The sequence below is a fragment of the Hylobates moloch genome, unplaced genomic scaffold, assembly GCF_009828535.3.
Source record: "Hylobates moloch isolate HMO894 unplaced genomic scaffold, HMol_V3 SCAFFOLD_10, whole genome shotgun sequence".
NCBI classification, from domain to species: Eukaryota; Metazoa; Chordata; class Mammalia; order Primates; family Hylobatidae; genus Hylobates; species Hylobates moloch.
The window spans coordinates 81,663,296-81,735,384 of NW_026652285.1; the positions used below are offsets into that span (position 1 = coordinate 81,663,296).

The 72,089-nt window shown below is 41.2% G+C and overlaps 1 pseudogene; it reads right to left on the bottom strand.

Moving 5' to 3' along the window:
- Positions 1–7,052: 7,052 nt before the first annotated feature.
- On the bottom strand, positions 7,053–42,606 carry LOC116475453 (Y-box-binding protein 1-like; annotated as a pseudogene).
- Between the last annotated feature and the right edge of the window lie 29,483 nt (positions 42,607–72,089).

The window sequence follows — 72,089 nt, forward strand, 5'->3', positions numbered from 1 at the left end:
CTTAAGCTGTATACTTAAAATTGGTGAATTTTGTTATTTGTTCATTATACTTCATTGGGCTTTAAAAAGTTATGACTCTTGAAAAGGAAGAAATAAAACTTATTTACAGATTATATGTTTTAATATGAAGAAAACGTGAAGTTTATAAAGTATTTGATAAGTAAATTTAGCAAAGGAACTGAATGCAAGGCCAATATGCAAAATTCATTTGTATGTGTATTATACATACTAGCAATAAACAACTAGAAAATAAAATACTTTAAATACCATTTACAATAACAACAAAAGCCACAAAATATTTAGGAATAAATCTAATGAAAGATTTCAAAGACCAGTATACTGACAACCATAAAACATTGCTGAGAGAAAGTAAAGAAGACTAAAATAAATTGAGGGATAAATCATGTTCATGGATTAGAAGACACAATATTGATAAGATATTAATTTACTTTAAATTGATCTGCAGTTTTAATGCAAACTCAATAAAAATTTCAGCAAGTTTTTTTTTTAAAGTGGAATTGACAAGTTTATTTTAAAATATATGTGAAGCTGGGTGCAGTGGCTCATTCCTATAATCCCAACATTTTGTGAGACTGAGGTGGGAGGATTGCTTGAGCCCAGGAGTTTGAGATCAGCCTGGGCGACAAAGTAGGACCTCATTTCTACAAAAAAAGTCAAAAAAATTAGCTGACCATAGTGGCACACACCTGTGGTCCCAGCTACATGGGAGGCTGAGGCAGAAGGATCCCTTGAGCCCAGTAGGTTGAGGCTGCAGTGGGCTGCGTTCATACCACTGCACTTCAGCGTAGGTGACAGAGGGAACCCTTGTCTAAATAAATAAATAAATAAATAAAATTTATGTGAGAGCAAAGGACCTAGAAGAGCCAAGGCAATAGAAGAAGACGAACAGAGGACTTCTAATATCTGATAACAACTTATAAAGCTATAGCAATTAAGATAGTTTGGTACATGGATAAATAAGTAGACAAAGGAAATAGAATAGAGAGTCCAGCAACAATCCCAGCCATAAATGGTCATTGGATTTATGACAAATTTTCTACAGCAAGACAGTGGAGAAAGTATCAACTTTTCAGTAAGTGGTGCTGCGTCAACTGGATATCCATAAAAAAAGAAAGAAGAAAGCTAGATCTTTCATACCATACACAAAAAGTCGTAATGAATCATAGACATAAAAGGGATAAAATAATGAAGATTCTAAAGGGCAACATAACAGGATATCCTCATGATCTTGAGATAAACAAAGATTTAAAAATAGTATACAAAAAGGTATAAGTCATGAGAGAAAAACTTGATAAGTTGGACTTCATTAAAATGAATAACTTCTGGCTGAGTGTGGTGGCTCACACCTATAATCCTAGCACTTTGGGAGGCCAAGGTGGGCGGATAACTTAAGGCCAGGAGTTCAAGACCAGCCTGGCCAACATGGCAAAACCCTGTCTCTACTAAAAATACAAAAATGAGCCGGGCATTGTGGTGCACGCCTGTAATCCCGGCTACTTGGGAGGCTGAGGAATGAGAATTGCTTGAGCCAGGGGCGGGGAGGTTGCAGTGAGCAGAGATTGTGCCACTGCACTGCAGCTTGGATAATGGAGCGAGACACTGTCTAAATAAATAAATAAATAAATAAAAATTTAAAAATAAAATAAAATGAATAAGTTCTTATAGTTAAATAGAAGGAATAAGTTCTAGCATTTGATAGTAAGCAGGGAAGTTATAGTTAACAGTAGTTTGTTGTATATTTTTCAGAATAGCTAGAAGAATTGTAATGTTCCCAACTGGAAGAAAAGATAAATGTTTGAGGTGATGGATATTCTGATTACACTGGTTTGATCATAACACATTGTGTGCAGGTATGAAAGTATCATATGTACCCTTAAAACATGTACAACTATTACATATCAATAAAAATAGGTAAGTAAAATGAATAACTTCCATTCATCAAAAGGCACAATTAACAGAGTGAAAAGGCAAGCCACAGACTGAGAAGGGATAGTAGCAATGCACATATATCCGACAGAGGACTCATAATCAGAATATATAAAGAACTCTTACAAATCATTAGGAATACCATCTAATTGAAAAAAATAGGCAAAAAAACTGTAAAGATTACTTCACAGAGGAGGACATCCAAATAGTTAATAAGCAAATGAAAAAGTGTTCAACATCATTATGCATTAGGCTAATGCAATTTAAAAGCACATGATATCTCCCCAATCACTTGCCATTAAAAGCATTATAATATCTAGTGTTGGCAATGATATAGAACAAACTGGAATCCTCATACCTTAATGGTGGATACAGCCATTTTGGTCAATTATTGGACAGTATTTACTCAAGTTTAGCAAAAGTAATCTTATGTCCAAACAATGTCACGTGGCAAATACCCAAGAGAAATGAGTTCTAATGTTCAGCAAAAGACATGTATTTGAACGTTCTTAGCTGCATCATTTATAAGACCCAAACTGGAAACAATGCAAATGTCCATTAGCAGTAGAGAGAAAAGATAAACTGTGTTATGTTCTTCAATGGAATACTACAGATCAATTAAAAATGTCAAACTACTGCTATGCACAATGAAGAGGACCCATCTCATAGATGAGCAAAAGAAGCTAGACACGAAAGTGTACACGATCTCTGATTTCACTTATATGAGGTTCAAAAACAGGCAAAACAGATCAATGGTGAGGAAAGGCAAAATAGTGTTTATCTTTGGCAGTTTTTAATTGGGAAAGAAGCCTTTGGGAGGGCTGGATATATTCTTTATCAGGATGGTCATGTCAAGGGTATATAGAGTGTAAACAAACGTTCACTGAGCTGTGCTGTTAAGTTAGTGCACTTTATATATATGTTATGTCTAAAAAAATTCAAATCTATGTGTGTGTATAACAGCCTTTCCTTTTCCTTCTCCTCCTCCTCCTTCTTCTTCCTTGTGTGTGTGTATATGTGTGCCTCTAGAGTCTGAAAGTGTTAGTTGTACATATCTAATCATCTTAATTCTACTTCCTTGTGTGTTAATTTTCTTTCTTGATAATTGGTGCTCTTCTCTGATGTTGGCTTTCCTTAAATATTTGGCTACTCTTGGCTGCCTACTCTTCTTTGACTTTAGAAATCTCTCTTAAGCTTATCATTATGGTAGATATAGTCCAAGTAAGTGCCTCCCATCATCGTGGGGGAAGGACAGGCTGTATGTTGGTAGTTGTTCTCTGGTATGAGGATTCCTTGTCTTCCACCCCTTGAATTTTCTAGGAACCTGGGACTTCAGTATCTATACTCAGCACTTTCACGTGGGAGAGATGCTGCTCTCTGTCTCTCATGACACATGAAAGAGGGAGAAGGGCTGCAGGTCCAGCAGCTTCTCAAAGTGGTTCTGAAATTTTGGTCTCCGAATCAGCTGCATCAGCACCATCAGGGAACTTATTAGAAATGCAAATTCTCAGGCTCCACCACAGACCAGCTGGATCAGAAACTCTGGGCTGGGGCACGGCAATCTGTGCTTTAACCATCCCTTCAGGTGATACTAATGCCTACTCAAGTCTGAGAACCACTGTCGGAGAGAGTGCCCCAGTTAATTTCCTAGAAAATCACTCCTCCTCCTCCTTGATCCTTTTTCACAGCAGGAATTCTTGTATTTCTAGCAAAGGCTCCTTTATTCCTCTTTCTCCTTCAGTCCATTCCTATCTGTTCTCTATCATTCAGAAACTCCTCATCATTTCTGGTGGGTTGGTAGCAATTGCTCTTGCTTTCTAGGCTTCTAATGAATTAAAACATTTTTTTAATTGGTAAAATACACGTAATATAAAGTTTACCACCTTAAGCATTTAAGTATACAGTTTAATAGTGTCAAGTACATTCACATTGTTGTGCAACCATCACCAATAACCATCCACAGAACTTTTCATCTTGCAAAACTGAAACTGTGTACCTATTAAACAACAACACATCATCTAATAGATTTTCTAAAAGCATATGAAATGGAATGTGTTTGGGGTGGGGATTTACAGTTACTAGATGCACATGCTCTGCATACCATCTTTTCTTATTTATTTATTTATTTATTTATTTATTTATTTATTTATTTATTTATTTATTTATTATTTATTTATTTATTTATTTATTTATTTATTTATTTATTTATTTATTGTAGAGACGGGCATCTCACTATGTTGCTCAGGCTGGTCTTGAACTCCTGGCCTCAAACATTCCTCCTGCCTCAGCCTCCCAAAGCACTGGGATTACAGGTGCGAGCCACCATGTCTAGCACATCCTTCCTTATTTTATTGTGGCAAAATGTTAATAACATAACATTACTAGTATAACTATTTGTAAGTTATAGTCCAATGGCATTGAGTTCATTCATTTTTTGGTGCCACCATCACCACTAACCACTACCCATCTCCAGAACTTTATCATCCCAAACTAAAATTCTGTACCCATTAAACAACATTTCCTCATTCCCCCACTTCCATCAACCCTTGGCAACCACCATTCTATCTTCTGTCTCCATGAACTTGACTACTCACATAAGTGGAATCATATTTGTCCTTTTGCGATTGCCTTATTTCACTTAGCATGTTTTCAAGGTTCATCCATGTTGAAGCACGTGTCAGAATTTCCTTCCTTTTTAAGGCTGAATACTATTCCATTTACGAATATACCATATTTTGTTTATTTATTCATCTGTTGATAGGCACTTGGGTTGCTTCTATTTTTGGGTATTGTGAATGGTGCTGCTATGAACATGTTGTATCAATATATCTTTCCTCTTTCAATTCTTTTGGGAATATAGCCAAAAGTGGAATTGTTGGATCATTTGGCAATTCTGTTTTTAATTCCTTGAGGGAGTGCTATACTATGTTCCATTGCAGCTGCATCATTTTACATTCCCACCAGCAGTGCACAGGGGTTCTCATTTCTCCACATCCTTTTCCTAACATGTGTCATTTTCTGGGTTTAAAACAAATAATATCCATTTTAATGGGTGTGAAGTGATATCTCATTGTGGTTGTGATTTGCATTTTCCCAGTAATTAGTAATGTTTAGCAACTTTTCATGTCCTTATTGGCTATTGATATATCTTCTTTAGAGAAGTGTCTTTTCTAGCACTTTGCCTATTTTTGAATTGGGTTGTTTTGTTGTTTTTGTTGAGTTTTATGGGTTCTCTATAAATTCTGGATATTAATGCCTTATCAGATATGTGATTTGCAGATATTTTATCCCATTTTCTGAGTTGCCTTTTTACTCTGTTGAGAGTGTCTTTTAATGCACCAAAGTTTTTCATTTTGACAAAGCCCAATTTGTCTATTTTGGCTTTTGTTGCCTTTTATGTCTTATCCAAGAAACCATTGTCAAATCCAATGTCATGAAGCTTTTCTCCAAAGTTTTCTTCTGTAGATGTCATCTCGATCTAACCCCTAACAGCAGTTTTCAATTGTCCGCTAGTTATACCTCAGTAATATCTAGCTTTTTCCACCCCCATTCTGCCCCTACCATAGCATGAATGTTGAAAACCTGGCAATTTTGCTGTCAGCTCAGAGTATAGATAGTGTGCTCTCTGATGAAGGGCTAAGACAAGCTGGACTAAGGTCAGAAATCTGGATGGCCTTGATCTTATTAACCCTGATCATGCCAAAAGGGTCCTGGGAATTGCAGAATAGGCAAAACTGTTGGAATCAGTTGGTTCTTGCTCAGAATCTTGGTTTACACCCACTTGCTGCCACTATTAGCTGGGGGGTCTTCGGCAAGTTCTATAACCTCTTTGGGCTTCAGTTTTGGTTTTATTTTTAATCTTTAAAATGAGGATAATAACACCTACCTTCAGGTGTAGTTTTGAGAATGAGAGATAATGTATGGCTAGGCTCCTAGAAGCTGGGAGCTCTACTTACATTAATTACATCATGTGAGATATGGTTGTTACCCAGTACATCCCCTCTGCTTGGCCTCTAGCCTGTGAGCATCTCCCCAGGCTAGGCTGGTACATCTTCATCTCTGGATCCCGACACTTGATCCTCAGTCTGGCACATGGTAGGACCTCACTAGACATTTGCCAAGTGATTGATTTGGAGGTTAAAAAAAAAATCCCTTGCATTCTTCCTGAAAGCCACATCACTGTAATGGGACACGGGTTTGGAGTTGTGAGTATGAGAACTCAACTGAAATGTATTCTACCTCTTTGAATGTATTTCGTTCCACGTTATGGATACCAAAGAATGCCTGAGTTTTCCTCTTTCCTCTTCATTTCTGCTGTTAATTTTTACTTTCCAAATGAATGAGTCTTATGTGTAAGAATTTTAGAAGAGATTTTGGTGGGAGTGAAACTGGGTGCCCAAATGTTCCGATCTTAGCACTGAAAGTCCAGAAAACCCCTCAGTCCTGGGCTTTCTGTCAGTACAGCTGGCCACTCTCAAAAGACAAATGGAAGCTGGCTGGCAGATACACTAACTACAAGATGGAGATTTTTTTGAATCCCCTTTAAAGTTTGATTTGATAGATTCTTTATGGTTCTGGTCAGTTCCATTGAATTTGCTACTTCAGGAAGTATGGAACAGATTAGATTTTCATTCTGGTTTCATTCAGTTTTTTATTCTCTGTACAAAGTAATCCCATTGGCTCTTTTTATTATTATTATTATTTAAGACCTTTGTTAACAGGTGCTTGCAGTTTGTTGACTTTTTGAAAAAATCAAGTTGTAAACTTTTATTACAAATTAAAAATGAAGTTCTTAAACATCTCAACTTGACCAGATAGGAAACAATTTAAAAACCTTTAAAGGCGTATTGTGAAAAAAAAACAGGCTTTAAAAAAAAAAAACAACCACCACATTTTTTATTACCAAAAAGAGACGTCTTTAGGTGAAAATAATAAAAACCCCATGCTGCTTAGATAATACAGATAGTTCTATTTATCTGGTCAATGGGCAAAAAGCAAGCACTTAAGGTCTTCAGCTCCAACTTTTGTTCATTTCTTATTGCTGGAATTTCATATTACTTCTTGTTGGATGACTAAAGCGGGTGATGATAGAGATAAGTCGGCATTTACTCAACCCCGCCCTGCTCAGCCTCGGGAGCGGACTAATTCTCAGCTGGTGGATCGGCTGCTTTTGTCTCTTTGCCACCTTGTGGTTTAGGGTTTTCTTTTCTGGGTCACTGCAACCTCCGCCTCCCGGGTTCAGGCGATTCTCCTGCCTCAGCCTTCTGAGTAGCTGGGACTACATACAGGCGTGCGCCACCATACCTGGCTAATTTTTGTATTTTTAGTAGAGACGAGGTTTCGCCACATTGGCCAGGCTGGTCTCGAATTCCTGACCCCAGGTGATCCGCCCGCCTCGGCCTCTCAAAGTGCTGCGATTACAGGCGTGAGCCACCGCGCCTGGCCGGTTTAGGGTTTTCTGTGGGTCTGCGTCGGTAATTGAAGTTGCGGCGGTACCGACGTTGAGGTGGCTGCTGACCTTGGGTCTCACCTCCTTGATTTTCTTTATCCTCTTCATTGCCGTCCTCTCTAGGCTGTCTTTGGCGAGGAGGGCCGCTGCGGAATCGTGGTCTATATCCCTGATACGTACTCTGCCGCACTGATCTACCTTGTTTTCCTGCACCCTGGTTGTCAGCACCCTCCATCACTTCTCCCTGCACAGGAGGGTTAGAATACTGTGGTCCACGCCCATAGGGTCTCCGCATGTAGGAAGGTGGGAACCTTCCCTGCGGTAGGGCCGGCGTGGTTGAGCCTGGCCTTCGGGAGCACGCTCCCATCCCTCGTTCTTTCCCCCACTCTCACTATTCTGGTAATTTTGCTGGTAATTGGGTGGAGGACACCTACGACCATAGCATCTATAAGGGTTACGGTCTGCTGCATATTTACTGCCTTGAACTGGAACACCACCAGGACCTATAACATGTGCTGCCTCTGCACCCTTTTCTCCTTCAACCACATCAAACTCCACAGTCTCTCCATCTTCTACACTGCGAAGGTACCTCCTGGGGTTATTCTTCTTTTTGGCAGTCTGGGGTACAAATATATCTTCCTTGATGTCATTCCTGTTGATGAAACCATATCCGTTCCCTACGTTGAACCGTTTTACTATTCCCCAAACCTTCGTTGCGATGACCTTCTTATCCCTGCCGGCAGGTGCCGCTAATGTGAAGCCGCCCGGGCCACCGCTTCCTGTGCCGCTGCCCGAGGGGCCGGGTGTGGTGTCACAGGCGCTGAGGACGGGGAGCGCCGAGCGGCGGGCGGCTGCTGGGTCTCGGCCTCGCTGCTCAAGGTTGTGGTGATGGTGACTGGGGCGGGCTGCGGCAGCTGCGGCTTCTCCCGGGGTGTGCTGGTAACTAGGCCAGCGGTGGTGGTGGGGCCGCTCAGGGCTCTCTGGGGTCCGCTCTCCACTCCCGCTACCGATTGAACTCTTAGCTCTCAAAAAGTTAGTGTGGCCGGGCGTGGTGGCTCACGCCTGTAATCCCAGCACTTTGGGAGGCCGAGGCGGGTGGATCGCCAGAGGTCAGGAGTTCGAGACCAGCCTGACTAACATGGTGAAACTCCGTCTCTACTAAAAATACAAAAAAATAAAAAAAATAAAAAATTAGCTGGGCGTGGTAGCTTGCGCCTGTAATCCCAGCTGCTGGGGAGGCTGAGGCAGGAGAATCACTTGAACCTGGGAGGCCGAGGTTGCAATGAGCCAAGATGGCTCCATTGCACTCCACCCCGGACAACCAGAGCGAGACTCCATATCAAAAAAAAAAAAAAAAAGTTAGTGTGCAGTAGTTTTGGACATGCTAAAGTGACTAAAATTGAGACTAAGAAAAATAATTGTATTAATCGTGGGTCATAGCTCTTTTTCTAAACCTATTTTGGATTGCATGTTGCTCTAATAAAAAGCAGCCTTACTTCCTTGGTGAAGTATTTGTTCAAAGACAGGTCTTTATGAGTAATCTTTGGAGGAAGATGAAGTGGGTTAATTTTACTTTAAAAGCTCTGTGGGATGCCAGAGCTGGTAGGATGTGCGAAAAGATGGGCTTATGGTATTTAAAAAATCAATTTGAAAAGAATTGTGGCTCGTATTTCTCATCTCAGTTAATATTCCTGAGTTTGAATTTTGTGAAAGATCATTACAACGACTTAACTGAAACATGATCAGGCAGGTATTTCATATTCTGGTACATTGTTTATGATCATTCACTGGCCGGCAGACTCCACATATCGTTTCCATGGGTCCAGGAACCTCCCTGCTGTTGTCAGTCTCCACTCAAAAATTTCAGTGTAAAATATAGACCTGATCCAGTCATGTTCCTGCTTAAAAATCTTTACTAGCTCTCCCACTTCTCCCAGGATAAATAAAGTCCAAAGACATACCAGGCTTGCAAAAGCTGATCTTCAGTTGATCTGTTAAGCTTATTTTCTGGCCTTTACACATCCTGTTTTTTTTTTTTTGTTTGTTTTTTTTGTTTTTTTTTGAGACAGAGCTTCTCTCTGTCACCCAGGCTGGAGTGCAATCGCGTGATCTCAGCTCATTGCAGCCTCCCCCTCCGGGTTCAAGTGATTCTGGTGCCTTAGCCTTCTGAGTAGCTGGGACTATAGGCGCGTGCCACCACGCCCAGCTAAGTTTTGGATTTTTGGTAGAGATGGGGTTTCACCATGTTGGCCAGGCTGGTTTTGAACTCCTGGCCTCAAGTGATCTGCTTGCCTCGGCCTCTCAGAGTGCTGAGATTACAGGTGTGAGCCACCACACCTGGACATACATCCTCTTTAGAGCCCTCTGCTTCCTCTTTTTCTTTCTTTCTCTTTTTAAAATTAAGATGAAATTCAATAACATAGCATTAACCACTTAAGCAGAACAACTTGTGACATTTAGTACATTTACAATGTTGTGCAACCATCACTACCGTCTAGTTGCAGAGCATTTTCACCACCCTAGAAGGAAACCCTTTACCATGAAGCAGTCACTCCCCATTCTCTACTCCCTTAGCCCCTGGCAACCACCAATCTGCTTTCTGTCTCTATGGATTTGCCTATTCTGGATATTTCATATAAATGGAATAATAATAATATTTGACCTTTTGTCTGGCTTCTTTCACTTAACATAATATTTTCAAGGTTCATCCACATGGTCACATTTATCACAACTTCATTCCTTTTTATGGCTAAGTAATATTCTGTTGTATTGATATATCATACAACTTGTTATCCATTCATCCATTCATGGACGTTGGGTTATTTCTACCTTTTAGCCATTGTGAATGGTGTATGCATATCCATGTACACCAATCTTCAATCTTTTTGGGTATATACCTACAAATGGAGTTGCTGGGTCACACAGTAATTCTGTTTCACATTTTGAAGAACCATCAAACCATTTCCCCTCCTTTCTCTTGTGTTACAATAATACAGTACATTCAAGACAATTTTTGTCAAAGCACAGTGATACGATGCCTTTAATTATAACAGGCTGTATATGTATCCAAGGGCAAGGACTGTGTCATCTGTTAATCTCCAGTACCTGGCACAGGGCTGCACAAAGGTGCTCAATAAATGTTTGTGGGATTGGATGGGTTACACACAGCTTTATCCTTAGGGAAGATATGGTGTATGTAAGGCTTTGAATATGAGAAGAGATAAGTGGGGGTAGGGGTAGGTAAGGCAGAAAAGACCCTGCCAACTCCTTTGAACAAAGGGAAAGGAAGAAGGTATGGTAGAACTGTTCCCTTTAGACCTGGCTTCTCTTGCTGGCTTGCCTTTGATGAACTTATTGTAAGTCTCTGAGAAGTTAAATTCCCCTCTGTCAATGAGAAGATTGAATATTTTAGTGATATTCAATTTTTTTGTTTGCTTTAAATTGTGGAAATATTCCCTGCCCCTCCCTTCCCCCATCCCCCAATATGAAGTCGCAAATGAAAGCCCAGTGTGGTTGGAGTGTGCATTTGAGGGAAGGGAAGGGGGCAGGGCAGGGCATGGACCTGGCTTCCTCTCTATAGCCCCAAGGACCTTTGCAGGACTCCAAGACTCCAAGGTCCTGGCATTTTCTGAGCCTCCATCAATAGCCTACAAAGCCTCTGTTCTAAAAAGATTAAGAAAGCATTAACAAACACAAGTACACATTATTGTGCAAAAAAAGTATTTTTCCAAGTAATAGAGGGGTCCTTAAGGATTTACATAGCAACTTAAACAAGAAAAGAACCAAAGTCTTTCTAAAAAATTATAGTGAGTAGTACCCTTGGCTAAAAAGAGAGTTTCCAACCCTCTCCTCAACTCCTTACACTTAAAAAGAAAAGATGTAGGGCATATTACTTGAATAGAATTGTCAAACATTTTTATTTTCCTAGCTGAACGGATTCCTGCACCATGAGAGCATTTCCTCTGAAAATGTCCTGCTCTAAACCAAAGCTGAACATGTGAGTGGGCAGGTCGAGTCTTGTCCATACATTCTGGGTTTCCTTTTCTTTCTCTCTGTCTGCCTGGCTCTCTCTCTCCTGGTGAAATGACTTGAAATTATGACATCTACATTCTACTCTCACGTTGTCTTTTTTTTCTAGTTCTTTGCTTCTGAATTAATCTGAAAGATTGGGGCTTAGCTGAGTCCTCCAGATCACTTCCTGACACGCCAATTGTGTTCGCAAGCCTTACTGGTCCCTCAACAATCATCATTGCTGACACTTGACTTCCTTTGGTCCTGTTCAATTCTTTATTTCCACTGAAGCTCATTTGTAGGCAGCACTTCTGAAAATATACTGCCCAAACTTCAAAATCTTCTATTTGTTCAGGTTGAGAGAAGTTATTCAGGCAATGAGATCGAGAGATGGTTTACACAGATGTCTGAATGAGCCAAAACCATGTTGTTCTTATCATTAACATTCCCACTTGCTGTCATAGAAGTGTAGTTTAAGCCATGATAACCACAAACATTATTCATATTCTACCATTAACCCTCTCATTCACTTTTTGTGAGACTTCCTGAAATTCCAGAATTTCTCCTAAAAGGGAGTTCCTATGCAATGGCTGCCTCTTTTTGTATTAGAGCCCTGTTATAGCATAGAAAAGAGTTTCAGTTTTAATATTCCTTCGATTTTCCTTCCTTAGTGTTGGCTTTCACTTCAAAACGGGCATAAATGTAAGCACTGCAATATTTTCATCATTTCTTTAAATGCAGTTTTTGAAAGGAACTTACGGTTTTCCAGAGGATGCCCGCAGGATAATCCCTCTTGCTCCACCATGATGCTGTTGGACTACTGGAGAATTGAATGCTGTAATCCTTTACATAGCACTTAAAAAATGATTTGGAAAAGCTAAAGTCTGTCTTAGAAACCTCAGAACTTGTCTCAGAAATCTTGCCTCAATCGGCTTCCAAAGTGTAATGTAACATGATTATTTTGGGGAAACCTGTGGAACAGGTCTTGGAGCTCCATGTAATGTGTCAGAGTTTTAATTGATTCTTTGCTGTGTCTGTTCACCCCATAATAGCAGCGCTAAGCACAGGACGTGTTTTACAGGAATAGTCACCCAGAGCTTAGCTTGTTGTCACATAGCAGGCAGACAATTTCACAATGAAAATAAATCTGTTTCATGCCCCGAGAATTTCTTCCTGATGAAGTGTTCTCTGCTGATGTTGAGAGTGCGATCATTGATATCTGCCAGTTAGCACTAATGTGGTTCCAGGGAAAACTTAGTTGCTATTCCTTGCCAGTTCTAGAAAAACAGTTTGATTCACAAGAGGGGTACCATGGAACTCTGATCCTTGAGTTCATTTACTTTTCTCTTGCTTCTTGGACCACAAGATAGGAGTGATTCTCATGCCCTTATTATAATCTCATGTAAAGTAGCTTCATATATGTTATCTCACTTGATCCTCATGATAACATTGTAAGGAGGGCAGGACAGGTATCATTATCCCCACTTTACAAGCCAGAAAACTGAAGTTCAAAGAAATTTGTAACCTACTCAAGGAACCACAGATAATAAGTGGCCAAGAAAGGACTAAAAAGCAGATGCTCTTTTTAGTAATTACCATTTTCCTGGGAGAGCAGCCAAGACTGCTTCACCAAGAGCTTGCTGCAGCAGAACCTCCCTACCCCCCACATTCATTCATTCATTCATTCATTCATTCATTCATTCAACAAACACTTGTAGTGCGTATGAATTTTGGGGCTCAAAATTCAGATCTGTAAAACAAAATTAGTTTTCTTTTTTCTTTCTTTCTTTCTTTCTTTCTTTCTGTCTGTCTTTCTCTCTCTTTCTTTCTAGACGGAGTCTCACTCTGTCACCTAGGCTGGAGTGCAGCAGCACTATCTCCGCTCACTGCATTCTCTGCCTCCCGGGTTCAAGCAATTCTCCTGCCTCAGCATCCTGAGTAGCTGGACTACAGGTGCACGCCACCACGCCTGGCTAATTTTTGTATTTTTAGTAGAGATGGGGTTTCACCATATTGGCCAGGCTGGTCTCGAACTCCTAACCTTGTGATCCACCTGCCTTGGCCTCCCAAAGTGCTGGGATTACAGGCGTGAGCCACTGCACCTGGCTATCTTCTTCTATAACTTTAATTAAACCTTTTCTTGGGCACTCACTCCTCCTGATGGCAGAAACTTAGTCAACTCCAGGTTTTCTCATGCAGCTTAGGGATCTGCCCCTCTTCCCTTTCCCCCCAGGTTTGTATGGGGTTCAAGCCATTGGGTATATGTGTGTTTGTGTGAGAGAGAGAGTAAGAGTGGGACAGAGACAGAGACAGACACAGAGAACATCTGTTAATGACTCGTAATATCCCAAATTCATTTGCATAACGTGTTTTAGATTCCTGCTAGGTGGGGGTACACAGAGATGAGCAGCAGCATCCCTTCCTTAAAATGTTTAGTCTAGTGAGAGAGGAAGAGAAAGGACAGAGGTTGGCCTCACAGTGGGATGCAGGCTAAGAGGGATCCTATGATCAAAACCAATGCAGTAGGACTTGGCTGATTGAAAGATGTGTAAGGCTGGGTGCGGTGGCTCATGCTTGTAATCCCAGCACTTTGGGAGGCCGAGGCGGGCGGATCACGAGGTCAGGAGATCGAGACCACGGTGAAACCCTGTCTCTATTAAAAATACAAAAAAATTAGCCGGGCGTGGTGGCGGGCGCCTGTAGTCCCAGCTACTCGGAGAGGCTGAGGCAGGAGAATGGCGTGAACCCGGGAGGCGGAGCTTGCAGTGAGCCAAGATTGTGCCACTGCACTCCAGCCTGGGCGACAGAGCAAGACTCCGTCTCAAAAAAAAAAAGAAAGATGTGTAAAGTGACACTTGTACCTTCCTCAAAGACCTAAGCAAAGACTACGATTCTACAGTTTCCCTGTTACCCAAGCTATTTGGTGTTCACAACATTGGGTAACTGATCTGAGCTCAGATTCAACTGGAAAGCCAAAAGAAACTTAATAATAAAACAATTATAATTTTGTATCTATGATCTCATTGGACCTTTTCTACCTCTGTGAGAGCTAAAAGGGTTATTCCTCTGTGGTCTATATCCAGTCACCTGTCTCACATGCAGCTTCTCTTTTCCAATCCAAACTCATAGCCCAAATCTTTCAAGCTAGCTTGGTTTTAAAAAATAAACATTCCTGTTTCAGTTTCCTCTAACTTCTTTTTTTTTTTTTGTGAGATGGAATCTCGCTCTGTCACCCAGCCTGGAGTGCAGTGGCACTATCTCGGCTTACTGCAATCTCCGCCTCTCAGGTTCAAGTCATTCTCCTGCCTCAGCCTCCCGAGTAGCTGAGATTACAGGTGACCGCCATCATGCCCAGCTAATTTTTGTATTTTTTAGTAGAGATAGGATTTCACCATCTTGGCCGGTTTGGTCTCAAACTCCTGACCTCAGGTGATCTGCCTGCCTCAGCCTCCCAAAGTGCTGGGATTACAGGCATAAGCCACTGCTCCCAGCTCTTCTTTTTCTTCTTCTTCTCCTTCTCATTCTCCTTATCCTTCCTCTTCCCCTTCCCCTACCCCTTCCCCTTCTCCTTCCTCCTCCTCCTCCTCCTTCTCCTCCTTCTTCCTTCTTTCTTCTTTTCCCTGCAACCTAGTAGCTCTATGTCTTTCCCATATAAGTTGAAATATTAAAAAAATTACTTTGATTTACATAACAGACCTGGGGGAAAAATCTAGTGAAGATAGAACCATCCTTTACATGCTGGGATGAGGGATGGGGTGATGGGGTAGAAGAAGGAGAGCCCAAGGAAAACAAGACAGAACTTTCCTTGGTGGATGGAGAAGGAGAAGAGGTATGACTACAGTGTTTGCACGTGTATTGTTTTAGTCTCTCTCCAGTTACTTTACAGATGGGAAAACTGAGGCCCAGAGAATAAAATAAGCTGCCCAAAGTCACACAGCTGGTAAGTGACAGGACTGTGATTTAAATCTGGATCTCTGACACAAAGTACTATGTTCTTTCTACTCACAAGTGGAGTAAATTCCTGGTTTCTACATAATTCAAACAGGAGGAAAATTCACATAACTGATTTCTCCCCAACCCAAAGCAGTAAAGGAGAAGTCGCTTAATGAGAAAAACACATAAAGCCTAACATGAGAACCATGATTTTGGTTCTTGATTTGGAGAAGGTGATGGCCACCTGCTGCCAGAAATGAGGCATGAAGCAAGAGAGGCAGTGAAGTGAAGGGAGCTGAGGGCACTGGGTTTCTTTTTTGTTTTGTTTGTGATTTTTTCTTTTTATTTTTTTTTGAGACTGGGTCTCGCTCTGTTGCCCAGGCTGGAGTGCAGTGGTGCGATCTCAGCTCACTGCAACCTCTGCCTCCCAGTTTCAAGCGATTCTTGTGCCTTGGCCTCCCAAGTAGCTGGGATTACAGGTATACGCTACCACACCTGTTTAATTTTTGTATTTTTAGTAGACCATGTTGGCCAGGCTGGTCTTGAGCTCCTGACCTCAGGTGATCTGCTCACTTTGGCCTCCCAAAGTGCTGGTATTACAGGTGTGAACTACTGTACCTGGCTTGTTTTTTTTCTTTTAGATTCAGGGGGTACATGTGTAGGTTTGTTACCTGGGTATATTGTGTGATGCTGAGGTTTGGACTTCTAATGATCCAGGTAGTGAACATAGTACCCAATAGGTAGGTTTTCAACCCTTCTCCCCCTCCCCTTCCCTTTTATGGAATCCCCATGTTTATTGTTTCCATCTTTGTGCTTGCATGTACCCAAAGGGTATTGGGTTTTAACGTTACTGGAATCATATGGGTTCCAATAGTCTAGAGAGTTAAGTGTTCCAAGCCATGGGGAAACTTGAGAGATCTGGGTTACTGATGAGGAAAAACATGTCTATACCTGTCAAACAGTGAGGATAGAAAGCCCCCAGGGCTATTTTCTGATTACAAAATAATACATAGACCTTATTAACTATTGAAATACAAAAGTGTATAGCAGAAAGTAAACAGCTCCTCTAATACCCCAACCCACATAGCAATGAAAGTCATAAGAAATCTTCCATATATTTTTCCTGTACAAATACAGATGCTTCTGGATTTACAATGGGGGTATGTCCCAATAACCCATAGTAAGTTGAAAATGCAGTAAGTTGAAAATGTGTCTAATATACCTAACCCACTGAGCATCATAGCTTAGTCTAGCCTAACTTAAACATGCTCAGGACACTTACCTAGCCTATAGTTGGGCAAAATCATCTATGATATGGTTTGGATCTGCTTCCCTGCCCAAATTTCATGTCGCATTGTAATCCTGAATGTTGGAATTGGGGCCTGATAGGAAGTGATTGGATCACGGAATGAAGTTCTCATGAATGATTTAGCACCATCCCCCCTTGGCGTTGTATATTGAGAGAGTTCTTGTGAGATCTGGTTGTTTAAAAGTGGGTGGCACCTACCCCCCTCTCTCTTCCTGCTGCTCTGGCCACGTGACATGCAGGCTCCACCTTTGCCTTCCACCATGATTATATGTTTCCCGATGCTTCCCCTGAAACAGCAGATGCCAGCATCATGCTTCCCGTACAGCCTGTGGAACCATGAGCCAATTAAAACTCTTTTCTTTATATATTACCCAATCTTAGTTATTTCTTCATAGCAATGCAAGAATGGCCAAATACAGTCTGGTAACACAGTTCATGGTTGAGAATCTGTTGTTTACCCTGGTGATTGCATGGCTGACTGGGAGCTGTGGCTTGCTACTGCTGCCTAGCCTTGTGAGAAAATATTATACTGCATATTGCTAGCCTGAAAAAAAATCAAAATTGAAAATTTAAAGGATGGTTTCTTCTAAATGCGTATTGCTTTCACACTATTGTGAAGTTGAAAATCTTAAGTCAATCATTGGAGGTCAGTAAGCAACTGTACTAATATGGTGGTAGAATAGTAGAATATTATTCACAATTTGTCTGATTTCAACTCTTTTAAATTTGTTAAAGTTTATTCCATGGCCTAGAATATCAACTATCTTGTTGAATGTTCCATGTGAACTGAAAAACAATGTATATTCTTCTGTTGTTGGGTGGCATGTTCTTGGCATGTTCTAAAAATGTCAATCAGATTAAGTTGGTTGAGGCCGGGCTTGGTGGCTCACTCTTGTAATCCCAGCATTTTGGGAGGCTGAGGTGGGTGGATCACTTGAGGCCAGGAGTTTGAGACCAGCCCCGCCAACATGGTGAAACCCCGTCTCTACAAAAAATACAAAAATTAGCTGAGCATGGTGGTGGGTACCTGTAATCCCAGCTACTCAGGAGGCTGAGGCAGGAGAATTGCTCGAACCTGGGAGACAGAGGTTGCAGTGGGCCGAGATCTCACCACTGCACTCCAGCCTGGGTGACAGAGTGAGACTCTGTCTCAAAAAAAAAAAAAAAAATTAAGTTGTTTGAGAGTGTTCAGGCTTACTACATCCTTACCAATTTTCTGTGCTTGTCCTATCAATTTCTAAGAGGGAAATGTTGAACCTTCCAAGTAGGATTGTAGATTTATCTATTTCTCCTTTCCATTCTATTGTTCTTTTTTGCTTCATGTATTTTCAGGATCTGTTTTAAGTGAGTGTGCTTTTAGGATTGTGATGTCTTCCTCTTCCTGGTTAAAGTGACCAATTGACACTTTTATTATTAGGTAATGTCCCTCTTTTATACCTGGTAATATTCGTTGTTCTGATGTCTACTCTATCTGATGTTAGCATAGACATATTAGCTGTTTTTTTTTTGAGACAGGGTCTTGTTCTCTTGCTCAGGCTGGAGTGCAGTGGTGTGATCACAGCTCACTATAGCTTTGGCCTCCTGGGCTCAAGTGATTTGCGTAACAGACCTGGGGAAAAATCTAGTGAAGACAGAACCATCCTTTGCATGCTGGGGATGAGGGGTAGGGTGATGGGGAGGAAGAGGTGTACGCCACTATGCCTGGCTCATTGTAAAATCTTCTGTAGAGACAGGGTCTCACTACGTTGCCCAGGCTAGTCTCAAATTCCGGGCCTCAAGAGATTCTCCCATCTCAGCCTCCCAAAGTGCTAGGATTACAGGTGTGAGCCACTGTGCCCAGCCAGCTTTGATTTGATTACTGTTCTGGTACATATTTTCCTATTCTTTTACTTTTAACCAATCTATGTCTCTATGTTTAATTTTTTTTTTTTTCTTTTCTGGGTGCTGTGGTGTGTGCCTGTAGTCCCACCTACTTGGAAGGCGCAGGTAGGAGGATCCTTTGAGCCCTGGAGCTCAAGGCTAGCCTGAGCAACATAGCAAGATTTGGTCTGTAAAAAATAAATAATTTAAGTCAGTTTCTTGTAGACAGTACATAGTTGGTTCTTTTTTAAAAATCCAGTCGGATGACCTTTTTTTTTTTATTAGAGGGAGTCTTGCTCTTGTCGCCCAGGCTGGAGTGCAGTGGTACAATCTCGGCTCACTGCAAGCTCCCGAGTTCAAGTGATTCTCCTGCTTCAGCCTCCCTGGTAGCTGGGATTACAGGCTTATGCCACCATGCCTGGCTAATTTTTGTATTTTTAGTAGAGACAGGGTTTCACCATGTTGGCCAGGCTGGTCTTGAACTCCTGACCTCAGGTGATCTGCCTGCCTTAGCCTCCCAAAGTGCTGGGATTACAGGTGTGAGCCACCATGCCCCATGATCTCTATTTTTTAATTGCTGTGTTTAGACCATTTACATTTGGTATAATTTTTGATATATTTGGATTTAGGTCTGCTATTTTATTACTTATTTTCTGTTGGCTCTTTTAGTTTTTTGCTCTGGGGTTCCCCCTTTCCTGCCTTTTTTTTTTTTTTGGATTATTTAAGTATACTTAGTATTTTATTCAATTTATCAATTGGCTTTCTGGCTATATATATTTTTTTGTATCTTATTTGTTTATTTACTTACTTATTTTTTAGCATTTGCTCTAGGGAGTATAGTGTACATACCTAAACTTTTACAGTATATTTAGAATTAGTATTTTACTACTTTAGGTAAAATGTAGAAACCTTACAATCATATAGTTCTCTTTACCCTTCTCCTTTTATTTTATAGGTATCATATTTATCACATCTACATATGTCAAAAACCCCACCACACAATCCTATAATTTTTGCTTTCAATAGTCATGCATACTTTAAGAGATTAAGAGGAAAAAATAGTATTTTACATATCTATATTTTTACCTTGTTTGTTGCTTTTCTTTAATTCCTGAAGTTCCAAGTTTCCCTCTAGTATTATTTCCCTTTAGCCTGAAGAATTTCCTATAGCAAATATTTTAGAGCCTATATACTAATGACAACTTCTTTTAGATTTCTCTCATCTGAGAATGCCTTCATTTCACTTAAATTCCTTTGAGATATTTTCACTGGAGGCCAGGCGCATTGGCTCATACCTGTAATCCCAGCACTTTGGGAGGCCAAGGTAGGAGGATCTCTTGAGCCCAGGAATTCAAGACCAGCCTGGGCAACATAGTGAGACCCCAATTCCATGAAAAAGTAAAAAATATTAGCTAGGTGTGGTAGTGCACACATGTAGTTCAAGCTACTTGGGAAGCTGAGGCAGGAGGTTGAGCCCAGGAGTTTGAGGCTACTGTGAGCTATGATTGCCGCTGCACTCCAGTCTGGGTGACTCCAGCCTGGGTGACTTGAGCCTGGGTGACTAGTGAGACTCTGTCTCAAAAAAAAAAAAAAAAAAAAAAGAGATTTTTCACTGGATATGCAATTTTTGGTTGAAAGTTATTTTCTTTTAGCACTTTAAAGATGTTAAGATAGCCACTGTGGTTTATAATGAGAAATGAATAGTCATTTGAATCACTGTTCTTCTAGAAGTAATTTATTTTTTTCTCTAGACTCTTAAAGTTTTACAATATATATATTTTTGTTGGTACAGTAAGTTTTCACAATGTTTTCTTGGAAGTAGGTACTTATAGTGACTTTAAGCAAAATGACATATGACAACATTAATTTTACCATAGGCTAATTGAAATAAATGAGTTAAGTTCCTATGGTATATTTCTGGTCACAAAAACATCATCCAACTTCCAAATAAAGGTCAAAACATTTCTAACATTAAACACTGAAGTAAGTGTGAGCTATACAGACATTTAAGAAAGATTAAGTAAAGGGGCTGGGCACGGTGACTCATGCATGTAACCCCAGCACTTTGGGAGGCCAAAGTGAGAGGATTGCTTGAGTCCAGAAGTTCAATACCAGCCTGGGCAATATAGTGAGACATCTCTATAAAAAACTAAAAAAAAAAAAAAAAAATTGCTGAGTGTGTTGGCACATGCCTATAGTCCCAGGTACTCAGGAGGCTGAGGTGAGAGGATTGCTTGAACCCAGGAGGTCGAAGCTGCAGTGAGCTGTGATTGTGCCACTGCACTTCAGCCTGGGTGACAGAACAAGACCCTGTCTCAAAACAAACAAGCAAACACACGCAAGTAAGATACTTATTTACCCAATTATTCCAGCTCAGGGTTGCACGTGGCTGCAACTTAACCTGGCAGCTCAGGGTGCAATGTGGGAGCTGACCCCAGATGGGGTGCCATTCCACTGTAGGGTACACTCATACACACCTACACTCACTCATACTGAGACTATTTAGATATGCCAGTTAATCTAATATGGACAGCTTTGGGATGTGGGAGGAAACTGGAGTACTGGACCAAAAAACCCTGCAGATATGGTGAAAATATATAGATTCCACACAGACAGTGGTCCCACCTGGAAATTCATTTTTTCCTTTTCAACTTTATGACAAAATGACATTAAATGAAACATTATTTGAGGATGAGCTGTATTTATAAGTTTTATTATGATGTGTCTGGGCATGGTTTTCTTTGAATTTCTCTTGTTTGGAATTTACTGAGTTTCTTAAATCCATACATTTAAGTTTTTCAAGAAATTTGGGAAATTCTGGACATTATTTCCTTAAATTTTTTTTTTCCAATCTCTTTTCTTCTTTTATGAGTCCAATGACATGAACATTAAATCTTCTGATATTAGTTTTTTTGTTTTTTTTGAGGCAGGGTCTTGCTGTGTTGCCCAGGCTGGTGTGCTGTGATATCATCATGGCTCACTGCAGCCTTGAACTCCTGGGCTCAGGTGATCCTCCCACCTCAGTCTCCTGGGTAGCTGGGACTGCAGGTGCATGCCACTAAGCCCAGCTAATTTTTTGTAATTTTTTTTTAGAGATTGGGATCTGCCATGTTGCCCAAGCTGGTCTTGAACTCATGGGCTCAAGAGATCCACCTGTCTTGGCTTCCTAAAGTGCTGGGATTACAAGGCATGAGGCACTATGTCTGGCCACCTTTCGATATTGTTTCACAAGTCTCTATGGCTCTGTCCATTATTTTTCAATCTTTATTTCCTCTATTATTCAGATTAGATAATTTCTATGCATCCGTCTTCACGTTCACTGACTTATTTCTGTCATCTCCATTCTGCTATTGAATCCATCTAGTGAATCATCTATTTCAGATTACATATTTTTAAATTTCAGCATTTCCATTTGGTTCTTTTTATAGGATTTATTTCTCTGCTGATAATTTTTACCTTGCTATTAATTTCAAGAGTGTTCACCTTTATCTCATGGACTATGGTTATGATAGTTGCTTTAACATCTTTGTTTGATAATACAACATCTAGGTCATCTAAGGGTTGGCATCTTTTGTCTTTCCATTGAGAATTAGACATGTTTTTCTTCTTTTTTTCTATACTGAGTAATTTTGGATGTATTCTGGGACATTTAAAAATATTATTTTATAAGACTCTGAGTCTCATTAAAATCTATAGAAAATGTTGATTTTTATGTTCCAGCAGATCCCATTAGATTCAAGTTGCAAGTTCTTCATCCCCTTCAGTGGGTGGTTGTTCCAATGTAAATTTATTTTTCAAACCTTTGCTGTGGTGTTTTGGGTCTGTATAATTAATCACTGAAGCCTCATATCAACCCCCAATTGTTTGTGCCACTTAGGGGTTAATATTAAACTTGGGAGATTAAATAATAATTCAGTTCCCAAAGCCTTTTCTGTGTTGCTCTGGGTCTTTCCTGTGTATGCACAGCTCAAGATTAAGCCTGGGACTTGTGCAGTCTCATACACAGAATTAGGGAATTCCTTTCCCCTTTGACCCAGCTCACAGAGGACCTTTTTTGTTCTGATGCTCTGGCCAGGAAAATAGGGTTTTACTTAGAGTTTTAAATCTGTTATACCATTGCTGCTGTAACACGGCTCCATGACTGGACCCACAGTTTCAAGGCAAAGAAGCAAAAGGAGGAAGAGAGAAAAACAACACAGATTCTTCTCACATGTTTTGACTACAGGGGCCTCTTTCCCCGATTACCCTGCACTGCCACCACAACAGTTCTATGACTGGGCATAAGAGAAAAGAGAAAAGGGAGGAAAACTTGGGAAATACATTTTTGTTTGGTTTGCTGCTCCAGATTTGACCCCCATTCCCTATCTGTATGATTTTGTTTAGTTTTCAGGTAACTGCTTTTTATATTTTGTTCATAGTTTTTAGTTGTAACTAGAGATTAGGGAGAGATAGGGTGTAGTGGGCTTGCTTCGTTTTGTCTGGTACCTGAAGTCCTTCTAATACTTTTCATGTTTCATCTTTTTACCTTTAAAACTTTGATCCTTCTGGAATTTATTTTGCTGCAGGTAGTAATGTAGTGTTACTATTATTAATGTAGTTGTTATTATTGTTATAGGAAATATTTGGCAGAATAGTAAATTAGGAACCTTAGTGGAAGGGCAGTTAGAGCAGTCTGGGTTCAAGTGGCTCTACCACTTGTAAGTTTATGACCTTGACCATAACCTCTCCTAATCTGTTTTTTCATTAGGATAGTGGGGATAATGATAATATCTGCCTCATGGAATTGCTGTATTAAGTGAGTATTAAGAGAGACAATGCTAGTAAAATATTTTTTACTGAATCTGGCACCCAGTAGGGGCTTAATAAGTGGCAGTTGTTGTGGTCATGACATGGTGATAATTATTGTTATGATGTGTAATAAGACCAAGTCACCACACTGTGAGTCAGACCACCACACTGAAGCCTTGGGAAGATGTTTCTTAGCCACAGTACATACTTGAAACAAGCCAGAAGCTGCTCTGTATCTCAAAATGTATGTGAAGTCTGAATCAATGAGATAAGTTTGAGTTTGTAGCATTAGGAAATATCACTGGGAAATGGAGGATGCTGTAGATAACACCATTCACACCTCACTCAGTTGATGTTAGTAGATAAGGAAAATGAAGACTCCTACATTTTCTAAGATAGTGTTTTGCAAAGTGGGATCAGAATCAACTGGTATACTTGTTAAGATGCAGATTCTTGGGCCCTACTCCTGACCTAAGAAATCGTAACTGTGGGTAGAGCCTGGAGATCTGCATTTAATAGGCTTCCCAGGTAATTCTTTCATGCATCAAAATGTGAGAAATACTTTTCTAGAAAGAAAAGGGAAAAAGGTGGGTGTAGGGTAGGAAGAGGAAAAAGAAAGGAAAGAAGGAGACAAAGCAGGAGGAGAAAAAGAGGAGAGGAGGGCTACTACTGAACTGGAGTAGATTAGCAACCTACCTTTCTAAATCTTCATGGGACCACTGTTAACTACCATAATAAAATATAAACTGGATCCCAGTTCTCCTGATTCACAGATCACTCACAGATCCATTTAGTTAACCAAAAGTTTTTGAGTCTGGCTGTGTATCAGAACACTGAAGAGAGACAGAGGAAAAGGACACATCATCTACTGTTGGAGAAGGACTCACACTCACACTCCATAGCCAACCAGAATGGAATATGGTGGTGCTGTAATAGAGATATGCACTGGACACAAATGGAAGACTGAACTAGTGGCACCAAACTCAGATTGGAGGAGATCAAGAAATGGCTTCTAGGAGGAGAGATGCCTGGGCTGAGACTTGTGGAGAGTAATCATTCATTAGGAAGAAGGGAAAATATTAGCAGCAAAAGAGGGGAGTGGGAGGTACTAACAGGGAGAAACAGTAGGATATGTCTAGGGAGATGTTGGCTCATTGTGAGGGGGGAGGCTATATAGTGAGAATAGTGGTCGGTAGCCAACATTCCCATATTAGGAGCCACATCACAAATACCCTGTGGACTGTGTCAAGAAACTTGATCAACAAGGAACCATGGAAGAGTGGAAGCAAAGGGTGACTTGGTAAACTTTTCATTGGGATTAAAAATTATTTTTTCAAAATGGAAAAATAGCTTTATTGATTTTTTTTCTGAAAATAAGGGTAACACACTCCAGTTGCGGAAATAAAAGGATAATACAGAAAGATATAAAGAAGAAAGTAAAAGTCACCTGGAATTCCGACAGCCAGAGAAAATCTGCAAGCCTAAATAAATTTGTTTATCCTTCCAGACATTCATCTAGGTATGTGTACATCCAACCACATGCACATACACATAACACATTAAATTTTTTTTTGAGACAGTCTCACTCTGCTGCCCAGGCTGGGGAGCAGTGGCATAATCTCAGCTCACTGCAAACTCTTCCTTCTGGGTTCAAGTGATTCTCTGCCTCAGCATCTCAAGTAGCTGGGACTACAGGTACATGCCACCACACCTGGCTAATTTTTGTATTTTTTGTAGAGACGGGGTTTCACTCTGTTGGCCAGGCTGGTCTTGAACGCCTAGCCTCAAGTGATGCACCTGCCTCAGCCTCTCAAAGGGCTGGGATTACAGGCATGAGCCACTGTGCCTGGCCATATAACACATTTTTAAATGAAGTCATTTCACATGTGTTGTGAAATGCTGCCTTTCAATCCTTTTTCACTTGACAATATTTAGTGGACATCTTTCTCTGTCAATAAATGTAGATTTAAACCTTAATCATAATTTCTGATATCTCTTTTGCTCACTTTTGACTTGCTTCTAATTCCTTCTCCAGGTGTGGCCTTTCCATTTGACCTCCCTCCAAGTGTTAGCTTCCTGCTTTGTTCCTTTGTGTCTTCTTGCCCACCACCTCTTCGGTGCCCAAGTCCCTTGCTTTGTCTCTACAGTCATAGCAATTTGGTTCTGAGTAATGCACTTCCTGTCCTATCGCTCATCTGCTTAATGCTTCCTTTTCTTCCTATGTGTTCAGGATGAAGTCCCAGCTTTCCTAGGCTGGCCCTGGTAGCTCTCTTGTCAACCCCTCCAGCCTCCTCTCCCATCACCTGCAACCACCTCTCCCTGACCGTTGTCCCTGATTTATGGCACAGCAATATTGAACTGCTTCTTTTTCCTACTTCTTGCTTCCCTGCTATTCCTCATGCTATTCCTGCTGCCTGCCATTCCTTCATTCCCCAGAGTATCTGGTTGACCTGGCTAACTCTGATTCATCCTCTAAGACTCTACCAGAGGTATCTCTGACATAATGTAGCCTGGATGAGCTGCACCTCCTGTGTCCTCCAAAGATACTCTGTTTCTCTTTGTTGTTAGCAGGCTGTATTAGAATTATCTCATGTGTGTCTATCTTCCTTATTGGCTTGTAAGCTCCTTGACTCATTCAACTTTGTCTTCCTAGAGTCTCAAATGCAATTGGTACGTGTTTGTTGAATGAACAAACTTGAGTCTTTGCAGAAGGGGTTCTTTGGTACCAGCAGTCAAACTCTTCTCGTACTACCGACCCTAGTGGTTCAGATCTCTGCCCTGTGGTTTCTACTTAGACTTCTGCTGATTGCCTCTGTCTCCTGCCTACATGGGCACCTGGATCTTGTACTTAGTTTGGACCTTGGCTTGTGATGCTCAGTTCCTGCCTCTTCCTTCGTTCTTGTACTAATCTAGTAATTTAGGTTCATATGTCTAACCCCTCCCTGTAAACCGATGATCCCCTGTCATCTGGATCTGCCTGAATTCCAAAGCCCAGGCATCTCCATCTAGTCTACCTTGTCACCTCAAAAAAAAAAAAAAAAAAAACTCTGTCACCTCCAAATTCCCTGGTTCTATAGACATTAAATATTATTGTAAGTTTTATATGATTATGACCTTGACAAAAACGTCCTTCAAAACAACAAATCTGTGCATTTGTGTGGTTATGTGATATTTACAAGATGCTTTCACACAATTTATTTCATCAATTCTCATAACAACTTTGATAATAACTTTGTGAGTTATTATCCCCATTTTAGAGATGAGGAAACTGAGGCTCACTGCAGTTAAATGACTTGCTTGAGGCCTCCTGGTCAGCGAATGACAGAGCATGGACCTTAGTGGAGATCTTTGACTCTAGGGCTTTGAACTCTTTGGAGTTCACCATGACAGTAAAGCATTAGACATATTTGATGAAAAATATATATCTGATTGTGAAGCTTAAAACATGCCCTCTTTAAATCGATTCTCTGTATTACTGTGAGCACAGCTTTTGTTTGTTTGTTTGTTTTGTTTTGTTTTGAGATAGAGTCTCGCGTTGTTGCCTGGGCTGGAGTGCAATGGCGTGATCTTGGCTCACTGCAACCTCTGCCTCCTAGGTTCAAGAGATCTCCTGCCTCAGCCTCCCGAGTAGCTGGGATTACAGGTCCCTGCCACCACACCCGGATAATTTTTTGTATTTTTAGTAGAGATGGGGTTTCACTATGTTGGCCAGACTGGTCCTGAACTCCTGACTTCATGATCCGCCTGCCTCGGCCTCCCAAATTGCTGGGATTACAGGCATGAGCCACCGCGCCCGGCTCAGCACAGCTTTTTAAAAGCTTAAATTCAGGTCAGATTTCCTCCCTGATTACAGCCTTTCAGTGGACCCTAGACTCTCATCCAGTTACATGAGGTTCTGTTGAACCCAAGATCTCAGTTTTACCACAAATTTTAGCAATGACTACCACTTACCTTTCTTTAAAGGCCAAAAATGGTTCATGCCTTTGTGCCCCTTTGACCTTATCCTCCGCCCCCTAGCCACCAATCTGAGTTTTGCCTGACCAGTGTTTCTTTTCTATCTAGCTCAGGTATCATCTCTATTCTGGAGCCATTTTTAACACAACTTTATCCTCACTCTTCCTAGTAGCTCTTTCATGGTGTAATTGAGTGAGATGTACACTTTTGTCCCAGCACCTCTAACCCTTTGTGGTATTGTTTTGATGATCTGTCTGCCTCCTTCTGAAGATCTCTGTATCTCTTAAGGTTAAAAATAAGGCCCAAGCCTTCTGTGTTTATAGACACAGTATTTAGCACAAGTCCAGCATAGAGTGAGAGATAGTAGATGTTTATTGGATGGACAGACAGGTGGATCATTGGATGGCTAGATGGGTAGATGAATGGATGGATGGCTTGGTGAATGGATGATGGGTGGATGGATGAATAGAAGGATGCAATAGTGAACTTCAAGTTGTCATTTCAAATCTAGGTATCCGTTCAGTTAGAATGCATTTCCTCTTCTTCCTCTATTTTCTCCAATGAAAAAGTAATCAAATTTCTTCAAAAGAATATAGGAAATGGGGTTACCTTCTTTTCTGCGTAGAATAATACATTCATTGAGCTATAGAGGAAACATAATTTCACCTGTTTCAGCCCCCAGCCTCTGACCTGTCAATCTTGTTCCTAGCTCATATTAATAATATTTCAATTGCTAGAAGGAAATCCTTATACTGAACCCAAGCCTATTGCCCTGATGTTTCTGCCTTTGAGTCCAGTTTTTGGCTTTCTGAACCAATACAGATGACTAATCCCTGTTTCACAGAGTAGATTTTAACATATGGCATCATGACTTGCATTACTCAAGGCTCTACTGCAAGTGACAGAAAACCCAGTTCAAACCAGGTAAATAAAAACAGACACTTATTACCTTCTGTAAGCCAATGGCTGAATGGCGAGGACAGTGCCATCTCCACAGTTGACTGGACCCAAGCACTCCATCTCAGCTTGCCTTCTGGATGGGTGTTTGCTCCATTATTTCTAGCTCTTCTGAGTGGCTGGGATTATAAGTACCCATTGTCTCTGCAAACAATTTCTTTTTTTTGATATGGAGTCTCACTGTCGCCCAGACTGGAGTGCAGTGGCACAATCTCAGCTCACTGCAATCCCTGCCTACTGGGTTCAAGTGATTCTCCTGCCTCAGCCTCCCAAGTAGCTGGAATTACAGGTGTGCACCACCATGCCCAGCTCTTTTTTTTTTTGGAATTTTTACTAGAGATGGGGTTTCACTATATTGGCCAGGCTGGTCTTGAACTCCTGGCCTCAAGTGATCCACCCACCTCAGCCTCCCAAAGTGCTGGGATTATAGGCATGAGCCACCATGGCCTGCCTTGCAAACATATCTTTTAACTCACAATCCAAAAGGATATAGACAAAAATATCAGGGAAGGGCTTTGATTGGTCTCATTCAGGTCATCTGTCTGTGCCTGTAGCTGGAGGTCAGAGTACTGCAGTTGAGAGCCCCACCAGAATCCCAAGGAATGGGAAGGTGCATGTCCTTTACAAAGCAGGAGAGTCAGTTACCAAAATAAGGACACAAAAGATTCTGGTTAGACCCAAATAGGACATATTCCATAGCCAGAATTTCCCTTATCTTCATGCTTTAAGTTTATTAAAACGTGGGATTAGAGTGGGGCACAGACATTTACTATCCTAGTTTCTCCTTGGATGTGCTCAAATTTGTCAATATCCCTCCCAAAATGTGACCCTCTACTCTGAACATAAACTGCTGTTCCTCGAGTGGTCTGATAGGCGCAGAGCATAACAGACCCATTGCTGTCCTTGTCCTCAACGTGGCTATCACAGTGTTAGGTCCAGAGTAGGTGTCCAATAAATAGTGAATGAATAAAAGGATAAATGTGATTCTCAGGCCAATCCTGCCTAAATACTTCTCCCAAAGGCAGATAAGGAGGCCCTTGTGAGATCAATAATATACAGCAGAGGAGATGGGACCAGCTGGACTGAGAATGTGGGAGTGCTGTGGGAGGCTGCAGCTGGCATATCTCACCGGGTGTGCCTGGTATGACTGCTTCCAGGGAGTACTGTGCCCTCCTTAAACTTTTAGCTCATTGGAATAAACTGTTCCTCCCTAAAGGCAGCAACATTGGAAGATGAAGATATTTGTGAAACAAAACTAAAAAAATACATATCCTTTTCTTGTCTAGGACTTTGGTTGCAAGTGACAGAAAACCCCAAATGACACTAAACTAAATAAGATAGATTATTTATCATTTAAACAAAGTTCAGAGGTAAGAAATCAAGGCTGGAATGGCAGCTCCACAATCACTGGGGAGCCAGGCTTGCTCTTTCTTGTTTCTCCCATCTGGTTGGTCCGTCCAAGGTGATGGCATAAGTTCCGACCATCATGCTAACATCCTTTTTAGTAGAAAACTCAGTTCGCACCAGATAAATAAAAGGGATAAAAGAAGAAAGGGGGTGAAGACATGTTCCAGTGGTCTTTTAATATTTCCAGACAGCTTCACAATGCTCTCATTTACATTTCACAGCTGAAACTTAGCTTTAGGTAAGAGGGAGGCTGCGGAGTGTGGTTGTTATTCCAAGCAGCTTAGTGCTCTGCTAAAGCAGGAATCTCTATTACTATGCAAGAGACAGGAAATGGATATTGGCCTAGGCAACTAGGATCTCTGTCAATGATGCCAGAAAGAAAAAGGCAATTTAAAAGTGTAAAGGCAAAGGTGGGAAAACAGACATATCCTGTTGTGGTCTGTGTTACATTCCTGGTAGGGGTTTTGTGAAAGAAGGCCTCAGTTCATCAGTCACGCTCCTGCCCAAGGCATCGTCTACAAAGTTAACCTGATCAGATCCAGGATATGATCTTGGTTTCCTATAAGCGAGACTCCCCAGCGTGGTATGCAAGGCATTCTGTGCCTGTCCCAGTTCTACCTCCCTAGCTTCAGCAATCGTCACTCTCCTGTACTACAGCCACACCCAGCTCCTTGTCATTTCAAAACATGCGCAGGCCACTTGTTTCTCTGTATATACACAGGCAGTTCCTGGTGCCTGGAATGCACTTTCCTCCCCTGTTTGAACCAAAATTCCCCAGCATCAAGTTTGCAAATTGAAATTTTTCTCATCAGCTTGTAGGGGTTCTTTTTATAGTTAATAGAATAGTTATGAATATAGGCTATCAATGTGTGGCTCTTTAGCAAACGTTTACAAATGCCTTTTCTTTCAGTGTGCCTTTCTTCCAAAATATTTTCCTCATCCTGCTGCTCTTTCTGCAGGCTCTTGGTCTGCTTTTCAGGCAGGAGAAGGGTCCCTAATGCCTACTCCTTGTGGTTCCAATGGCTTAAAGCATGTGCCAACTTCCTAGTTGGTGAGAAAAGGACTAGAGTCACATGGAAAGAAATCCTTCCTTCAGAGGATGTGTCCACTGGAAACCTCCTGTCTGAGTCTGATACGGAAGAGGCAAACCTAGAGGAAAGGAAAAGAGAAGATAACCATCCGGATCCCTTGACTGGCTGATCATTGCAGCTGCAGCCTGGAATTACCTGCTCAACACTGGGTTAGGAAGAACTTTGGCATCTTGACTTCCACTTTATCATGGGCCTTCCAGCTAGAAAGCAGCCAAAAGCAGAGACAGCATCCTTTCTCCATACCTGGACAGCATTGGGGATTGTGGCTGTGAAGGTAGAGGCGACCCAGCTTAAATGCCTTCTACATGGAAGACCAGCAGGCCATGTGCTGGGCAAATCCTTTCAGCAATTTATTTGTAGAAAGGAACCACATGATAGCTGATCAGAGAATGAGGGTGCTTTTCCAGACATAAGATTTGAGTGTAGAGAGGCCAAAAGGAATCTAAGCCCTTAGGAAAACTTGACCTTTGTCAGTCTCTGCAACCCCAGAAGCTAGTAGAGGTCTTGTTTCCAGGGACAATTAGCCACAGCACAGCATGGGGCCCAGGAGGACACTGATTCCTGAGAAACATCAGCCATGTCCAGGCTGAGACTGAGACGATCTGCCCCTTGGCTGGGGACCTCGCTCATGGCAGTTCTCCTGCTAGATAGCCAGTGTGTGCGCAGGGAGGCCCAAGCCCACACAATCATGTTCTTAGCATGCAAATCTCATTCTTTACTTGTGTGTCAGTGGTGAGGGTTGCAGTCACACTCTTGGAAACTGGAGAGAGCTGGAAGCAAGGAAAGAAGGACAAGTCAGAGTAAGCAGCCCTGAAATGCATGTGGCGCTATTTTAGTGAATGGATTGGGTAGGGAGAGGGCAGTGAGTTGAGGCAGTGGCCCAGTTCCTTGCCCAAGTGTATGAACAACAAGCTTCAGACTACAAGGCTGTTCCAGAAAATTTGCCCTAAGGGTGGAAATGTTTTAAGTCTGCATGTTCTGACATGGTGGCCACTAGCTACTTATGGCTCTTGAGCACCTGGAACGTGACTATGACAATAAGGAAGTATATTTTAAATTTTACTTAATGTTAATTAATTTAGGCTTCAATATACATAGCTACTGTAGTGGCTAGGGGCTGCCATACTGGACAGCAAAATACCAGAGAACAGGGGGCAGGAATTTGGGCTTTAGAGTAAGACAGAGAGTCTTGCCTTCCTCCCTGGCTACCCCTGTGAGCTCAGATAAGCCATTAGACCTCTTTGTGCTTTAGTTTTCTCTTATTTAAAACAGGGCTGATGGTACTAGCCTCTTTGCCCTAGTGCCTGCAGGTAGAAGTGCCCAACAGAAGATTGGCTTCTATTCGCAGACACCTATTCAAATTCCTATACACTCAACAACCATCAATTAGACAACTCTGTTCCAGTCCTGAGAATCCCCAACTGTAAGTCAAGGTATAGCTGCCGGGAACTTTCCAGGTTCTATAGGAAGCCCTTGGAGCTGGAGGCAGGAATAAGGAAATGGTTTCTGAGAAACAAGTCTCCTGTTTGGAAGGATCCAGGTTCATGGGCTCCTGTACCTCTGATGATGGAAAAGAGGGTCCCAAGGAGCTTTCCCAGGAAGCAACCATCCTAGGATGCTCAGTTCTGGGCAGACTCCTTTCATGAGATTTGTCTCCAAGACCAAGTTGAGTGCTGCGCAAGAGACTTTGAGAAACTCTAATGAGACCTCAGGGGGCAATTGCACTGGGGGAGGTTGCAGAGGGAGGTGTTGGGATCCATGTCCAATGAGTCTTACTTGCAGGAAAGGGACCATGATACCATAGGTTGGAGACAGGTTCCTGCTTCCCAGGCCCATGGCCTTGTCCACGAGGCAGGAAGGAAACGACTGGCCACAGGCACCCAAGGCATCAGTGATGGTACTAGTCCCTGGCTTGTAAAGTGAGCTTCCAGGGCAAAAGACCTGTGCCCACTGGCTGCCAGGGAGGGGATGGGTACAGAGGAGCCAAAAGCCTGGGAAGATTGCAAGGTCAAGTCCAATTTCCTGCCTCTCACTATGAACTGGAAAGTAAATGCCTAGCCTGGCTTATTCAGGAAAGATACTGAGAGAGGACAAGATTTCACAACTCAGTGTTTTCTCAAATTTCTGAACTCCAGCCTCATTGCCTGTAGGTGACCTTCAGTGTGTCCCCAGGGGCTGGGAGCTGGGAGCTGGGTCCCATGTTAGGCCCCCATGACTGTGGGAGGCAGTGATGTCACTGGCCTCTTGTTTCCATGTCTTCTGTATTCAGCACGCCCTGCGAGTTTGGTGTTCCTGGGAAGCCACTCCTCTCATGGCACTGCCTGGCAGCCTGCCGTCTCCTCTTGCTGTCATTCCAGGGCCACTCTGCTCTGATGCTTATATTCCCATGGGGTCCCCAGCTGCATATCATACCTCTCATCTCTCCCCTTTGGTCCTCTTTCAGGATAATCTTTCATCTGCTGTGTTCTCTGCTAAGAATGTCCTTCTTACCCGAATGCTGTCCCTTTGCTTAAATACATCTCTCTGCTTTTCTGAAAACTTTTCCTATGCTGTGGCCTGAATTCGTCTCTCCTTCCTTGGACTTCTTCAACACTTGTATTTTGACCCTATATCACTCAGTAGGACATTTGATTCTACATAAGGAAGCACCTCATTAGTCCTGCTGTCATAAAATCCTCCCCGTCCCACTGCCTGTCCACATCCTCCACATAATCCAGCCTCACTGAGGAGTGCTGGGAGCCTGCAGATCAGGTGCAGTCTCTTCTCAGGAAAGAGCTTAAAATGTTTCTTCTATAAGTTCATGCAGTGAAGCCTCCAGGGTTGATACCAGGGAGCAAGAAAATCAGAGCACCCTCAGGGGGTTGAGGCAGGAGCCTGAGAACCCCCTGTGTCCTACTAGATCCTCAGTGTGGCCCTCCAGGGCATTGAATCCAGCCGATGCCATCAGGATAAAAGCCCAGACAATGGCAACACCTGGCAAAATCGGAGTCATTGCCTGCATTAGTATACCAAAGACATGGATCAAAAATGGCAATTTCAGCTGCAACCAAATGACTAGTTTCTTCTTTTCTCTGGCAGCAGTGTACTACCAGGTTCAGCTGTTTCTTGATCCCAATCCTGGGCCTGAAGGGTAAAGCTACATTGTCAACATAGAGAAGGGTGTCTGTCTGTTTTCATTAATAGGAGAGCATGTGTCTCATTCATTAAAAATAATAAGACATAGTATAGCTTAGATCACATATAAGACATAGTATAGCTTAGATCAGAGAAAAGATTCCCATCTGCTTTATAATTGATTATGACAGGGTGAGTGTGGGAATAATAATTAGAATAACATTCTAACATTCAGGCTTGGGTTCAAATTTCTCCCCTATTATTTCCTAGTTGGGTGAGTGATTCTGTGTCTCTGAGCCTCAGTGTCCTCATCTGTAAAATGGGAATAATAATGGCAACTACCTCACAGAGTGTTGTGAGGGTTAAGTGAAATCATGCATTTCAGACACTGAGTACAGTTCTTGGGACAGGGTTAAATGCTCAGTAAGTATTAGCTATTATTGATATTATTGGGAGAGCAGTATCAATCATCAGATAAATCTATAGTATTAGAATATAGACACTTACTAGGTTTCAGCAGTAGGTACATGAAATGTACTTGGTTAGAAGACTGTGCAGTTTTGGCTTTCTTGTGACCACAGAAGTGAAATGAACCAAGGACACCAGTGGAATCTGACGCAAGGGTCTTGGCTAAGGACAGATGGCCTGAGTGCCCCTTCTGGTTGCCCATTTTTGAGTTGCTTCCTTGTGCTAATAACATCACGCAGAGCAAAGCCATGCACAGAGAAGTGAACAACGGTCAGAGGCCGAGTACCAGGCGGCTCACAGGCCCCACCTGGAGGAAGGGATTGGGTAGAGTTGGCAGTGGATGGAAGGGGCCAGTGACTGAGATCACCTGGGGAAGAATGTGAGTTCCAGATAAAGGGAAGCCTTGGGCCTGGAGTTTGAAAGCCTCTTGAACATGTACCTGTCTGTACTTTCTCCTCTCCAGGCATGGCTGGGACCTGCGACAATCAGCCTCATTCCCCAGTCCCTCCTGCTTGCCTGTGCTTGGGCAGAAAGAACACTCTGGATTGGGAGAACGTAGCAATTACTGCTCTAGTGGCTTCTGTGAGAGGGCTTAGGTTGCCAGTGACCAGGGCAGTCTGCTGCCTTGTCATGTTCCCTGCCCTTTGCCAGTTCTAAAGAGGGAGGGATAGGAAGCCAAAAGGATTATTAGTGTGGCCATTGTTACTGGCACTGCCACCATTCTCAGTTGTAAAGCCGGACAAGGGAATTGGCTAGATCAGAAAACTACCTTCAAGTATGAAGATTCCTCTAATTAGATCAAAGGAGAAAAGAGAAGAAAAAAGACACTAATGAGCAATGAGAGACCAGAATGAGCACTGAAGTCCATTTATTCAGAAGCAAAGGTCAGAGAAGGCAATGAGATGTGGTCAAGACAGGAAACTGCCCGGCAGGATACAACACTCCTTGTCTTCCCTATCTCCTGCCTCCTGGCCTAAGACCATTGTCGATGGGCTACTGTGTGGTAGAATTGTCTTATGTAATCCTAGGGACAACCCTATGACCTAGGGGTCATTGTACCTATTTTACAGGTAAGGCAAAGGAGGTTCAAAGAGTGTAGGGGATTTGTCCACGTTTATTTAGCTAGTTAAGTGAGAGAGTGGAAGTTGAACTCAGGTCTGTTTGCATCTGAAGTTCTCTAATTGGTAATTTGGATTTCACCTCCCATGGCTCCACTTTCCTTCTCAGTAAAATGGGAGAGTGAAACTGATTTTCAGGTCATGCTTCTAACCCCCAATGACTGTAAGTGGCCATCAAGTATTGGAAAATGGGAAAGTATGGGAAAGAACCATTGTCATGAAGCAGCAGCTCTGTGACTGGGTAGAGTAATTCATGCGAGAGGCCTGTGCCAGAGGCTGGCACTTGGCACCAGCAGCGTTAGGAGGGAGGAGGGAAGTTCTTAGGATGTAGGGATTGGGACATGTAAGACCATCTGGGTCCTGAAGGAAGGACAAGTCTCCTCTGTGCCTCTCTACCTGTTTCTCCAGCCATGAATCTTGGGTTCTCACTCCTACTTCCTCCCTAGGAGAGACTCAGTCCTGTCTAGCTAGATTTGTGCTACCATACCAGACCCTCAGTTGTTAAAGCTATGTCCTCCTTACCCAGGTATTTCTCTTTCCATCCCTCTTTATCACAGCATCAGCACCAGCACCAGCACCAGGAGGTTCCTGGAAAAGTGGCTGGAGACATGGTCCCCTTGTCCATGTAGCCAGGCAGGTCTGGCTTCTCTGAGAATTGTTGGAAATTACCCAAGTACAAAAGTGTAAATCAAAGCTCCTCACATGCCTTGAGACCTTCACATTTTCACTGAACTGGCAATATCAGCAGCACTGCTCCATGCCCACTACACTGGTATGACTGTTAGGATTTCAAACTATCATCAAAGCCCCAGCAGGAAGGCTTCTCTGACTTCACTAGTGATGCCAGAATATTCTGTGGTCCAGCTCACACTCATATCCACCTACTATAAGACCCTCCAAGGACAATTATTCTTCTTCTTTTTCTTTTTCTCCTCCTCCTCCTCCTCTCCTCCTCCTCCTCCTCCTCCCTCTTCTTCTTCTTCTTCTTCTTCTTCTTCTTCTTCTCCTTCTCCTCCTTCCTTCTTTCTTCCTCTTCCTTTTCCTCTTCTTCCTCTTCTTCTTCCTCTTCTTCCTCTTCCTCTTCCTCCTCCTCCTCCTCTTCTTCTTCTTCCTTCTTCCTTCTTCTTCTCTTTCTTCTTCTTTTTTTAAATAAAAACCCCCATGGTGCACTTTTGGAAAAAAAATTTTATTGAGGTATAATTTGCATATTAAAATGCACCCATTTTATGTGCACATTTGATGACTTTTGACATATTTATACACCTTAAATTTTCATGCAATATAATTGTGAAATAATCAGTATATGGAACATTTCTATCATCCTAAAAAGTTCCTTGTGCCCTTATTTAATTTTCCATGCACTTTTGGTCCTAAGCATCCACTGATGTGCTTTCTGTCATAATAGATTTTTCTTTTTTATACTTTCATATCAATGAAGTCATACATTGTGTACTTTTTTTGTGTCTGGTTCCTGTCAGAGCAGCCTAAGAATGTTGAGATTCATTCATGTCGTTGCATGTAACATAGGTTGTTTTTATTATTGTTGCATAGTTTCCAATCTTATGGATAAGCTACAATTTGGCCACTCGCTATTAATGGCCATTTGGATTATTTCCAGTATTGGGTTAGTATGAATAAAGCCACAATACTATGAATATTTGCATACAAGTCTTTGTGTAGATAAGTTAGCATTTTCTTGGTAAATACTTAGGAGTGGAAATTGCTGTCTTGCTGTACATGTATGTTTAACTTTATAAGACATTTGGGTTGTGTCAAATGATTCTTCTGCATCTATTGAAAAAATCATACGAGTTATCTTGTTAAGTCTGTTAATATGGCGAAATACAGTAGTTGAATGTCAAATGTTAAATATTCAACCACTTGGTCTGCGATGTATTATCCTTTTTATACATTGCTGGATTTGATTTGTCGAGATTTTACAGATTTTTGCATTTATATCATGAAGGATATTGGTCTCTGCTTTTTATTTCTTGTAATGTATTTTGGTTAGGTATCAGGGTAATGTTGGTCTCATAAAATGATTCGAAAGTGTTTCCTCCTCCTCTATATTCTATAAGACTTTGTGTAGAATAGGTATTATTTCTTCTTTAAATGTTTTATAGAATTTGTCAGTAAAGGTAACTGGGCATGGAGATTTCTTTGTCAAAAGGTTTTAAATTGTAAACTTACATTTTTAAACAGATATTGGGATACTCAGATTTGCTACCTTCTTCCTGAGTCATTTTTGGTAATTTGTTTCTTTTAAGGCATTTGTCTATTTCTTCTAAGTTATTACATTTATAGGCTAAAAATTGTTAATAATATTATCTTATTATCTTTTTAATTGCTGTAAGCTCGATAGTAGTATCCCTCTTTCATTTCTAATACTGGAAATTTGTGTTTCCTCTTTTGTTTCTGATATTGGTTGTATTTTCTCTTTTTAACTTATTCAGTCTAGTGGTGTATCAATTTTATTGATTTTTTTTTCTGGGAAATTAGTTTTTGGTTTAATAGATTTTTTTGTTTGACTGTATTCTGTTTTATTAATTTCTGCTTTTGTTTTTATTTTCTTCATTCTACTTACATTGTGTTTAATTTGTTTTTTTTCCTAGGTTAAGGCGAAAGTGTAGATAATTAATTTAGACCTTTCTTATTTTATAATATAAGGAGATAATGCTTTAAATTTCCCTGTAACCGTGGCTTTATTTGTATGTACAAATTTTTATATGTTGTGTTTTAATTTTCATTCAGTTCAAAATATTTTACAATTTTCTAAGTAATTTATCCTTTGACCCATGATTTCATTAGAAATGTGTTTATTTAATTTCCAACTATTTGAAGTTTTTTCAGATTTTTTTGTTATTGATTTCTAACTTACTTTCATTGCAATCAGAGAAGGGGCTCTGTAGTATTTAAATCTTCTGGCATCTATTGAGACTTGCTTTATGATTGAACATGATATATTTTGGTGAATGTACCATGTGCACTTGAAAAGAATGTATGTTATGCTGCTGTTGGGTTGAGTATTCTATAAATATGAACTAAGTCAAATTGATTGATAGTATTATTTAGTCTCCTATGTTCTACCTAATTTTGTGGCTACTTGTTTTAACAATTACTGAGAGAGGAATTTTGACATCTCCAGTTATAGTTGCCAATTTATCTTTGCTTTTTTGTCAGTTTTTGCTTCATTCAACTTAAAGTGCTGTTATTGGATGTATGCACAATTAGTATTGTTAAGTCTTTGTTATAATAAAATGTCCCCCTGTATCTCTTTATCCTGAATGTCACCCTTTCTTATGCTCAATCTTAACATGATATTTTCTTTCTTATGCTCAATGTTAAGATTGCATTTTCTCCATAATTTAAATTTTAACCTACCTGTATCTTTATATTTAAAGTTGCTATTGTCTAGACAATATGTAGTTAGGTCTAACATTTTTATCTCATCTGACAATCTCTGTTTTTTTAGACCAAGAATCTTGTAACAAGATTTTTTTCTTTCTTCCTTCCATCCTTTTTACTACTGGCATTATACATTTTACTTCTACACATGTAATAAATCCCACAATATATTATATTTGCTTTAAATAGTCAATCGTTTTAATTAAAAATGAAGAAAAATCTAGTTTTACTCATATCATTACTATTTCAAGTGTACTTAATTTTATTAGGTAGATCTAAGTTTTCATCTGATATTATTTTCCTTCCCCTGGAAGATGTTCCTTTAAAAATATGTCATGGGCTGGTGGCTCACGCCTGTAATCCTAGCACTTTGGGAGGCTGAGGCGGGCAGATCACCTGAGGTCAGGGGTTCAAGATCAGCCTGGCCAACATGGCGAAACCCCATCCCTACTAAAAATGCAAAAATTAGCCAGGTGTGGTGGTGTGTGCCTGTAGTCCCAGCTACTCGGGAGGCTGAGGCAGGAGAATTGCTTGAACCCAGGAGGCAGAGGTTGCAGTGAACCGAGATGGCACCACTGCACTCCAGCCTAGGCAACAGAGTGAGACTCTGTCTCAAACAAATAAACAAACAAAAAAACATGCCTTGTAGAACAATTTAGCTGGTGATGAATTTCCTTATGTTCTGTTTTTTTCTAAGGGGATTTTAATTTGGTCACACTTTTGAAAGGTATTTTTACTGGACGTAGAATTCTAGGATTATAGTTGATTTTTCTTTCATCATTTTAAAGATGGATTCCATTGTTTTCTGGCTGCTTTTATTTCTCATAAAAGTTAGTGTCATATCTTTGTTCCTGTCTGTGAAATGTGCTTTTTTCTCCTCTGGCTGGTTTAAAGAGGGTTTTGTTGTTGTTGTTGTCATTTCTTCTTTATTGCTAGTTTTCAACACTTTGATTCTATGTCTTGATGTGATTTTCTTTAAGTTTTCTCTGTTTGGTGTTTGTTGAGCTTCTTGGGTCTGTGTATTTATAGTTTTTATCAAATCTAGAAGCTGTTCGACCATTATTTTCTCAAATATTTTTTCTGCTTATCTCTTGCCACCCTGCCCCCTCCTGCCACCCCATGTGTGCTGTTTTCCACCTTTGTAGTTATAACTGGGTAATGCTATGCTTAGTACTCTTAATTTGTTTTTCTTTTTATTGACAAGGGAAGCTGGTCAATTACAAAAGGACCCAAAGCTGGTCCTTTTAGTGACAAAGGAAACTTCCTAGGTTTTGGACCTAGGAGAGGTAATATTAAAAATATTTAACAATCATTACAGTATGGGCAAGGAGCAAAAAGAATGGTCACTAGCCTAATATAATAGGCAAGACATGGGGCGTCATTGCAAAAAACAGTCCTGGACCAGGTTCTAGGAGGAGAGAGGGGTGTGATACATCACCTGTGATCATTCTTCCTTCAACAGCCAGCCAAGAGTTGTCTTCATTTTCATCTTCAGGAGTGGAAGTGGTGGGTGATAGGGCAACAAGTTCACTTGGTAAAGAAGAGCTGGCTGTCATTCTTGATTGGCTGGTGAGCTGGGATTTTTTTTCTTTGGTATGAGATATTGGAGTATGACTTCTGTGGTTGCACGGTTATGCTTTTTAATATCATTATCAGTTAATAAATTCCAACACATGTATGCTGCATGGACATCCAGAGTTGCTCAGGGGTGTCACAGCTCAGTCACCCGTTAATTACTCCCTACCACCTGCCTATGGTCACTTTTCCTTCTCCTCCTTCCTCCCCTTCACCTCCATGTCATCCCCACTCCCGGATTTGATGACAATGTATCCAGTGATTTTGTGGGATATGGCAGCATACAGACAAAAATCTTATTTTAATTTATATAAATTAACTTTTAAAATAATTTAAAAATTAGAAGTAACTTATTATTTGCAGCTATGTATAAGTTGTGAATATCCTTCCTTCCAGAAACAACTTCATTAAAAATTTGTCTTCTGTTTTCTTTAGTTTGAAAAAAAAGTTATCTACATAACTCCAGATTGTTGTAAGAGAAAACATTAAACTTTACAAGAATATATAACACAAAACTGCAAATTCCTATAATCATCAGAGATAATTATTCTTACAGTTGGCTTATAATCTTTAATTTTTTAATGCTAATCTTTTTTCTATTGATTTTTATGAAAAGTAATATATGGTTAGTATAACAAAATTTATTTGTAGTTTTCAGGGTGAAAGTCTTCCAAACTTTCCAGAGCTTTCAATGCCTTCTTTAGAAAAGCCTTTTAATTAACATTTTGCTTTTTTTTTTCAGAAATAAAATATCTTTGTTAACCTTTCAAATTTATAGAAATGTATACCTTAGGAAGTGAGAATTTCTCACAATCACATTCCCCAAAGACAACTGCCTTTTAACCTATACCTTACCCACCAAAGACACACTAAAGAGCTTGACATTCTTCTAACACATCACATGCCTTTGAACTGGGCATTATGCTCATGGCATTCCTCCAGTCTGGAATACTCTGCTCAATGTTGCTCACCTGGTAATTTCCTGCTCATTAATTTGCTCCTGCTCCTGCTCCATCTCAAATGCTACCTCCCCCTTAAACCCTCCTTCAGTTCTTCCAATCACAGTTAGTTGTTTTATTCTTGGTGTACCATTGAACTGTGTACATAACTCTCCTCCGGCGTTCATTGACTCTAAAGGGTAGAATTTGAATATGATCCTTCTATCCCAAAGTATACACTTTTTTTTTTTATGTAATCTGCTGCTTCCATGGAGCTTTTCTATTAGGATTTAGAATGGTTATCTGTGATTCTTGATTTGCCATACTCTTCTTTTTAAAAATTGGGAGATAATTTACTTGCTATAAAATTATCCTTTTAAAAAGTACACAGTTAATTCTAATTATTATAGATTTTAAATCCCAATTATCTTTATGGAAAGAATATACTTATCTTCATATTTCCAGTTCCTAGGACAGAACTTAATATTCATTAGTAAAGCACTCAATAAATGTTTCCTGAATAAAAGTCTAAGTGTTTTACTATACACTATTAGCTAGTACTTTGCAAACTTAAAGTGCATACAAATCACCTGGGGAGTGTGATAAAAATGCAGATTCTGACTAGAAGATGGGACCTGAGATCTAAATTTCTAACAGAGAGGAACTAAAGTGGCTGACTAGATAGAGCCAGGAAAAGCATCTCTCACCGAGAGACCAAACCATTAATAAAACTGGCATACTCCAAGCAGATCTTCAGAAGGAAGGCAGTAAGAGTGGATAGAGGGAGGAGGCAGATCTTGGGCTGGATGGGGAGGAAGCTTGGAACCCTGCACAGGGCTGCCGAGCACCAGGACTCATGTGTGGCCCTTAGCAGCTCCTGGGAAGGGGTGAGTTAAATAGATGAGGAGTGGCTCACTCTTGCCATAAAATCCGAGAATCCAGAATCCTAGAATCTTAGCTGCAGGAGACCCCACGGCCCTCATGGACATTTGGGCTTACAGGGAGAGCTACTTGGAGAGGTGGCAGGGACAGGACTCTAGCCTGTGCAGAGCCCAGTGGGGTGGTGTGGGTATAGCTGCAGCAAACCACAGCCAGGGATGCCTATTCCCCAAGGCTTACCATGCTCCTTTAGGTGGTGTTGGCCTTTGTTGACTATCTGCTGGAAGTGCAGCCTTGGATGCCCAAACAGGGCACTTTCTGTGGGCTGCTGCCATAGCTCCTTCACCAGCAGACCCTGCCTAACCACTGGAGAACTTCGACAGACAGGCCCACTGATGTTCATCTACCTGCAGCCTCCCCCCACTGCTTTGCCAGTGCACTCACTTGCCTGCAGCCTCCCACCTAGTGCATTGCCCATGTGCATCTGTGCACTCATGGACCTTACTACCCTTTTGCCACTGGTGCATGTGCATGAAGCCTGCTTCTGCCACCCTACCCCCACCGGTGTGCACACATCCTGCTGTGCCACTGTTGCCAGGCAGCATGTGTGTATTTGCCACCAGCCCAATGAAGTGCTTTTGCCAGCACCTCCTCCATTGGAGTGCTGTTGCCAGTGGACTGGGAACACCTCTGCATGAGGAGCCAGAGGACAAAGTCATAGGCCTGGTACCAGACCTCCAGGTTTAGAACATGCAACCCTGGAGTGCTGAGCTGAGACTTGCCCTGCTGATATTATCCAGAAACAAAGCCAGCAACTGAACCCAAAATATAGCACAGTCAAACTTTCAAGGGCATCAAGGAATGTAAAAGCAAAAAACCCCATCCAAAGGACAGCAACTACAAAGGTTAAAGCAACATTAGCCCACACAGATGAGAAAGAACAACTGCAAAAACTCTGGCAAGTAAAAAAGCCAAGTGTCTCCACTCCAAACAATCATACTAGCTCCCCAGCAATGGTTCTTAACCAGGGTGACATGGCTGAAATGACAGATATATCAATAGAATTCACGGCCTGGATAGCAATGAAGATCATCAAGATTTAGAAGAAAGTCAAAACCCAATTCAAGGACTCTAATGAATCCAAGAAAACAATATAAGAGCTGAAAGATAAAATAGACATTTTAAGAAAGACCCAAACTGATCTGACAGAGCTGAAAAACTCACTACAAGAATTTCATAATACAATCAGAAGTATTAATAGCAGAATAGACCAAGTTGAGAAAAGAATCTCAGAGCTTGAAGACTAGTTCTTTGAATCAACTCAGTCAGATAAAAATAAAGAAAAAAGAATAAAAAAGAATGAGCAAAACCTCTGAGAAATGTGAGATTATATAAAGAGACCAAATCTATGACTCAATGACATACCTGGAAGAGAGGGTAAGAGAGAGAGCAAGCAACTTGGAAAACATATTTTAGGATATTGTCCACAAAAATATCCACAACTTCACTAGACAGGTCAACATTCAAATTCAGAAAATTCAGAGAACCCCTGTGAGATACTATATAAGATGTCTGTCCCCAAGACACATAGTTATCAGATTCTCCAAAGTCAACATGAAAGAAAAAATATAAAAGCAGCTAGAGATGAGGGAAGGTCACCTACAAAGAGAACTCCATCAGGCAAACACCAGACCTTGCAACAGAAACCCTACAAGCCAGAAGAGATTGGGGCCTATATTCAGCATTCTTAAAGAAAAGAAATTCCAACTGAGAATTTCATATTCAGCCAAACTCAGCTTCATAAGTGAAGGAAAATAAAATCCTTTTCAGACAAGCAAATGCTAAGGGCTTTTGTTACCACCAGGCCTACCTTACAAGAGGTCCTTAAGGGAGCGCTAAACATGCAAACAAAAGATTTACCAACCACCACAAAAACACATGTACGTACATAGACCATTGACACTGTAAAGCAACTGCACAATCAAGTCTGCAGAACAACTGGCTAACAACATGTTAACAGGACCAAATCTACACATATCAGTATTAACCTTGAATATAAGTGAACTAAACATCCCACTTAAAAGGCACAGAATGGCAAGTTGATAAAGAAGGAAGACCCAACTGTATGCTGTCTTCAAGAGACCCATCTCACATGCCATGGCACCCACATACTCAAAGTAAGGGGAATGAGAAAAATCTACCAAGCAAATGGAAAACAAAAGAGCAGGGATTAGAAACAAAAGAGCAGGGAATAGAATAGAAATTGCTATTCTAATTTCAGACAAAACAGACTTTAAACCAGTAATGATCAAAAAAGATAATGAAGGGTATTACATAATAATAAATAGTCAAATTCAACAAGAAGGCTTAACTATCCTAAATATATATACACTCAACACTGGAGCACCCAGATACATAAAGCAAGTTTATAGAGACCTATGAAGAGATTTGGATAACCACACAATAATGAAGGAAACCTTCAACTCCCCAATGACAGTATTAGACAGATCATCTGGGCAGAAAACTTACGAAGATATTTAGAACCCTAACTCAACATTTGACTAAATGGACCTAACAGACATCTACAGAACACTCCACCCAACGACAACAAAGTGTACATTCTTCTCATCTGCATATGGCTTATACTCTAAAATTGACCACATGTTAGTTTGGCTGTAAAATAAATCTCAACAAATTAAAAAACACCAAAATCATACCAACTACACTCTCGGACCACAGCACAATAAAAATAGAAAATACTAAGCAGATCTCTCAAAACCATAGAATTACATGGAAATTAAACAACACACTCCTGAATGACTTTTGGGTAAACAATGAAGTTAAGGCAGAAATCAAGAAGTTATTTCAAATGAATGAAAACAAAGATATAACATATCAGAATCCCTGGGACACAGCTAAAGTAGTGTTAAGAGAAAAGTTTATAGTGCTAAACACCCACGTCAAAACGTTAGAAAGATTCAAATTAACAACTTAACATCACACCTAGAGGAACTAGAAAAACAAAAGCAAACCAAACCCGAAGCTAACGAACAAAAAAAAAAATCACAATCAGAGCTGAACTAAAAAAAATTGAGACATGAAAAACCATATAAAAGATTAATGAAACTAAAAAGTTGTTCCTTTGAAAGGATAAATAAGATTGATAGACCATTAGCTAGACAAATAAAGAAAAAAAAGGAAGAAGATTCTAATAAACACAATAGGAATAACAAGGAGGACATTACCACTGACCCCACAGAAATACAAAAAAGCCTCAGAGACTATTATGATCATCTTTATGCACACAAACTAGAAAACATAGAAGAAATGGATAAATTCCTTGAAACATAAAGCTCCCAAGATGGAACCAGGTAGGAATGGAAACCCTCAACAGACTGATAATGATTTTCAAAATTCAATCAGAAATAGAAAGCTTACCTACCAGAGAAGGCCCTGGACCAGATGGTTTCACAGTCAAATTCTACCAGATGTATAAAGAAGGGCTGGTACCAATCCTACTGAAACTATTCCAAAAACGTGAGGAGAAGGGACTCTTCCCTACCTCATTCTATGAAGTCAGCATCATTCTAATATGAAAACCTAGAGAAACGCAACAAAAAAAGAATTCAGGCTAGTATCTCTGATAAACATAGATGCAAAATATCCTCAGCAAAATAACAGCAAGCCAAATCCAGCAGCACATCAAAAAGCTAATCCACTATGATCAAGTAGGCTTTATTCCTTGGATGCAAGGTTGGTTCATCATATGCAAATCAATAAACGTGATTCATTACATAAACAGGACTATAAACAGAAACTGCATAATCATCTCAATAGATGCAGAAAAGGCTTTTGATAGAATCCAGCATCCCTTTATGTTAAAAACCCTCAACAAACTAGTCATGGAAGGAACATACCTCAAAATAGTGAGCCATCTATGAGAAACCCACAGCCAACATCATACTGAACAGGCAAAAGCTGGGAGCATTCCTCTTGAGAGCCAGAGAAAGACAAGGATGCCCATTCTACCACTCCTATTTAACATGGTACTGAAAGTCCTAGCCAGAGCAATCAGATAAGAGACAGAAATAAAGGGCATCTTAGACCAGGAATGGTGCCTCATGTCTGTAATCCCAGGACTTTGGAAGGCTGAGGTGCGAGGGTGGCTTGAGCCCTGGATGCAGAGGTTGCAGTGAGGTAAGATAATGCCCTCCAGCCTGGGTGACAGAGTCAGACCCTGTCCCAAAAACAGACAAACAAAAACAAAAAGAAGGCATCCAAATAGGAAGAGAGGAAGTGAAATTATCTTTGTTTACAGACTATATGATTTTATACCTAGAAAACCCCATAGTCTCTTCCCAAAAGCTCCTACAGCTGATAAACAACCTCAACAAAGTTTCAGGATACAAAATCAATGTATAAAAATCAGTAGCATTTCTATATGCCTACAGTGTCCAAACTGAGAGCCAAATCAAGAATGCAATTCCATTCACAATAGTCATACACAAAAACAAAGTACCTAGGAATATATCTAATGAGGGAGGCGAAAGATCTCTACAATGAGAATTACAAAATGCTGCTGAAAGAAATCAGAGACAACACAAATAGGAAAACATCCCATGCTCATGGATAGGAAGAATCAATATTGTTAAAATAGCCATACTGCCCAAAGCAAGTTATAGATTCAATGCTATTCCTATTAAACTACCATTGAGATTCTTCCCAAAACTAGAAAAAACTATTTTGAAATTCATATGGAACCAAAAAAGAGCCCAAATAGCCAAGGCAATCATAAGCAAAAAGAACAAAGCTGGAGGTATCACACTACCCAACTTCGAACTCTACTACAGCGTTACAGTAACCAAAACAGCATGGTATTGGTACAAAAACAGACACATAGACCAATGGAACAGAATACAGAACCCAGAAATAAGACTGTACACCTGCAACTATCTGATATTCAACAAACCTGAAAAAACAAGCAACAAGGAAAAGAATCCTTATTCATAAATGGTGCTGGGATAACTGGCCAACCATACGCAGAAGGTTGAAACTTGACCTCTTCCTTACAACATATACAAAAATTAATTCAAGATGGATTAAAGACAAATGTAAAACCCAAAACCATAAAAACCCTAGAAGAAAACCTAAGAAATATCATTTTGGACATAGGCCCTGGCAAAGATTTCATGACAGAGATGCCAAAAGCAATCGCAACAAAACCAGAAATTGACAAATTGGGTTTAACTGAACTAAAGAGCTTCTGCACCACAAAAACAAATAAAAGCCTATCAACAGAGTAAACAGGCAACCTACAGAATGGGAGAAAATATTTGCAAATTATGCATCCGACAAAGGTCTAATATCCAAAATCTGTAAGGAACTTAAACAAATTAACAAGCAAAAACAAACAACTCTATTAAAAAATGGGCAAAGGATATGAACAGACACTTCTCAAAAGAAGACATGCACATGGCCAACAAGCATATGATAAAATACTCAACATCACTAACCATCAGAGAAATGCAAGTCAAAACCACCATGAGATACCATTTCACAGCAGTCAGAATGGCTATTTATTAAAAAGTCAAAAAGTAACAGATGCTGGAGAGGTTGTGGAGAAAAGGGAATGCTTACACACTGCTGGTGGGAGTGTAAATTAGTTCAGTCACTGTGGAAAGCAGTTTGGATATTTCTGAAAGTACTTAAAACAGAACTACTATTTGACCCAGAAATCCCATTACTGGGTATATACCCAAAGGAATATAAATCATTCTATCATAAAGACACATACATGTGTATGTATGTTCATTGCAGCAATATTCACAATAGCAAAGACATGGAATCAACCTAAATGCCCATCAATGGTGAACTGAATAAAGAAAATGTTGTACATATACACCATGGAATATGATGCAGCCATAAAAGAGAATGAGATCATGTCCTTTGCAGCAACATGGATGGAGCTGGAGGCCATTACCCTAAGTGAATTAACACAGGAACAGAAAACCAAATACCACATGTTCTCATTATAAATGGGAGCTAACCATTGAGTACACATAGACACAAGGAAGGGAACAATAGACACTGGGACCTATTTGAGATTGGAAGGTGGGAGGAGGGTAAGGAATGAAAAACTACCTATCAGATACCATGCTTATTAGCTGGGTGATGCAATAATCTCTACACCAAATCCCTGCAACACACAATTTGCCAATGTAACAAACCTTCACATGTACCCCCTGAACCTAAAATAACCTAAAATTAAAGAGAGAAAAATAAGTATATAAGTTTCTAACAATCATTTATGTGATGCCCATACTGCTGAACTAAGGACCAAACTTTGAATTGCAAGGCTCAAAACCACCTACTCTTGAATAAAGGTAGTTACCTTGAGCTCTCACAAGGGGGTGCAATGGGCAAACAATTCTATTGCTATTCATAATGCATTGAATAAATTCATGGGATGTGCTTTTTTCCCCGCAGCTGCTTTGTTAATTATTATTTATTCCATGGAGGAGGCACAGTAGATGTCTCAGTGTGCTAAAAATAGATTTTCCTTTAAGCCACATTTTCTAAGAATTCACCAAGATTATGTTCACAGAAAAGAAACATTTGATACCTCTGTGATTAGAAGCGTCAAATAAAAATATTACTAAAGTTATTAGATATGAAAGATTGGAAATATGTGAAAATAATAATAGTAATAATAAAAGCATAATGATAAGAGCAGTCATTTATTCATACCTATTAAATGTGTGGTAGAGGACTAGCTGTTTTACTTAGATGGTTTCATTTAATCCTCACAACAACTTTATAGGATAGATAATCTTGCCTTCATTTTACAGGTAAGAAAGCTGATGCTTAGAGAAGTTAAATAAAATGCTCAAGTTCTGGAGGTCATAGTGTAAGGGAAGAATTTAAATATACTTCATCTTTTCCCAAAGTCTACACTCTTTTGTGTTGCTTCCAGGGAATTTTCTGTTGGGATATAGAGAAGTAATATAGAATTATTGATTTGCCATACCATTAAAAAATTGAGATATGATTCACAAACAATAATGTGCAATTTTGACGTTTTCAGAATAAGTACGAGGCTGTGCAACCACCACCGCTATCTAATTGCAGAATATTTTATCATCCCTCTTTTTGAGCTGGGACATCCATCTTCTGCTCTTAGATGTTTGAGTTCCTGGTTCTCAGGCTTTCAGAATTAGGATAATTACACCACCGGCTATCTCAGTTCTCCAGCTTGCAGACAGCATATTATGGGATTTCTCAGCCTCCATAATTGCATGAGCCAGTTCACATAATAAATTGCTCTATCTATCTATCTATCTATCATCTATCTATCTATCTATCTATCTATCTATCTATCTATCTATCTAATCTATCATCTATCATCTACCTATCTATCTCTATCAATCAATCAATCATCTGTCTTCTGTTAGCTCTGTTTCTCTAGATAGTCCTGACTAATACAGTCCCCAGAAGAAATCCCATACTCATTAGCAGCAACTCTCCATTCTCCCTCCTGCAGCCTTTAACAATTACTGATCTACTTTATATTTTTAAAGATTTCCCCATTCCAGGCATTTCATATAAATGCAATAATACAGTATGTGGCCTTTTTGTGTTTGGCTTCTTTCACTGAGTTCAGTGTTTTCGAAGTTTATCCATTGTTGTAGCATGTATCAGTGCTGCACCCCTTTTTGTGTCTGAATAATATTCCATTGTATAGATATACCACATTTTGTTTGTCTTTCCATCAATTGATGGACATTTGGGTTGTTTCCATTTTTTAGCTGTTATAATGCTGCTACCAATGTTCATATGCAAGTTATTGTAAGCATATGTTTTTAGTTCTCTTTAGTATATATTTAATAGTGGAATTCCTGGGTCCTATGTTTAGCTTTTTGAGGAAATGCCAGACTGTTTTCCACAAAGGCTGCACCATTCTACATTCCCACCAGTGATGTCTGAGGGTTCCAAGTAGTCTATATCCTTTGCCAACCCTTGTTATTGATTAACCACACTCTTTTTGTTTGTTTGAGACAGGGTCTTGCTCTATCACCCCGGCTGGCATTCAGTGGCATGATCATAGCTTACCACAGCCTCAAACTCCTAGGCTCAAGTATCCTCCTGCCTCAGCTTCCTGAGTACCTGGGACTACAGGCGTGTGGCACTATGCCCAGTTAATTTTTTTTATTTGTGTAGAGATGGGGTTTGCTGTGTTGTCCAGGGTGGTCTCAAACTCTTGGGCTCAAGCAATCCTCCTGCCTCAGCCTTCCAAAGGGCTGGGATTACAGATGTGAGCCACTGTGCCCAGCCTGTCATACCCCATTGATAATAAGTTAATTAAAGAGAAAATCACCAAATTCTTAAAATAAGATGCCCTTTAATTTTTTTTTTTTTTTTTGAGACAGAGTTTTACTCTGCAGCCCAGGCTGGAGTGCAGTGGTGCAATCTCGGGTCACTGCAAGCTTCATCTTCTGGGTTCAAGTGAGTCTCCGGCCTCAGCCTCCCTAGTAGCTGGGATTACAGGCATGCACCACCATGCCCAGCTATTTTTTTATATTTTTAGTAGAGATAGGGTTTCACCATGTTGGCCAGGCTGGTCTTCAATTCCTGACCTCAGGTGATCTGCCCTCCTTGGCCTCCCAAAGTGCTGCAATTACAGGCATGAGCCACCACACCCGGCCTAATTTTTTAAAAACAGTGAAGGGACTTCTGCATGCTTCTCTGTCATTGACTGTGTGACCCTGTAGCATGATGTAGCCCTTTAGATTCTCAACTGTGTATTTGGGATAATAAAATATGATTTGTCTCCCTGGTCATCCTGCCATGAAGCTAACACAAAACAGCTAAGGCATGAGAAAGCACTTTTGTGAATGAAAGAACTGTGAGTGCCCCTTGTTGCACGGGCCCTTTCCAAGGCCCTGGCCTGGATCTGCTCTGTAACCTTTCTCCCTTTGCAGAGTGGCATGGGCATGGCCAAGGGCATGTTGAATCAGAGCTAAGTTAAGTTGGCTTCTAAATGACTTATTTCTAATAAGATGAGTCCTAGATATCAAGTACCTCAGGGCAGTATTTCCATTTATTCAGTAACAAACTGTAATGCACTTAGTACCTGTACTAAGTGCTGGAAATACAATATTGAATAAGATAATTGGAAATTTTAACAGTCTTCTTCATACCAATGGACAGAGCAGATATAAAATAAGCAAAGAAAGACACAGAAGAATTAAATAAGGTTATTAATAAGCCTGAGATAGTAGATATATATCACACTTTATATTCGACAAATTGAATATATACATTTTGGGCACACATTGTATGTTTATTAAAATTGGCCATGTTCTAGGTAACAGAAAAGGTTCCAACTTATTCCAAAGATTCAGTATCATCATGCAAACTGTATTCTGTGGTCATAATGCAATAAAATTAAAAATCAATAACAATTAAAGCTGGTGACAGGGAATATTCCAAAAGAGCTAAAATGTTTTCCATTTTCTGGAAAACCAACCAACTAACCAACAAGAACCAAATCAAAACCAAAATTTATAAAAAGTCCCTTAACTCCTTGGGTTAAAGAGATTATCACATGTCAAAATGCATGAGGCACAACCAAAGCAGTATTTACAGGAGAAATTGGAGTTTTCAATACACTGATCAGAAGACAGGAAACTTTGAAGGAAAATAAGCAACACATTCAACTACAATAGTTGGAAGAAGCAACAAAAGAAACCTTACCAGAAGAGGATATAGAATAATACAGCATAATTAATGCTCTGAATTATACACACACAGGATGCTGAAGGAGCCCACTGCAGGGACAGTTAACCTGGGAGAGGTGACCCATGAGCTGAGTTTGATGAGTCTGATGAATTAGATTAGGATATGGTGGGAAATTTCTGGGAGAAACAAAAACCAAGTGCATGGAGGAGAGAAGCAGCTAGTTGTGCCCAGCTTCAGGGAAGGGTCCCTGTGGATGAGTGGTGGGGGAGAAGGCTGTAGCCATGTCAGAAAGCTTTGTTGTGAAATGGATGGTGAGGAATAACACATTTTTTTTAAAAAGAATTGGCCAGGCGCAGTGGCTCATGCCTGTAATCCCAGTGCGTTGGGAGGCCGAGGCAGGTGGATCATGAGGTCAGGAGATCGAGATCATCCTGGCTAACACGGTGAAATCCCATCTCTACTAAAAGTAGAAAAAATTAGCCGGGCGTGTGGCGGGTGCCTGTAGTCCCAGCTATTCGGGAGGCTGAGGCAGGAGAATGGTGTGAACCCGGGAGGCAGAGCTTGCAGTGAGCCAAGATCATACCACTGCACTCCAGCCTGGGCTACAGAGTGATACTCTGTCTCAAAAAAAAAAAAAAAAAAAAAAAAAGGTCAGCATAAGAAGTAGTTAAGGTGATGAACTCTAGAATTAGATGGTGCTAGGTTCAAATCCCATTCTTCCACATATTGGCTGTATGCCCATGGGCAAGCCATTTAATCTCTCTAAGCTTCAGTTTCCTCATCTGCAATTAGATAATAATAATAGCTACTGGATAAGTTTATTGGGTATGTAAAGCACTTAGCACAGTGCCTGGTATGAAGTGAGGGTTTATCTGTTGTTCCAGTGTAATTACTCATAGCGCACACCCTTTCACTATCAGAGGTGTCTCAGTTTGGCTGATGAATGATATGACCACATCTGGTTGGCACTGTATGTGATTTTTTTTTTTTTTAGAAAAGTCATTCTGAATGCATGTTGGAGAATGGAGTTAATGAAGGGACACTAGACTGGAGACAGAGAGGTCAGTAGGAACGGCCTGAACCTGGCTAGTGGAAACTGATGGGAGAGTTTCTGAATAGAATTTTTGTAAAAAAGGCCAGGTGCGGTGGTTCACACCTGTAATCCCAGCACATTGGGAGGCCAAGGTGGGTGGATGACCTGAAGTCAAGAGTTTGAGACCAGCCTGGCCAACATGACAAAACCCTGTCTCTACTAAAAATACAAAAATTAGCCAGCAATGGTGGCGCATGCCTGCAACCCTAGCTACTTGGGAGGCTGAAGCAGGAGAATTGCCTGAACCCAGGAGGCGGAGGTTGCAGTGAGCTGAGGCCATTGTACTCTAGCCTGGGCAATAAGAGCAAAACTCTGTCTCAAAAAAAAAAAATTTTTTTTTTTAAAAGAAACAGCATTGATACAAGTGGTATCAGCACAATGCTTCTAAATGTATCCCAGTGCTTCCGACTTAGGTGACCGAGGGGATGGTGACAGGGAATTTGCCAAAGTGAAGCCCACAGCACAGATTTGGGATGAAGTCATGTGGGATGGTGAATTTTGGACATGTTGACTTCGACATCTGAGGGATTGCAATGTGAGGAGTTCACTAGAGAATCAGAAAACAGAATCTGACGTTCAGGGAGAGGCTGGGTCTGGAGATGGAGATATGGATCTTCCTGTGTGTGGGAGTGAATGAGATCACTCAGGGACAGAATTGAAAAGTGAGAAGAGATAAGGACTCAAGACCAAGCCCTGAGGAAACTTGGGGCCAGGTAAGAATCCATGAAGGATGTCGGTACCTGGGAGCTTGTGTAAACCAGGAGAAGTGAGGGTTACAGAAGCCAAGGAGGGAAGTGTCTTAAGAGGCAGTGCATTGTCAATTGTGTCAACGCTACCAAGAGGGCATGCTGTTGGACTCGGCCATGTGCGTGTCATGGCCTCTTCGGAAAGAAAGCTTGTGTGACTTGGCAGGGCTGGAAGCAGATAGCAGAGTTTAGTTTGAAGGGCAGCTAAGGAGAAATGAAGAGTTGTATAAAGTTTCTCAGAATAGTGTAGGTTCAAGTCAAATCCGTAAGTCTGATAATTAAAATAATCCATTAAAAAGTTTTGATATGATTCACCTGGCTGACGTATAAGCATCCCTAAACTATTATTTATTATGCCCTGATATTGTGCCTGGCATTTTGCACATACTGTCTTATATGATGCTCACAGCGACTGCCTGAGGAATGTGTTCCCTTGACAAACACAGAAACTAACAAAGACTCTAAGTGATCTGCTTAATATGATACCACTCCTGAGGGATAGAGCTGCAAGTTGCATTTATCGCTGACTCACTGCAAAGTCCATGTTCATTCCTCTGAACCTCAACTCCAACTTGAAAACGCCCCACCTTTTTTAAGTATCTAAAAAAAAAATTCAAAAGCACATGCTACACGGTGATGATTTAAAAAATAAAAAATGCTAAAACTTCACGTAAGTATCAAAGAAGGCAATCACTTGTTTGTCACAGCACAACTTGGGGACCTTAGAAATATGAAAGGCATTAAAAAAAAAAAGTCACTGTGCTTTCCTGTGCTGAGAGTGGACAGTGGAAAAAGACCTGCCATTTCCACCTGAGCCCCACTTTAGGGAAACAAGGAAACTTTGTGTATCTTTCAGTTCCAGAAAAGGGAGGCTTGTTTCTGAGTTAAAGAGCAAGTTTCATCTTAGCCCTCAAGAATGATGCCTTTTCATGTCTTCATGGGGTACTGGAAGCCCTGCCAAAACTCATGAGTGGAAAACCAGACCCAAATTACCCTGAGCAGTCTGCACTACTAGTCCCTGCCAAATATGAGGCTCCCTCAGGGATGTTAGTACACCGTTGTCCTTGGGCCTTCGTACCTGTGTTATTCTTCACGTCGCGTGCATATTATATAGAGCCTTTTGGATGTACGGAACATTTCATAATACATTTCAAAATGCATACTTAAAAATGTAAGCAAGAAAGTAGGGGCAATATTTTCAAAAGAAAAAGAGATAAATTTCCGTGGTAGAAGAACCGATAAAAAAATGGAGTTAATACATTTCATGCAATACTATAGAGTTAAAAGAATGGAAAAGATCTGTTTGAACCTAATTGAGTAGATTTTTTTTTTTTGAGACGGAGTCTCGCTCTGTCGCCCAGACTGGAGTGCAGTGGCGCTATCTCGGCTCACTGCAAGCTCCGCCTCCTGGGTTCACGCCATTCTCCTGCCTCAGCCTCCCGAGTAGCTGGGACTACAGGCGCCCACCACCTTGCCCGGCTAATTTTTTGTATATTTAGTACAGATGGGGTTTCACCGTGTTAGCCAGGATCGTCTCAATCTCCTGACCTTGTGATCTGCAGGCCTCAGCCTCCCAAAGTGCTGGGATTACAGGCGTTGAGCCACCGCGCCCGGCCCTAATTAAGTAGATGTTAAAAAATACATTGTTATGTGAAAATGGCACATTGCAAAATAACATGTACACTATGATATTTACCTAAATGGAGAAAAAAAAAACCCTATGTATTTTCGATGGATATAGTCATATGTAAAAGTATGCATTAAGAATCTATGCCAATCTTGCATTTGTGGTTACTTGATGGCTGGGAGGCAGTAGTGGTGCTGGAGGAACTGGGGTTACTGGAGAATTAAGAGAAATTCAGCTTGATCTGTGACACTGTGACAGCTTTTTTTTTTTTTTTTTTTTTTGAGGTGGAGTTTTGCCCTTGTTGCCCAGGCTGGAGTGCAGTGGTGTGATCTCGGCTTGCTGCAACCTCCACCTCATGGGTTCAAGCAATTCTGCCTCAGCCTCCCGAGTAGCTGGGATTACAGGTGCCTACCACCATGCCCGGTTAATTTTTTGTATTTTTAGTAGAGATGGGGTTTTGCCATGTTGGGCAGGCTGGTTTTGAACTCCTGACCTCAGGTGATCTGCCCACCTCGGCCTCCCAAAGTGCTGGGATTACAGGCGTGAGCCACCATGCCTGGCCAACAGCTATTTTTAAAGTGTGGTCCCTGGACTTTTAGGAGTTCCTATGACTCTTTCGGGGGATCTTCAAAGTAAAAACTGTCTTAGTCCAGTTGGGCTGCTATAGTAAAAGACCATTGATTGAGTAACTTTGAAACAACAGAAATTTATGTCTCATAGTTCTGGAGGTTGGGAGTCCAAGATCAAGATGCTGGCACATTCAGTATGTGATGAGGGCTCAGTTTCTGGCCCATAGACGGCATCTTCTCACTGTGTCTTCCCATGGTGGAAGTAGGAAGGCAACTCTTTGGGACTTCTTTATTAAGGGCACTCATCTCATTCAGGAGGGCTCACACTCATGATATAATCACCCCTCAAAGCCCCACCTCCTAATATCATTACATGGCCTATTAGATTTTCGATGTTTGAATTTGGGGGGAACATAACATTCAGTCTATAGCAAACACTAAGATGTCATTTGCCTTGTTCACTGGGTTGACATTTGCACTGAGGGTGTGAAACCAGTGGTGTGTAGTACTGCTGGCGGCCTTAGCAGAAATCAGACAATGGGATCCAACTGTGCTGGTCATCGCTGCCACAGCAGTGCCACACAGTTGAAGTGAATAAATAAGCCTGCCAATTTCACTTAAAAAGTGGTAAAAAATTGCCGGGCATGGTGGCTCACACTTGTAATCCCAGCACTTTGGGAGGCTGAGGTGGGCAGATCACTCGATGTCAGGAGTTCGAGACTAGCCTGGCTAACATGGCGAAACCCCTTCTTTACTAAAAATACAAAAATTATTTGGGAGTGGTGGTGGGCGCCTGTATTCCCAGCTACTTGGGAGGCTGAGGCGGGAGAAGCATTTGAACCCTGGAGGCGGAGGTTGCAGTAAGTTGAGATCACGTCATTGCACTCCAGCCTGGGCAACAGAGTGAGACCCCATCTCAAAAAAAAAAAAAAAAGATGGTAAGAAAATTATTACTTTTATTAAATTTGGCCTTTGTGTACACATTTTAAAAGGATATTCTGGGTGATGAAGTATGCACAAAGAACTTTTGCTGCATTCCAAAGTACAATAATTGCCTTAAGAAAAAAGCACTTGTGTGTTGGAGTTGAGAGCTTTTTTCCATGAAACACCATTTTTATTTAAAAGAATGACTGTCAGGGAAACTGTGGTTACTCAGACTAGGGCATTTGGCAGATATTTTCCTGAAAATGAACAAAGGAGCCTGTCACTTCAAGAAAAACAACTGACAGTGTTTGTTACCAATGATAAAATACAAGTTTTCAAGCAAAAACTAGGATTTTGGAAAACTTGTTTCTGCCATCATGATCTTGACAACTCAAATACTTAAAGACTTTTCTGGTAAGATCAGTAGTAATATTGACAAATGGGATTGTTTTAATATTGTCTAATCAAATGAGCCAACATTTGGAAGATTTGAATAGCTGGTGAACCAATATTTTCCAAATGATCTATATGTTTTGTTACAAAACAGTTTTTTTCTTTGTTTTACTGCATTTTCAACTTAAAGAAATTTTTTGCTGCAAGCTTGCTGTTATGGACTGAATTATATCCCCCCAGTTCATATGTTGAAGCCCTAACCCCTGGAACCTCAAAATATGACTGCAGTATTTGGAGACAGGGCCTTTAAGGAAGTGATTCAGTTAAAATGAAGCCATTAGAGTGGGCCCTAACCAGATATTGCTGGTGTCCCTGTAATAAGAGGAAGAGACACCATGGACATTGCACACAGAGAGAAGGCCATGTGGGGACACAGTGAGAAAGCAGCCATCTGTAAGCCAAGGAGAGAGGCCTCAAAGGAAACCAACCCTGCTGGCACCTTGGTCTTTGACTTCCAGCTTCTGGCACTGTGAGAAATTAAACTTCTGTTGCTTGAGTCATCCAGTGTGTGATATTTTGTTAGGGCAGCCCTAGCAAACTAACACAGTAGCTTATCTTATAAGGAACCTAGATTAATAGAACTAAGGTTATTGAGGAATAGGGCAACAATTTGTAGCACATAAAGATCCAAAGAAGTTTCTCTAACATTTCCCCCCAATTATTTTATACTTCATCTTCCTTTTCTGTCATTTCCCTCTTTTCCTATTTTCCCCCCTTTTTTATGCCCCAAAGCCAAAATGTCAAATCTAGCCAAGAGTTGCTGCTGTTGCTGGTGTGTATGTGTGTTGTGTGTGCGTGCACATGTGTGCAGGGAATGTAGAATTGGAGGGTGTCAAATAATTACTGTTTTTGTTTTCTTTTTCATGTCTTGGCATTAATACAAACCTTTTACTCTGACCTACTATTAAGAGAGCAACTTGGAGATGAGAGAGAAGAAATTTGATCATAAAGCCTTTGCCCCAAATGTCTTAGGCAGAGGTATTTGGGATTAACATAGAGAGCCTTCAAAAAACACAAAGCAAAGAGAAAAATATGCCTGTAGAAAAATAAGGCCAGGGCTATTATTTCTCAAGGAGTGAGGCCAACATCAAATTAGTGGGAAGAACGTATATCCTTCTTGTAGCCTGATTGGGTATCTTTGGAAGGATAATTAATTTTTCTGTTTGCAAGTCTTGTTAGCCTTCCGGTATTTTCAGAAGAATAATTGCCACAGCATGGTAGGTGGAGATAATTTTTTTTTTTTTTTGAGACAGAGTCTCACTCTGTTACTCTGTCACCCAGGCTGGAGTGCAGAGGCATGATCTTGGCTCACTGCAACCTCCACCTCCTGGATTCAAGCAATTCTCCAGCCTCAGCTTCCCGAATAGCAGGGACTACAGGCATGTGCCACCATGCCCGGCTCATTTTTCTATTTTTAGTAGAGATGAGATTTCACCATGTTGGCCAGGCTGGTCTGGAACTCCTGGCCTCAAGTGATCCATCCACCTAGGCCTACCAAAGTGCTGGGATTACATACATGAGCTGCCATGCCTGTCTGGTGGAAAGAATTTGAACTGCAGTCAAAGCACTTACTATTTCCCTGCCTCTTCCTAACTTGGAACTGAAACCACTCCCTCCCTTGCCCAAGGGAAGTCAGCAGAAGTGTGACAGTGAGTTGGCCACCCAGAATCTTTTATGAGTGTTGTGTGGGTCCAAGCAAGACAGAGCTGCCCTCCCAAGCTTGAGAGCCATGTCTGTCCTGGGACCCATATTCGCTCATGGCATCCCCAGCCAGTTCCCAGGGTCCTGTTGAGTTGCCCTTGTTGTAATAATATCAGCAGCAATTAGTATCTATTAAATACCCACTGTACACTTGAACTATTTATTGCCTTTGTTAAGTCAACAACAATCCTATAAGGTTATCATCCCTTGGAAGGACTGGGTAGCTTCTCCCAAACCTGTTTCCCATTGTAGGCTCACAGCTAAACTCTATTTCCCAGACTCTTTTACCACTAAGCATGGCAACACAATTAAGTTTTAGCTATAGGCGTGTGCGTGAAATTATTGTGTGTTACTTGCAGGCCTGGGCTAAACAGTGCTCCCATATCTGACTCTCTACGTTCTTTTCTCCTCCTCCGTCTTGTGCAGACAGGCGCCAGAATATTGGAAGCTGCAAGCTGCTTTTATAGTCACATCTTGGAAGAGAGCTGCCACCCATTTCGGACCCTATGAGAGTAACAAATAAACTCCTATTGTGTTAAGCCACTGAGATTTTTAGGGTTTATTCTAATAGGTTTTTAGAGCAGCTCATAGTAATACTTAGTAAAATACATAGTAATACTTAGCAATACATAGTAAAACTTACACTGTAATACATTCCCATTTTACAGGTTACAAAGCTGAGCCAGGCTGGGTGTGACTCATGCCTATAATTCCAGCACTTTGGGAGGCTGAGGCAGGAGAATTATTTGAGGGCAGGAGTTTGAGACCCCCCATCTCAAAAAAACATTAAAAAATTAGCTGATGTGATGTTGTGTGCTTGTAGTCCCAGGTGCTTGGTAGGCTTAGGCGGGAGGATTTTGTTTGAGCCTAGGAGTTCGAGGTTGCAGTGAACTATGATCATACCATTGCACTCTGGCTTGGGGTACAGGGCGTGACCCTGTCTCAAAAAGAAAAAAAAAAAAGAATAAGCTGAGCCTTGGAACATTTGTGTCGTCCAGATTCTTACAACTAATCAGCAGCTGTACGTAACCTTGAATTGTTTGTATTTCCTTGAGTGTGTGAGTGTGAGTGTGTGTGTGTGAATAGCACTGATCCATTAGTGTTTATGGGCACTATAAGGTCCCTGAGGGTCCCTGAAGTCCCTCTTAATCTTAAACAGGGAATGAGAAATGTCAGTTTTGGGTACCATACTGTACCTTTGTTAGGGGATGGAGAGCTACACCATGTGCTTCTGCTTCTAGGCACTGCTGAGCAAGAAGCAGTGACCCCAAAGCAACTAAAACTTCCTCCCCAGTGTGTCTGCAGCCATGGTGCCGACTGACAAGATCCCAATTCTTATCTGCAATGTGGAGGGCCTGGCTAAGATGACGCTGGCTTATGGGAGAATGTAACTCTATAAGATGCCAGCCTTTCCCAGGGGTATCAGTTTCAGGAGCCTGGCAGCGTGTGGAAGGAAAACAATCTCTGGTTGTCTTAACGTGCTCAGGGAAGGTCCCCCTCCCACCTTGCTGTGTGGAATCTCTATTGGAGCATAGCAGAAAACAAACCACCCCCAAGCGCTACCATTTCACTTTTTGCTGAGAACTGTATCAGCATAGAATCACGTATTGCGGAAGCCTGGGCAGTGATGTGGCTGGTGTCTGTCTTCTAAGCCTATGCCCAGCTCTCTACTGTGTAGATTTAGAAACTTAGAATGTTGGTGCTCAAAAGGATATTAGTGACTATTTTGGGCTGATAACCTCACTATAGAGTTCAGAAAACTGAGGCCAGAGAGAAGTGACTCAATGAAGGTCACAGAACTTGTTAGTGGCATATTTGAGCCCTTATTACATGCTTAGCATTATCTCATTGTTTCAGGATCGTGTTTCCAAGAAAAAAGACTCAGAGACTCTAAGGCTTGTGTGTAAGAAATTCATTTATTGGATAGAGCCCTTGGGAACACACCTGAGAAGGAGTGAAAGAAGCAGGACTGGACAGAAGGAGAAGTTGAACTGTGTGTAGTAGCAACAGATACCTCAGCTGATGCCATGGGGAGCTCTGAAGCTGGAGTGGCCATTCAGAGATGTCCCAAGTTGAGGCAAGAGGGCTGGACTTTCTACCCCACCTGGACCAGTCACTGCATGTGTGCTGCTCCCAGAGAGGGGTGGTAACTTTGGATGAGGTAGCCCCCTTTGGCAGAGGGCAGTTTCCAGGGCTAGTGGAGTGAGTGCCCCAGTCCTAGGTCCTGGAAAGGATCTGGATGGAAGACTGCAGCATTGGCTGTGCTCACATTTACACTCAGAGCTTGGGATGATAGAAACTGAAGCTTTGGTCACACAGCCACTAAGAGAAAAATTCAGGTCTCTGGGTCTCAGTTTTCAGCTTGAAGGCTCAAAGTCGTAAGGAGGCACAACAGAGAGGACAAAAAAAAGAAAGGTTGCTCTTGAGGCTGATGGACTTCCAGTTTAGGGAGGCGGCCTCAGGGGGATGCCTGTTAAGGACTGGACTGATTGCTGAAGTGTATACTGGAGGACAGAAGAGGTCGTGGGGCTGGGGAGGGGGTGTGTAAGGGAAGGAGCTTGGCAGCAGGGGCAAAGGGTGGGAGAGAAAAGATTGGTGCTGAATTCCAGAAATCCTGGTCTCCCAGGAGGAGCCGAGGAATCCCTGTAACCACAGAGGAATTTCTGTTTCCCTGATGTTAGGGTCTTGGGAGCAATCTAGGTTGGGTGGGGTAGAGGCATCATTCCTAATAGTTCTTGAAACTTGAAAGAGGTTGACCCCTCCCCAGCCAGCAGACCACCACATCCCCTAGGGACATAAAGGCCTTAAGTAATTGATGGTATCTGCCATATTCTTAGCACCTGGGAGGCATATATTCTGCTCGGAAAAATTGTGAAAGACTTTGAAATGGGCAAAAAAGACTACTGGGTGTCTTATCTAGGGCACCCTTCCTGGTTATCTGCATTACCTTGGAGTTTTATTTTGTAACTGCAATTTGTAGTACACTGAGAGTAATACACGTGATTCTTACCCATAGACATGCAAACGAATTTTGTCCAGTGGAGATGCAGTTGGTTGTTGCACTGTGGATATTGACTAGTTTTACACTTATTTGTAGACTCATTTCAGTATTCCAGATTACTTAGATATGTGTGTTCTTGGAATGATCCTTTAACCTGGTTATAACCTCTTACTGGCTCTCTTAATGAGTTAAATAAATCTTTGACCCATGCTTATTTAAGAAAAGGAGGATAAATAAATCCAGGTTCTCTGTCTCTGTTTAGTTGCTCTAAAACCAGGGAAAGTTGAACCACACTCTGCAGAGACCTCAGAGACTGCAGGAGGAAGGTGGTACCTAAAGGATGGATGGGGAGAGGCTTGAGAACATCCACTCCATACCCTCATGTCAACCAGAGAAGCTCTACCCTTATCTATACTGTTCTCTTTTTTCCAGCAGGGAGCATCTGTGTAACATTTCATTAGAACCAAGGTGTCATGGGTTGAATTATATCCCCACAAAAGATATTGAAGCCCTACTTCTCAGTACCTGTGAATGTGGACCATATTTGGAAATAAGCTCTTTGCAGATGGTCAAATTAAAATGAAATCATTAGGGTGAGCCTTAATCCAACATAACTGTGTCCTTATAAAAAGGGGATATTTGGACATAGACATAGGCATGCCCACAGGGAAAGCCATGTGAAGATAAAGGCAGAGTTTGCAATGATACATCTGCAAACCAAGGAATGCCACATTGCCAGAAAGAAACCAGGAGCTAGGAGATAGGCACAGAACAGATTCTCCCTCACGGTCTTCAGAAGGAATCAACCACACTGACACCTTGATCTCACACTTCTAGCCTCCATTGCTGTAAGACGATAAGTTTTTGTGTTTTACTCACCGTGTTTGTGACAGTTTGTTACAGCAGCCCTAGGAAGCTAATACACAGGGTTTCTGCATACACATACAATATAAACCACCAGATTTTGGCTTCTACTCTGGCTTTACCATGAGAAGTGGAGTTAGGCCTGTAGAGTGTTACAGTGCTTCAAGTACCTTAAATATAGCTTCGATTCAAGTGGGGAGGCACTTTATCTTTTTGGTTGTAAAACTCGCCAGGAAAATATGAGATCCAAAATAGCACATCCAGCTGCAGTTTGACATGGCATAATTACAGCTCTCCTGTTTGTTGTAGGCAAAAGAAGAGACCCTTGCTGTGTCTTAACAAAAGGAACAGATCATTGCCTAAAAGGCACCCAGTTACTGTGTCCTCAATTTCCCAATCAGAACTGTCAGAGATTACACTTAATTAAGCCATCTTCTCCCAGGCTTGTGGGATCCGGTGGGTTCCAGTGGTAATTACTAAGGCTTCCCAGTAGGACTGACTTTTCTGTGCCTCTGTGCACACTCTCATGACAGGCAGGGGTAGTTTGGGCTGAGATGAGATCTTGGCTTTTTTCACAGCATATTCTGGACCAAGCACTGACTGTTTTTAAACACTATTTTAGTTGAATCTAGGTTGACCTGGTTTTTCAACAAGCATGTAAATGCTGAAGAGAACACACCAGGGCTTGAAGAGGGAGTGACCTATGGGTAGGGCAGGGCCACTTTCTTTTTGCCTTGCAAGGAGTTCTCTCACTGTTCTTTAAGGTGCTTTGGGCAATGAACCTGGAGAATCAGCTTCATGCTTATCTGGGACTGAAGAGTTGTCAGCTGTTCAGTTATCCTCTCTGCTTATTGATCCATTTGATGCCTGTCAGGTGCCTATGCATTGCTTGCATTCCCTGGGTTGACTATGCATTTGACTCTGACGGAGATCCTATTATTTGTTTTTCTGCAGGAGATTAAGTAAATGTCTAGAGCTGGAATAATGGCGAGGGCAACGAAGGTGAGGCAGGAATAGAGAGTTGAGATTCTGTTTTGCATCTTCCTTGCTTGCTACAGTGCACTTGGGATAAGGGGATTTATTTCTGTCTTCTGTATTCTGTCCCAGTGGTTTATGTGTCTTTTTATGCCAGTACCATTCTGTTTTGATTATTATAGCTTTGTAGTATATTTTGAAGTCAGATAGCATGATACCTCTAGCTTTATTTTTGTTCAGGATTGCGTTGGCTATTTGGAGTCTTTTGTAGTTTCACACAAATTTTAGGACAGTTTTTCCTATATCTGTGAAGAATGTCATTGGTATTTTAATAGGGATCACATTGAATCTGTAGATCACTTTGGGTAGTGTGGTCATTTTGACAACATTAATTCTTCTGATCCATCAATATAGAATGTCTTTCCATTTTTTGTGTGTGTCTTCTTCAATTTTTTTCATCAGCATTTTATAGTTAAGTAGAGATTTTTCGCCTGCCTGGTTAAGTTTATTCTTAGATATTTGTTTTATAGCTATTGTGAATGGGATTGCTTTCTTGATTTCTTTTTTAGCTAGTTTGTTACTGGTATACAGAATTGCTACTGATTTGTGCATGCTGATTTTGTATCCTGCAACTTTACTGAATTCATTTATCAGTTCTTTTTTTTTTTTTTTTTGAAACAGAGTCTCGCTCTATTACCTAGGCTGGAGTTGGAGTGCAGTGGCTCAATCTTGGCTCACTGCCACCTCCAGCTTCCAGGTTCAAGCGATTCTTGTGCCTCAGCCTCCTGAGTAGCTGGGACTACAGGCTCACACCACCATGCCTGGCTAATTTTTTATATTTTTAGTGGAGACAGCGTTTTGCCATGTTGGCCAGGCTGGTCTCCAACTCCTGACCTCAAGTGATCTGCCCACTTCAGCCTCCCAAAGTGTTGGATTACAGGCATGAGCCACCACTCCCGGCCTCATTTACCAGTTCTAAGAGGTATTTAGGTGGAGTCTTTAGGTTTTTCTATATAAATGTCTGCACACTGGGACAATTTGACTTTCTCTTTTCCAGTTTGGATGCTTTTTATTCTTTCTCTTGTTTAATTGCTCTGGTTAGGACTTCTAGTACTATATTGATTAACAGTGGTGAATTATAGTCTTCTCTTTAAGCTTAGAGTTCCCACTCCATCTTTGGGACTTAGCACATGTTCACCAAAGAAAAAAAACCCAGTCGCATCTTGTGTCATGTAAGATCTGACACCTTGGCCTTCAGCTAGTGTTTAACTGAACCTCTCCTGAGTCAGCTAGCCTCCAGGGCACATCTCATGTGAGTTCTTCCATTGAACTGTCAGCACTTTTGGCCACCTCTAATCCTCTGCTGTGAGTTTCTCTCCTGCCTTCAGAGGAGTCTCTTGATCCCTTTGCCTATGAGACTTCATAAAGTAGTGCCTCAACTCTGCCGCTGCTGTGAGCACTCATGGTGGGATGCTGATGTTCATGGCAAGGGGTCTGTCTCCTAGGGCTGCTGAAGCTGCCAACTCTTGAAGTGCTCCTGTGTTGTCCCTGCACTGCTTGGCAGTGTTCTGGGCAGGAGTGGGGAAGAGGTTTCCTTCCCACTATGGGCCGCACTTTGCCTCTGGTCTGATTTTTAGTTCAGGTTTAATCTACAAAGAAATATGTACTGGGCTGGGTCAGGCCCAAGCCAACACCAAAGTCTTGAGCCAATGCCAGCGCACAGTCACCAGGCTAGTGGCATGTTCACGTAGGGGCCTGGATCCCTGGCGGTGGAGTCCTATGACCACAGGGATAAAATAGGCTGAGATGACAGTGAGTGATGGCTCCACTAAGAGCTGTCTCCATCAGGATGTCTGCTCTTCTCATCACAAAAGAGATAATACACAAGGTATTTGCTTTTCCTGGCGCAAAGCAGAAACTATCACTTGAAAGTTTCTGACATGCAGACTTAATGGTGCCAGTCACTTTGTGGCTGCTTAGTAAATATTTATCCAAAAAATTGCAAGGCCAAAAAATATGTCTGTCTAGTAGCCTGTGTTCTCATAGCAGAAACTTCTATTGCATTTCTGCTTTTGACTGGGAAGAAGGTTCCAGAACAGACAGTCCCATCTCTAAGTAAATCTAGCAGGAGAAGCAGTAACTTAGACAGGGAAAGCTGAAATCACAATAAAAGAATCCATCCAACAGCAACTCATGAATTTTTGAGAGGAGCAAGAGAAGCTACTCTGAGGGAGATTTTCTCTTGTGTTTCAAACCATTTCTGACCCCTGACTTAGCGAATCATTATGTTTCAGTTACAAAAAAAAAAGGTTATCCAAGACTGTGGAGGTTGTCCAGATCTGTTACTTCTCAGTCTAAGAGGAAATCCATCCTGCACGAAACATGGGACAACCTTCATTCACCTTATCTGGCCCTTTGAACTGCCAATAGAATTTCACCCAGAAAGGAAGTTTACAGCTCCTTATTATGGTAAGTGCCAACATATATCAATCAGGGTCCAGTCAGAGACAGAAACCACACCTGGTATTTAAACAGAAGGAATTATACTAACAATGCATATTTGCATAGAACTTACAGTTTAGAGAGCACTTTTCTTATATTTTGCCCCGTTTAAAATCATCACAAAATTGGAGTGACATAGACAGAACATTTTTTTCTTTATGTAACTAAGTAGATATCTAATTATTCTAAAACTTTTTTGCATGTGTGTGAAAAGCTATACATATGCATGAAAAATATCAAATGGCACAAAAGGGTAAACAATAAAAAGAAACTCTTCCTGCTACCTGTGATCCCTAGTTCTATTCTCCAAAATTTTGTTTTCTTCCAGCAATTTTCTTTGCATGTACGAGTTTACACCCACAAACACATCCACACATAAACATATATAATATATACATAGTTATATATATCTCCAGTAGTTAAAATTAATATAATTCCTTATAATATACACACATGTAATTTTGTATAAATACATCAAAGATTATGTCACATTAGTCTTTTTTCCTTTTTATTTATTTTTTTGTATGGCCTCCTCCATTCCTCATTCATTCATTTATTTGGAAACTATTTACTGATAAGCTACTATGTTCCAGGCATTGGATTAGGATGTGGAGATACACCAGGGAGCAAAACAGCTCAACACCATGGTGCTGATGTCTCCTTTCCTTTTTCCAGGTCAGCATGTGCATTTTCATGCCCCAGTGGGGTATCTCAGGCAACCCTTCACAGCTCATGGCATGGTGTGGGGGCTTCGTTCTATCTTCCTTTTTTGCAAGAATGTGAGGCTTTGCCGTGTGTTCCTGAGCCTCCCAACCACTAGGGTCCAGGTCTAGTTACTATTCTTCTATGAGCCATTTGGCTTTCATTTTTGCCCCTCCAGTTGAGCTGGACATCCTTCTTTCATTATTGGTATCTGTGAATTTCTTTTCCTGCTTTCTAATTCATCTGTGTATTTAAAAACTTTATTTTGAGGAGTTTGTGCGTTTTTATTTAGGATTTCTACATGCCGATGGCTGAGGTGGGAGTGAGGAGGTCCTTCCATGACAGGTCACTTTGTCATGGTGACCCAAAGTGCCCAGGAGTGTTTTGACAGATGCTAGGAGAGACTGATAGAGAGTTATGCAAAGGGAATGGAAAGGTGTTTTGCTGGGCACTAAAAATGTGATCCTCTACCTTCCACAAAGAATGGTTTAAATTGCTTTTTATTTTATTTTTATCAAGCTGTATTTTAATACAGTTCCACGCACAAAATGGAGTCACACAGTGCTCCAGTTATATTTGAAATCTGCCTTTAGGTTTCCGGTGATGGAGATGGTGAGTTTATTCATCTCGGTGTTTGCCATAGAGTAGATCCTCAACACATATTGTGGAACAAATGTATGAATTCATGGATGAATGAATGAGTGTTAATTTGTTAGGATAAAAATCCTGCTATTGAGGTCTTCCATCCTTAATAATTTGACAACTCTAATGATTGGAGAAGGTGCTATAACATTGACCATCAGCCTCAAATTAAGTTAGTGATAAACAATGGCATTCCTGATAGAGGCAGCACAGGGGAAATATAAATGGCAAAACTAGAAAGAGGGAGCATGAAGAGAAAACACTTCTCCAAGTGTCTTAGTCCTTTTGTGTTCCTACAAAAGGATACCTGGGGCTGGATAATTTATAAAGGAAAGGTTTATTTGGCCTGTGGTTCTACAGGTTCTACAAGAAACATGGCACCGGCATCTACATCTGGTGTGGGCCTCAAGCTGCTTCCACTCGTGGAGGAAGGCAAAGGGAAGTCTGCCACATGGTGAGACCAGGAAGCCAAAGGAAAGGAGAGAGGTGCCAGGCCCTTTTTAACAATCAATTCCTCCAGGAACAAATAGAGCAGGAGTTCACTCATTACCACAAGGACAGCAATAAGCCATTTACAAGGGACCTGCCCCCATGACACAAACACCTCCCACCAGGCCCCACCTCCAACACTGGGGATCACATTTCAATGTGAGACTGGGCAACTCAAACAAACTGTGGAAGTGACAAGCTGTAACATCAAGGAAGTGACAAATGGAAGGCCAGTTAAAAAAAGAGAAAGAAATGGCATTGATCACCTTATGGCAGAAATGCTTTATTGTCTCTGTGGAGAAAAATCAAGTAGAATTTTAAAAGTGTGAAGAAAGGAACTGTGGGTTTCCCATCCCACATTGCCTACCAGGTGTAGTGACAGATTTGCCTCAGGGATGTTTTCATGATGACAGGGAAAGGCACCATTACCAGGGGAGTTGCAGGCCAGCTGGGCAGCAGTTGCAATATTGACTGAATGGCAGGTTCTTCAGAACACGAAACCAACTCAGAAGAAATTTAAACTTAGGTGTTGTGGGGAAATTAAAAAAGAGGCCTTTGATTCCAAAGAGGAGAGAGAGCTTGATAATCACATGAAGTTGGTGAGGATGAATGTCAATGAAGCAGGTGTGAGATTAGAAGCTAAATCAATGGCAGTTTTCAGTGCACTGGGATCAGAGAGGAAGCCCTGGACAATGGGCAGAGATTAGTGGACCACACTTAGGAGGAGGGTGGGTGATATGGTTTGGCTGTGTCCCCACCGAAATCTCATCTTGAATTGTAGCTCCAATTATTTCCATGTATCATGGGAGGGACCCGGTGGGAGGTAATTGAATCATGGGGATGGGTCTTTCCCGTGCTGTTCTCGTGATAGTGAGTAAGTCTCACGCGATCTGATGGTTTCATAAATGGGAGTTCCCCTGCACACATCCTCTTGTCTGCTGCTATGTAAGACGTGTCCTGCTTCCCCTTCACCTTCTGCCATGATTGTGGGGCCTCCCCAGCCATGTGGAACTGTGAGTCAATTAAACCTCTTTTGTTTATAAATTACACAGTCTCGAGTATGCCATTATTAGCAGTGTGAGAACAGACTAAAACAGTGGGAAGAGGAAACTTGTGAAGAAGGTACCCCAAAGTGTGTAAAAGAATAAGAGAATGATAAGTCCACAACTGGACCCAGAGGCTACTGACAAAGGAGACAGAATGATTCCAATCTGTTCTCCTGTCCTCCCTCTCAAGGATATGGTCTTCAAACTGAAAAGGGCAGAACAAAGAGTATGTGAAAAGGAAACTGCAGCCAAATAAAGTTCAGAAAATAGTGAGAACCAGGCCCAGATTAATTATATTCCAGAGATTACAAGAGCTAGAACTATATGAAGCTGTTGTCAATAATCTATGAGAAATTGTAGAAAATTGGTGCTGGCCAGCAGATTGGAGCTGAGTCAACATGATTTTCAGCAGAGTGAAGTCTTTATGTGAATTAGAAAAAGGCACCCCTTCATCAAGATGCTTTTCTTCCATCTGTTGGGAAATTATCATAATATACAGATTTTAAAGAATAGGATACTTCATGGCCACCTGCCGGAAGAGTCTTATAATATTCAATCCTCCAGTCTATGATATCTGCTATGCATATGGTCCCCCCTAATATGTGGGCACTCTTAAGTATATAGCACCTGCACACCCTGCCTCTGAGTTTCAGGACAGGAAAAGGGTGGGTTACAGAAATTATAGAATAAGGCCGGGCATGGTGGAGGCCGAGGCAGGTGGATCTCCTGAGGTCAGGATCTCCTGACCTGATCCACCGAGGCAGGTGGATCTCCTGACCTGATCCACCGAGGCAGATGGATCTCCTGAGGTCAGGATCTCCTGACCTGATCCACCGAGGCAGGTGGATCTCCTGACCTGATCCACCGAGGCAGATGGATCTCCTGACCTGATCCACCGAGGCAGGTGGGTCTCCTGAGGTCAGCCTGGCCAACATGGTGAAAACCTGTCTCTACTAAAAATACAAAAGTTAGCCAGGCATGGTGGTGCATGCCTGTAATCCCAGCTACTCAGCAGGCTGAGGCAGGAGAATTACTTCAACCTGGGAGGCAGAGGTTGCAGTGAGCTGAGATTGTGCCATTGAATTCCAGCCTGGGCAACAGAGCAAGACCCCATCTCAAAAAAAAATTATGGAATAAGAGCATGATGTTGATCCTTAGAAAAACTGAACACTCCACAGTCCTACTTGGGAACATTTAGAAAGTAATGTGCTGATATAAGAATTCATCAAGAATGTTGATTAATGGAGAAGAGTTAACTTGGAGAGAGATTTCTAGGGCAGATTATAGTGCTCTTTGCTTAGTTCTGTCATCTTTAGCAATTTCTAGACAGCATGGGCCTTAAATTTTCAGATGCGATGCTAGGAGTGGGTAGAGGCTGGGTAATAGAACTGGGTGCATAGAACGTTGACAGACTGAAATGATGGACTAATCTGTTAAAATTATATTTAATAGAGAAAACTTGTAGATCTCAGCCATTATACAATGTCGTAAGTACAGAACAGGGGAAGATATGAGTTAGTAGAAACATGAATAAGAGAATTCTGTTGCCAGGAGCCTCAATATAAATAACTAATGAAAAGTGATCCCTATAAAAATTTTTGGGGTCCTAGATCACAACAATGAAAATAAAATTATTAGAATGATAGAGGTGAGGGCCCTATTCTACTTTTTTCAGCTCAGACCATGATTTTACATTTTATTCTGGGCCCCACACCTGAAGATAAATATAACTACTGGGAGTAAATTGAAATGTTTATCTAAGAAAGTAAGAGAAATGGAAATTATGTTTATATAGCAGTCTAAGGAATTGGAGATACTACCTTTCGTGACAGAGAATATTATAAAAGAAAAAGTTACTTGTGATTGATAACTTTCCCAATGAGTCATCATGGTTGAACACTCTTTTGTTTGTGGAAAGCAAAGTCATTCTTGGAATAATTGTCTCTGGCTTTCTGGGATTTGGGGAGAAAGCTAAACACCAAATAGAGAGCAGCCAAAGGGAAAGATGTGGAGGAGAAGGGATGGACTGGGTGGGGATTAGTGGGCTGTGCATCTTCCTTCCACCACGTCAATAAAATCTTTGGTCAATTACATCCTTTCTTTTGCTTGGTGGAAGGTATTTGTTGCTGCAGGCTGGGAAGAAGTGTTGAGTTCTGCTTCAAGATGGATGAGTTTGGCCAGGTGCGGTGGTTCATGCCTATAATCCCAGCATGCTGGGAGGTGAGGGTGGGAGAATTGCTTGAGCACAGGAGCTTGGGACCAGCCTAAGCAACACAGCAAGAACTATCTCTACAAGAATTTTCAAAAATTAGCTAGGTGTGGTGGCGTGCACCTGTAGTCCCAGCTACATGGGAGGCTGAGGAAGGAGGATTGTTTGAGTCTAGGAGGTTGAGGCTGCAGTGGAGCATGATGGTGCCACTGCCCTGCAGCCTGTGTGACAGAGCAAGACCCTCTCTCAATGAAAAAAAAAAAAAAAAGATGGTCACCTCAGAAAGGAGAATTTTCGTATGGCAATAGCTTCAAAATGCTTTAAGTTGAAAGATTAGTAAACAATCAATGTAAGCCAGTAGAGCCGAATTAAGACCAGTGAGCAAAAGTTCTAGAGGGGCAGGGTTGTTCTGTGGCGAAAAGGATGCTTTCTGAGAGGTAATGAGCTCCCGCTCCCTAAGGGGTACAAACAGGCTGGATGATTTTTTTAGGAGATAATTTTTGGGAAGTATTAAGCCTGAGAAAGGAATTAAATTCTCATTTAAACCCTTAATATCTCTTCCCAACTTAAAATCATTGGAGTTGCTGGTTCTAATTTGCAGCAGA